This window comes from Carex rostrata, chromosome 5 (genome assembly GCF_964058835.1).
Source record: "Carex rostrata chromosome 5, lpCarRost1.2, whole genome shotgun sequence".
In the NCBI taxonomy this organism is placed as follows: Eukaryota; Viridiplantae; Streptophyta; class Magnoliopsida; order Poales; family Cyperaceae; genus Carex; species Carex rostrata.
Genome location: NC_135922.1, coordinates 15,161,497 through 15,233,585, shown reverse-complemented (window position 1 = coordinate 15,233,585; position 72,089 = coordinate 15,161,497). Strand labels below are relative to the sequence as shown.

General features: G+C 34.3%; 1 protein-coding gene and 2 long non-coding RNA genes across 6 annotated transcripts; 1 reads left to right on the top strand and 2 right to left on the bottom strand.

The window, feature by feature from the left end:
• Positions 1-1,134: 1,134 nt before the first annotated feature.
• LOC144554825 (uncharacterized) lies at positions 1,135-2,320 on the bottom strand. Its single transcript, XR_013511763.1, has 3 exons — positions 2,185-2,320; positions 1,867-1,964; positions 1,135-1,711 (listed from the first exon to the last, which is right to left on the bottom strand). It is a non-coding gene; the product is annotated as an uncharacterized LOC144554825 (long non-coding RNA).
• A 43,430-nt stretch (positions 2,321-45,750) lies between these two features.
• Positions 45,751-48,363, top strand: LOC144554275 (uncharacterized). The gene is made up of 5 exons (XR_013511591.1): positions 45,751-46,227; positions 46,807-46,888; positions 46,992-47,229; positions 47,459-47,564; positions 47,749-48,363. It is a non-coding gene; the product is annotated as an uncharacterized LOC144554275 (long non-coding RNA).
• Positions 48,364-49,105: 742 nt separating this feature from the next.
• On the bottom strand, positions 49,106-54,236 carry LOC144554749 (cuscuta receptor 1-like). Of its 4 annotated transcripts, XM_078303072.1 has the most exons (6): positions 53,807-54,236; positions 53,184-53,345; positions 52,910-53,068; positions 52,215-52,373; positions 51,972-52,112; positions 51,214-51,443 (listed from the first exon to the last, which is right to left on the bottom strand). In XM_078303072.1, the coding sequence occupies exons 1-6, from the start codon at positions 54,210-54,212 to the stop codon at positions 51,343-51,345; spliced, it is 1,128 nt and encodes a 375-aa protein (XP_078159198.1). In that variant the 5' UTR covers positions 54,213-54,236; the 3' UTR covers positions 51,214-51,342. The 4 variants fall into 4 exon arrangements, with proteins under 4 accessions (XP_078159196.1, XP_078159197.1, XP_078159198.1 ...); XM_078303073.1 differs by lacking the exon at positions 53,184-53,345 and having other exon boundaries at positions 51,215-51,443; XM_078303071.1 differs by lacking the exons at positions 52,910-53,068; positions 53,184-53,345; positions 53,807-54,236 and adding an exon at positions 49,418-49,593 and having other exon boundaries at positions 49,893-51,443; positions 51,972-52,354.
• Between the last annotated feature and the right edge of the window lie 17,853 nt (positions 54,237-72,089).

Sequence of the window (72,089 nt, the reverse complement as noted above, 5' to 3'; positions counted from 1 at the left end):
ATATGTTAAAATGTGCTTGCAGATTAAATTTTATATTTTTCTGAATTTTTTTACTATTTTTTAAGATAGATACAAAAATTCAACGGTCTGAATATAGCGATTTTGTTAAATACTTAATAAATAGTAAAACAAATTCCAAAAAATATAAAATTTGATATGCAAACACATTTTAACATATCCAACAAGTTGAACGGTTTGGATCGACTGTCTGGACTTTGAAAACTTTGAAAATGGAGAGTGTAATTCGGTGTCACCAAAAAAGATGTAATCAGATCCCTCCTCTATATAAAATTGGATAGAGAAAAACAAGTATATAATAATGACATTGAGTTATTTAAATTAATAATTTAATAAGAGATCAGCGAAAATCAATGAAAACAATCTATAATCATATTTTGTTCTAAATTATCAGTTTATAAGATCTTGATAAAAATGAGATCAAGCCAGTGTTGGTTGGCGTTAGTAAGATGCCACAGTTTTAGAAAAGAGACGAACATCTCCTCTCCTATATTAAGATGTTAGGTGTTATTATTCTACAACAGCTGTGATTAATTGATTTAAATTCGGATTGAATTTGAGTCCTCTAATTAAATAATATGTCTCATTTTGATTGAATGTTTTTATTTTAGATATAAAAGTCTAAATTTAATTAAAACCTTCACTAGTACAAAAAACCCCTTCACTGACTGTTAAAATACCCCTACACCGACTGTTATAGCGGCGTCAGTAAAACCAGCGTCAGTGAAGAATACCTTTTACTGACTCTCTAAAAACAGTCAGTGTTGGGGTCAACACTGACTGTTTTAAAGCGTCAGTGTTGAGCACCAACACCGACTGTTTTTAAAACAGTCAGTGTTGAGCATCAACACTGACTCTTTTGAAAAACAGTCAGTGTTGACACCAACACCGACTCTTTTCAAAAAGAGTCAGTGTTGAGCACCAACACCGACTCTTTTCAAAAAGAGTCAGTGATGAGCACCAACACCGACTCTTTTCAAAACAGTCAGTGTTGTGCATCAACACCGACTGTTTTTCTGTGTTGGCATGATTCTGTTTTGCTAGCCATATATTACCATTCAACATTTATTGACATTAAAAAATTAATATGCCACAATCACAAACAAAAGACACCAAACAAGTTAATTGCCATTAAAAATTATCAAATTACATGTTATCCAAATTACATGCCATATATCCACAAAACACACAAAAGACACCAAATTATCCAAGTTAATTGCCATCAAAAATCTATTTACTTGACTTAAATAAAAAAATGCTTCCCTTTCTTGCAACCTATAACTAATATAAAGGAGAGTACCACCCGAGAAGAGATGACATTCAATTGACGAGGCCTATTCAACGTAATCAATCTCACATTGCCACTTCACCTAGTACAACCTACGGATAGCAATTAGTGAAAATTAGAATTTGTGCCATTAAATTCAATTGACGAGGCCTATTCAACGTAATCAACCCTTGCGTGCAGCCGTGGAGGCAGTGTGGGTCCCGTGTCCATTGTAGTCTCTAGGTGACAGGTATTCCCCTTCAAGATCATTGGAAGAAACATCACTGGCATACCAACGCGCACCAATGATTTTATTGCTGCAGTTACTGGCACCAAATAAGTCACCAGTTTGACATATGCCTCTCCACCGTTTCAGTGCGGGTCCAAAACCGGTAGCGTCAAAGCTTTTTGATTCAGGCCATATACCTCGTGAAAGTTCAAAAGAAGCCATATCAGAGAGTATATAATTTAGGAGAAGCATTGCGGATGTTGCAATTAACTTGTTAATTTGTGATGCACACATGTTGCAATTAACTTGTTAATTTGTGATGCAAAAAAAAAAAATGATGCATTCAATGAACCTGAAAGAATTTGTGCTTGAGACTCGTTAAGCATTGCGGCAAAACCCGAGAAACCATGCTTATAGCTGTACACAATTGAACTCACTGCTTCCTCCTTACTGTTTCATATATGTAAACATAATACATTTAATCAGAACACTTTATTGTACTACATCTTAGTTGTATACACATGTAAATAACTTCAAGATGTATAAGCCACTTGATGTAATTTAGAAAGGGAAGAGTTGCTTTTTAAGTTCTAAAATTAAGTGGATTTTATCAATAGTCACCTAATTTAAAAGAAAGAATAAAGCTTGTAATGAAAAAAAAAAAAAACACCTTTGAAAGAGAGGGGTTAGTTTCTCATGGTGCGAAGCTGTTACAAGTTCCGGATCATTGTGCCTTTTCTCTCCCAGATACACAATATAAAGCTGAAATTAACAACAAGTTTTAGCAGGAAGAAATTCAATATATATGTGTGTGTCATTTTAATTGACGTACGCATTACTTACTTGCTTGATGCATCTACTCCATGCACTGTTAATTGGAAAATTTGAATGCAGAAAATCAAATTACATGTACAATAGAAGAGGAAGGTTTGATGCAGAAAATTTGCTGTGTTAATTTGAAGAGTGCGCTCCATCTTGTGCACTATGGTTTACTGGTTTATGGGTTGCGCATACATGTACCAGTCAACATACATGTACCAGTCAAATACATTGCACGCTTAGAGTAAGAGAATCATATTCTGGAATCCAACTAATAGTTACACTGATGGTAACTACTTGAATTTTAGGAGTATGCAACTCAAATCTTCAAATTGACCAGTACGCATCATGCACCATTATAGATATTGTATAACCCACTGAAAAGCCAGTGCATGGCAAAAACAGTAACAGTAAAAGCAGTATATCAGCAAGGGTAAAGTATGCCTGTAACAGTGACGGCAAATAGTACCAGAGACTTAACAAGTTAATTGCAACTGAAAAGTATGCCTGTAGCAGTATATCAGCGTTAGTACTGATATATACATAAACTCAAAAGTTGAGACCTTTCAACTGAAACAAAGAAGAAAAAAAAAACCCGTAAGAAATAAATATAAATTAGGAAAGAGACCATGGGCTTGAATCGGGTGGGTGGACCACGAGCTCCATCTTTGATTGGTCAAATCAACTCAACAAACCAAATTCAATCAACGACGAGCACGAGCTCCATCTCCTTCTCCCAAACGAAATTGATGAATAACTAAAGCTTTGGAGTTGTTTTTGCAAGACCTGTGTGACAGAACTTACGAAATAACTCTTCAAAGGGGCGCTGAGGCGGGGTAGAGAGCAAGGGTTTGTGCAAGGCGGAGGCGGAGAGAGCAAGGCGGAGGCGGAGAGCAAGGGAGACAGCAAGGCGGCGGCGGAGAGAGCAAGGCGGAGGCGGAGAGAGCAAGGCGGAGGCGGAGAGCAAGGCGGAGGAGGACAGCAAAAGAGAGGCTGAGGCGGGATAGAGACAGCACAATTAGAAGAGGAAATTTAGAAGGTATGCTTCGTGGTTCTCAGAACTTCGCAGTTTTTTAGAAGAGGAAATGTTCGCGGCTGATCGAAATTTTGAGTTACAAACCCGGGAAATCAAACTCAGAGCAGCGAAAATCACCGACGGCTACTGTTTTTTTTTTAAAACAGTCAGTATTTGAGTGCAACACTGACGGTTTTTGCCAAAACAGTCAGTGTTAGCAGCAACACTGACGGTTTTTGCCAAAAAAAGTCAGTGTTGGCAGCTAATACTGACTGTTTTAACAAAAACAGTCAGTATATTTTTTTTTTTTGTAAAAACAATAAGTTTTTTTTTTTCAACTAAAATGAGATAAAAAATATTAAACATAACTAAAATAAAATTTTCGAAGTTCGATCATGTCTAAGCTTCAATTCAACGTGAAGTGTTTACAGTGCTTCAATGTTTCAATATTTCATCCTCTTGATTGATAGGTAAAATGAAAGTAAAATATCATTTCATTGCAAATCGACCGTTGATTGATTACGTAAAAATGAACGGTATGAAATTATTGGCTCAATTTCAAGAGACAAATAATGATAAAATTATATAAAATTGACATTTATAAGTATTATTTGACATATAAGATGTAAAAAGAGTAGAAAATATTTATTATACATTAACATATAATTTTCTTAGATACAATTAAATTTAAATAAATTAATTTTGAATGTCTAAATTAATTCTATATAATGGAAAAAAAAATTAATAAAAAATAAGAAAAAAAACCAATTTTTAGTTTTTGAGATTTTTTTATATATCTTATCGGATTAGAATTTTGTTCATTCTGAAATATAAAACAATTTTTGAATATAATTTCAATAGAAAAATAGTAAGGAAATGTTCAATGAAATGTTCAAGCCAAAATAGTATATTTTTAATTATTATATTTGAAAAAAAATAATTAAGGAAAAAATATAAATTAGAATGGAAAATGAAACAAACAAAAATATGAAAAATATACATAATTGTTAAATATCTTCCAAATTTAGACAAATTTATAAATACAAATTTATTATGTAAAATAAAAACCATATTGTATACGATAAAAAGCTTAATAATTAAAGTCAAAATTTCATGTTAATATAATTCTTTTAGTATGTTATACGAAAGATCATACTACTTAATCAATTTAAACAATTTAAACAATTAAATAATTAAACAATTGTACTAGTAATTTAAACGGTTCCAATCGACCCACGGACGACATTTGGGGTGAATCCAATTTGAATGGTAATTCTTTTAGCATGCTCTCTGTTTTGCTTGTGTTTGACATAATTTCAACTGTTGGCTTCCCTTTGAGGTGAATCCAATTTTTTCTGCAATAAATATATACACAACATTAGAATAATTTTATGCAAAATTTGAAGTTAGAATTAAATTGAATTTAGAACAACCCACCTTAATTTATGCAAAATTCATATATGCAACATGCATGTAATGCTATCTAATTTGATGTTCATTTACACATCCATCCAAGCGACAGAATATAACGAGATCGTAAGGCTATAAACATTACACATTGGATCGAAGCTTACAATTGTTGGAACTCCAATTATTTTTTTTGTTTTTAAGATTCCTGGTACTAACATGATCATTTTAAAATAAATTAGGAATTATTTGATTGCAGATCACCCATTGATTATTCATAAGAAAATGAACGGTCCACAGTTATTAGCTCAATTTGTTTGAACAAATATTGATGAAATTATATGAAATTGATAATTACAAATATTATTTGGTCACAAGTTATGTATAAAAGTAGGAAATATTTTTTTTGGAATTTATTCATATTATTTGCTGTACAAAAATCATAAATTTCATTATCTGCTGATATTGCTACCCAACACTGACGCTTTACAAAGAGTCAGTGTTGAGTACCAACACTGACTCTTTTTCAAAAGAGTCAGTGTTGGTACTCAACACTGACTGTTTTTCAAAAGAGTCAGTGTTGAGTACCAACACTGACTGTTTTTAAAGAGTCAGTGTTGCTACTCAACACTGACGCTTTACAAAGAGTCAGTGTTGGTACTCAACACTGACTGTTTTTCAAAAGAGTCAGTGTTGAGTACCAACACTGACTGTTTTTAAAGAGTCAGTGTTGCTACTCAACACTGACGCTTTACAAAGAGTCAGTGTTGAGTACAAACACTGACTCTTTTGAAAAAGAGTCAGTGTTAGTACTCAACACTGACTGTTTTTCAAAAGAGTCAGTGTTGAGTACCAATACTGACTGTTTTTAGAGCGTCAGAGTTGGTAATCAACACTGACGCTTGAAAAACAGTCAGTGTTGGTGTTCAACACTGACTCTTTTTTGAAAAACAGTCAGTGTTGATAACCAACACTGACTGTTTATAAAGTGTCAGTGTTGAATAACAACGCTGACTGTTATTTAATAAAAGGGTCAGTATAGTGTGAGCAACACTGATGCTTTGCTTAAAAGAGTCGGTGATTAAGGGTCGGTGAAGGGGTTTTTTGTACTAGTGCTTATTCACTATACTACACAGGCCACACGATATCAATTAGAATTTCATAGACTGATCGGATCGGAAGTTTTTCTTAAAAAAGTCGGATCGGAAGTTAATTTTAAAAGAGACGCAGACGGCATAACCCTTCCTCTTTCTTCTCTTCCCGTACACCTTCCTTGTGCTTCCTATCGACGGCCGCTTCTCTCCATTTCAGCCAAACCTCGCTTCTCTCCACTCTCCTTGCAAGTCGCTCTTTCAGCCTCCCTCCCCCTCACCACCATTCCTCTCCTCTATCACATCTATCAAGCTACTGTCGGCCAAGGTTCAAGATTTTATTTTCACAAACAGTTGCCACAATCTTACGATGAAAGGTACACCAGGCTATATATAATATTCTCTTTTGCTATGTTCAGCACAATTTATTCTGGTTTCAATGAAAATTGCAAATATTTGTCAACATAAATGGATGAAACTTAATTAATATTCACTACAGCAGAAATACCCATCTGCGACCCATCAAATGGGTCGCAGATGGGTGAAGCGCCGGTCGCAGAAGGTGTGCTTTATTTGAAATGTGTGCTTTATTTTTTCTATTATATTTACTACTGCGACTTGTCTTAGTGATGGTGGGTACGACATAGAATCAGAACTAGAAGAAGAGGATGAGGAAAATGAGAGTGAAATTAGCCGAAATTTTTAAAAATACCATTTTCGGAAAATAATAAACCAAATCATCCTTTTCAGAATTTTTTATTAAAAACAGCATGGCCACTTCTGTATAAAGCGGCCACATACAATCAGGCCACTTTGGAGGGCAGCGGCCAATGGAAAACAGAAATTTTGCTTTTTTTGCTTTTTTTTTTTTTTTTTGGAAAACAGAATTTTTTTATTATTTTTATTTTTTGTATTAAAATATTAGAAATGTTGAATATATTTCTTTGAATATAGATGGAATGCAATATAATTTGATTTATTAGAAAGATTGCAACAAATAACTCGGATCAATATTTTTCAGGCCGGATTTTTCGCAGCTGTAAGAAAAATTAATATATTTCTTTATGTGTTATTGGAAAAAAATAAAAATGTTTAGATTCTGAGTTATTGATCCCGGTTCAAAAGTCACTTCTAGATAATTCAGAAAATATTGTGATCTTTCTAATACATTTAATTTATAAAAAATTATATCTATTTTGAGAATTATTTTTTAAAAACAATCATTAAATAAATAAAAGTTTTGATTTTTTTTTCAAAAATAGATACAACTTTTTATAAATTAAATGTACTAGAAGGATCATAATATTTTCTGGATTACCTAGAAGTGACTTTTGAACCGGAATCAATAACTCAGAATCTAAACATTTTTATTTTTTTCCAATAACACATAAAGAAATATATTAATTTTTCTTACAGCTGCGAAAAATCCGGCCTAAAAAATATTGATTCGGGTTATTTGTTGCAGTCTTTCTAATAAATCAAATTATATTGCATTCCATCTATATTCAAAGAAATATATTCAACATTTCTAATATTTTAATACAAAAAATAAAAAAAATAAAAAAAATTCTGTTTTCCAAAAAAAAAAAAAAAAAAGCAAAAAAAAGCAAAATTTCTGTTTTCCATTTGCCGCTGCCCTCCAAAGCGGCCCGATTGTATGTGGCCGCTTTCTACAGAAGCGGCCATGCTGTTTTTAATAAAAAATTCTGAAAATGGTGTTTTGGTTTATTAATTTTCCGAAAATGGTATTTTTAAAAATGTCGGTGAAATTAGTTTTAGGCCAAACTTAGATGAGCACGGTTCCAATGCTCCAATATTTTATGCTCCAAAAATAATCCAAATTCCGCACCGCACGTCTCATTTCAGATTAAAGATTCAAATGACATCTGGCAGTGATGTTTCATTTCTAAAATGACACGCCTTAGTTTCTTTCAGTCATCTCCAGTGTCTTTGATATTAACCTTCTCTCCAATAATCTAGAAAATTGTTGCCATGGCCGATCGTGCGTCCATTTCTCCTTCCTGTTTGGCCTTCTATTCTGAAAATTGATGTCCTTTCTTCTCCCCGCGACGTCCTTTGATTTCCTTACTGCGTGTCCTTTTCTCCTTCCTGCGCCAAAGAAAGAGAATAGGGGGTGGCCCCTCCTCCTGCCTGGCCCTTCAGCGAATTAGCCGAAGCTTCCTTGCCAACCATGCCTCCAAGCTCTGTCGAACCGTCTTCTCAGCCATCGCCTTTCTTCATAATTGATTTTCTTAAGTTCATATTATTTAAAAAAAAAAATTGTTCATCAACCATTTGCACGAAAGAAGCATTTTATTTTTTGCGCAAATAATGTTTTTGGAGGTAGATCGGTTTTTATTTTGCAAATGAAGCATTTTTAGTTTAGTTTTCTCTCTAGTAACTCCGTCAATATACAATTTTTAAATTCAATCTCTCCACCTCTACATTTTGAGTAGGAAGACAAACTCTGTATGATTGTTGATACTTGGTTTTGATTTCACCACAATCTGTACTATATAGACTATAGAATAATAAGTTTATTCTTAATTATTAAAAATTAGAATGACTCGATGAAAAAATGACACAGACATATAAATTTAGAAACTTGGCAAAAAAAATGATTATTCTTATTTTGGTTGTTTTTGTGACCTAGTTAGGGAGAGCGAGATGGTTCTAAGAGATGACGTCTCGGAAGAATGAGATGAGCAAGAGTAAGAGAGTGAGAGAGAACAATAGTGTTTGGGAGACGATAGAAGGGGTCGTAGGTTAGGTTGGGGTGGAGGGAATACGCAAACGGAGACAAATTATTTGCAACTGGAGGTGATAGAGGAAACTGGATTGTATTTTCTTTTACTAATAAGAGTTTTTGATCGGCAGATATCTTAATTACAAGCCGTGTGGCTCAGATTTTGGATTATTTTTGGAGCACAAAATATTGGAGCATTGGAACCCTGCTCAACTTAGATATATAAACTGGAGATGTTATTGTCAAAATGCCCAGAAGAGCCCTTGTAGTACTTAAACTACAAAGAAGATAATTACTGAAGAGTCCTAAATTTAGGTCCTAATTTTGTTGCAGATATCAGTAGTAAATACATCTCTAATGTTATGCATCAGTCAATAACCGCTGGAATAATTTATAATACAACATACCGGCTAGATAATTTTAAATTGTGAGGTAACAACATCAGCATTTGCAATAGTAAAAATTTATGTTAGTATTAGTGTTTTGCTTAGTAAATTAAGTGTTGTTCATGAATTCTGAGCACTGGTACAGACCATTCCCCGTCTTTTTTATGCATTGGTATGCTGTTTTGGTTTTTTCAAGGGCATTTCTGTAATTTTCCAGCATTCTGCACAAATCTGCAACATTCCAAGGCGTTTTCTATAAATTTCCAGGCTATAATTTATCGGCTTAGATTTTAAATAATTTTCCTATGCTTTCGGTAACCGAACCTCAACCTCTGGCGACCGAAACTTAACCTTTGGCGATCAGATCTCAACCTCCGCTTCCGATGACCGTACCTCAACCTCCGCTTTCGGTGACCGAACCTCAACCTATGACGACCGGACCTCAGCCTCCGCTTCTAGTGACCGAATCTCAACCTCGAGCGACCGTACCTCAACTTCTGGTGACCGTACTGTAAGTAGAATTACTACATGAACATAAGCACTTTGATCATCTTTAATTATGCATTAGAAAATGCATCATAAGAGCAAAAGACCATTAAAGATCCCAAGAACTTGAAACAACATGATATTACATTAAATACTATAATTAAATTAAAACATAATACATAAGCGTACCTCTAGCATTCATGGTGGTCAACAAGCAAGTACTTCAACGATGATCGCAAACCCTAGATCCTTCGAGGTTGCGCCGGGTCGATTTCTCTCTCTCGCTCTGTTTCACTTTTGCTAATGGAGAGCAAAATCCTTTTAATGGTTGTATGTGAGAATATGTAGAGAGAGGATCAGCCAGGACTCTAATTTATACCCTACACTCATTTTATCCATCAACGATATGAGTGGGGATGAGTGGGCGGTTAATCCATAAATAGATATCCAATTATAATTCATGTAACCATTCTCCAAAAATATATATACATATATAAATGGATATGTTTAATAAATAGGTTACTCAAAATAGGATTCCATAAATAGATTCTAGAAATAGAATAACTGAATATTCTAACTTTAATAGAATAACTGAATATTCTAACATTCTCCCACTTATTCAGTAATTCGTAATGAATATAACTTTAATAACATATATGAACTTTAAGACTAGTGATAATATATATGCAATATATTCCATAATTTCGGTATGACATAATGTTTATCCTTAATCAAAATCAAAATGAGTCATGGCGGTTGTGAGTCAGTATATCGACTCATTCCCTTCCATGTACCACAATATTAATCTCAATTAATATAAACCATAAGGGCTTTAACATAATGATCCCTTTGATTTTTCTTGCAAAGAACTGATTATTATTTAAATATAACAATAAGGTATACCAACATAAGTAAATAACAATCAAATAGAAACAAACAAACAATGAACTCTTTAATAATATTAATTCAAAGTTTTACAAATAACAAAATCATGCACACTCAACTAAACCCATATTTACGACATGCTCCATAAATGTCTTGGGCGCTAATCCTTTGGTTAAGGGATCAACTATCATTTTGTCGGTGCTTATATGTTGAATCGTAATTGTTCGCTTCTGCACTTCTTCTTTCACAGCCAGGTACTTTATTTCCATGTGCTTTGCATCTTTAGAGTACCGGTCGTTCTTACTGAAGAAGACTGCTGCGGCGTTGTCACAATAAATTTTCAGCGGCTTGGCGATACTGTCAACATACCCAAGCCCTGAAATAAAATTCCGCAGCCATAATCCTTGTATCGTGGCCTCAAAGCAAGCCACGAATTCGGCTTCCATAGTGGATGCAGCGATAATAGTCTGCTTCGCACTTTTCCATGAGACTGCTCCTCCTGCTAATAGATACACAAAGCCACCTGTGGACTTGCGTGTGTCAATGCATCCGGCATAATCTGAATCTGAGTATCCGATTGTTTCTAAGCAATCGGTCTTCCTGTAGGTTAACATAAGATTCTTCGTTCCTTGAAGATAGCGGAGTATCTTTTTCGCCGCTTTCCAATGTTTCATCCCTGGGTTGCTTTGAAATCTGCCAAGTATGCCTACGGCAAAACTTATGTCTGGTCTTGTACATGTCTGGGCATACATTAGGCTACCAACCACAGACGCGTAAGGGATGTTTTTCATTTCTGATTTCTCCAATTCGTTCTTAGGACATTGAAACAATCCAAACTTGTCCCCTTTCTGAATTGGCACTGGCCCACTTGAGCATTTATCCATATTGTATCTCTCAAGAATTTTATTTATATATGCTTTCTGAGACAAACCTAACAATCCTTGTGATCTATCGCGGAATATTTCAATTCCGATCACATAGTTTGCCTCGCCCATATCTTTCATTTCAAAATTCTTTGAGAGAAATTTCTTGGTTTGATGTAACATACCAAGATCATTAGTGGCCAACAAAATATCGTCAACATATAAGACTAGAAACATTATCTTACTTCCACTGACTTTGGTATATATACAACGGTCAACGATGTTTTCTTTAAAACCAAAAGACGTAATAACATCGTTGAACTTAAGATACCATTGTCGTGAGGCTTGTTTTAGCCCATATAGTGACCTTTTCAATTTGCAAACCTTGTGTTCCTTCCCCCCAATTGAAAAGCCCTCAGGCTGATCCATGTACACTTCTTCCTCTAACTCGCCATTTAGAAAAGCTGTCTTGACATCCATTTGATGTAGCTCTAAGTCATAATGAGCTACCAAAGCTAAGACTATTCTGAGAGAATCATTTTTCGAGACGGGCGAAAAAGTTTCATTGTAGTCAATGCCATCTTTCTGAGTAAAACCTTTGGCAACAAGTCTTGCTTTATATCGTTCGATTTTGCCTTTAGAATCACGTTTGATCTTGAAGATCCATTTACATCCAACTTTCTTGGAACCGTGAGGCAAATCAACGAGATCCCAAACTTGATTTTTATCCATTGATTTTATCTCTTCTTTCATAGCATTTACCCAATGTTCTGAGTCTTCACTTTGTATGGCTTTAGTGTAGGAAACAAGGTCGTCAATACTTGAATCAATTTCTAATTCATTAAAGTACACATAATCATCTATTTGATTTTGTTTACGCTCACGTGCGGAGCGTCTCAATTCAATAGGTTGGGGTTGTACTATCTCTTCGTTAACGACATCATTTATGAGAATTTCCTCATTCTCAGTTTGTTGTTCCAAATTGACATTAAGTTGCGGAGCAACATTTGGAACAGCTCTTTTCGAAATCATGGGCATTTGTACAATAATAGGTACAATGTCTTGCCGCGTGACTTCCTGAATGTCAACACTTGGTTGACTTGAACTCCCACTGTTTTCATCATTTTCGATGAATTTAGCATTTCCGGATTCTACAATTCTCGTACTATGGTTAGGACAATAAAAACAGTACCCTTTTGATTTTTCTGGATAACCAATAAAATAACCACTGATGGTTCGGAAATCCAATTTCTTTTCATGTGGATTGTAAATTCTTACTTCTGCTGGACAGCCCCAAACGTGTAAATGCCTTAAACTCGGTTTCCTTCCCGTCCATAACTCAAAAGGAGTAGTTTCAACGGACTTACTAGGAACTCTATTCAACAAATACATGGCTGTCTTTAAAGCGTACATCCACAAATACTTAGGTACATTAGCATGACTTAACATGCTTCTAACCATTTCAATTAAAGTACGATTCCTATGTTCGGCGACACCATTTTGTTGTGGTGTGTCTGGCATTGTGTATTGCGCAACAATGCCTCGCTTTTCTAAAAATTTAGCGAATGGACCAGGATTTTGACCCGATTCGTCATACTTTCCATAATACTCACCACCCCGGTCAGATCTAATAATCTTCACTTTTCGTTCCAGTTGCCTTTCAACCTCAGTGACGAAAATTTCGAGAGCGTCAACTGATTGAGATTTTTCATGCAAAAGGTAAATGAATCCGTAACGTGAGTAATCATCGATAAAGGTGATGAAGTATTTTTCTTTACTAAAGGAGGGGACGTCAAACGGACCACAGATATCAGTATGGATAATTTCTAATAATTGTGAACTTCTTGTGGCGCCTTTCTTTGATTGTTTGGTTTGTTTCCCTTTAATACAATCAATGCATGTTCCAAAATTTGTAAAGTCTAAGTTCGGAAGAACCTCATTCTTTACAAGACGTTGGATTCGGTCTTTGGATATATGACCAAGTCTTTTATGCCACAAGTAAGCCGAATTATCATTTATGTTAGCTCGTTTAATTCCTACGTTAAAATGCACAGTACATAGAGATTGGACAAAAACATTATCAAGAAAAAGCTTGTAAAATCCATCAACTAAAATTTCATTACCAATCACACAATTGTTTTTACATACATAACAACAATTTGAACCAAAGTTAACTTCATAACCTAAATTATCAAGTTTAGATACAGAGATTAAATTCCTACTAAAAGTAGGTACATAAAGTGTATGAAGTAAATCTAAAGTACAGCCGGTGTCAGTAATGAGTCGATACGTTCCAACTCCCGCAACTGGTACTCTTTCTTTACTTCCGGTCATCACTGATCTCTCATTTAGACTTGTGGTCTGGATTGAAAGGAATCCCTGCATGTTATTAGAAATGTGAGTGCTAGAACCAGAATCAAACCACCAGGTGTTATTAGGAACATCAATAAAATGAGATTCAAAACATACTAAGGCACTATTCATACCTTTCTTTTCGAACCATTTGCGACGCTTCATGCAATCTTTCTGGAAATGCCCAACTTTCTTGCAAAAGTTGCACCTTTCCTTGCTTGTCTTTTTGAATGTTCCTTTAGAATCTTTCTGGGTTGGAGAACCCTTTTTCTTTCCTTTTCCACCACCTGATTTCTTGACGTTGCTTGTGCTAGTGCCATTATGGTTCACAAGGTGGACCGCGGGAGGCTTGTTATCTTTGATTCTTTGCTCCTCTTGGATCAACATTCCAGACAATTCATGAACTGTCCACTTATCTTTAAGTGTGTTGTAGTTCATTTGGAATGGTCCATACTGATCAAAAGGCAAAGAATTGATTATAAACTGAACCAAAAATGGTTCCTCCACGGTCATCTCGACACCCTTGAGTTTTGAGGCTAAGGATGTCATCTCAAGTATGTGCTGGTGCATAGTAAGACTGCCATCATATTTCATGGTGGTCAGTTTTGACATTAGCGTACTTGCAACACTCTTATCAGCAATTTGAGATTGTGCTTTAACACTTTCTACAAAGTCCTTGGCACTTTCAGTAGTCGGAAGCGAAATTTTGACATTAGTTGCCACAGTCATCTTAAGAAACATCAATGCCATTCTGTTTTGTTTCTCCCAACCAGCCATTAGAGCCTTTTCTTCAGCGCTGCTAGAGTTAGTAAGAGCAGCGGGCTTTTTTGGTTAGGATGGCATCCTCAAGATCCATTGAGCCAAGTGCAAACTGCACTTGTTCATCCCATTCTGTAAAGTTGAGTCCATTAAAGGTCACAACTGACTGAACCATTGATGCGAATCCGGCACCGGCAGGAGTGAAACCTTTATTTAGAAAAATTATGAAGAATAATTAGATTTCAAGTGGTAATTATAAAATAGATATTTTCATCTTATTTTGTAAAATAATTACTCTAATTCTTTAGGATCAAGCTTCTTTGCATCTACCTTTAAGATCAAACTCGACAATATGACAAGAAACTAAAGAAAATCCTTACGTGAAACTTTTAATATCCTTTTATTTATCTTCATAACCCGTTCGGCCAGTTGTCTAAGTCTTGAAATCACAATCAGGAAAGTCAGGGAGCACTTGGCTCTGCTACGAGTTCCGACTTTCCTAGACATTGCTTCATTCTTAAGTTAGTACAACAGCTCTTACTAAGGTTTTTTTTTTTTTTTTTTGAGTTAAGAAAATTCTTTTGTTTATTATTAGTTAAACTTTAAGTAATTATACTTATTTTAACTTTTATTAGGGAGATAGTAAAGAAAGAACACTTTAAGAGGTAAGAAGGCTTTAATGTAAGTATAATTAGGAAGAGATATTAGAAGATGTACGTTAATGCTTTGAATCTTCTAATTTAACCTTAATTCAGATATTAATTCAGATTTAGGAGCAGTGACGTAAGATAAACCGTAATCACCCTTTGGGGCTAATTAAGATCTACAACCTAATAATATAATATATCTAATATATATTATATAACACTAGATCCTAACAAATTAAGATCTACAACCTAATAATATAATATATCTAATATATATTATATAACACTAGATCCTAATAAATTAAGATCTACAATCTAATAATATAATATATCTAATATATATTATATAACACTTTAATTAGTAATTTTATTGGTGTCTCATCGTGCCACCTTTGGATATACACAATTGACAATAACGTAAATTACTTGCAACTTTAATGTATAAATCATAAGAACGACGTATCTACCTTTGGGAGTATACTTAATGTCTCATGATTTAATACGATAGCAATAAAAGAAAAGAAAAAATAAATAAAACTACATTATTGAAGCACTTTAATTAGCAATTTCGTTGGTGTTCTATTGTGCTACCTTTGGGCATACACAATTTTACATAATAACGAAAGTTGCTTGCACTTTTAATGTGTTTAATCATAAGAGCGGCAGACCTACCTTTGGGAGTATCCTTAATGCCTTATGAATTAACACGCAATTCAATTCAATATCTATATGATGATTAAATATCATATCACATAAAATAATCATTCAAATTATTCTTTCAAGTCTAACCCTAACTTCCCCATAAACTTGCAATTCAATTGGGGATTATCAATTTTACAAGTTCTAATTTTATAGATTAATCTATAATAGTTTAATTATAGAAATTTAATGAATATTATGAAGTTTCCAAGCAAGCCTCTGATACCACATGTAAGTAGAATTACTACATAAACATAAGCACTTTGATCATCTTTAATTATGCATTAGAAAATGCATCATAAGAGCAAAAGACCATTAAAGATCCCAAGAACTTGAAACAACATGATATTACATTAAATACTATAATTAAATTAAAACATAATACATAAGCGTACCTCTAGCATTCATGGTGGTCAACAAGCAAGTACTTCAACGATGATCGCAAACCCTAGATCCTTCGAGGTTGCGCCGGGTCGATTTCTCTCTCTCGCTCTGTTTCACTTTTGCTAATGGAGAGCAAAATCTTTTTAATGGTTGTATGTGAGAATATGTAGAGAGAGGATAAGCCAGGACTCTAATTTATACCCTACACTCATTCTATCCATCAACGATATGAGTGGGGATGAGTGGGCGGTTAATCCATAAATAGATATCCAATTATAATTCATGTAACCATTCTCCAAAAATATATATACATATATAAATGGATATGTTTAATAAATAGGTTACTCAAAATAGGATTCCATAAATAGATTCTAGAAATAGAATAACTGAATATTCTAACTTTAATAGAATAACTGAATATTCTAACACGTACCTCAACCTTCGCTTCCAGTGACTGTACTTGAACATCCGCTTCTGGTGACCGAACCTCAACCTCAACCTCCGTCTCCGACGAGCGATCCAACCCTACCTAAGCTAGTCGATCATTTGAAGATATGCAACAAAAAGCTCATTGAACAGCTTCATGTTAGTATTATTTCTTTTTTTCTTGATTAATTTTGGTAAGTTTAAGAGTTGATATGAGGTTGTTAATTCGTCAATGGAATAAGATGCCGTGTTTAGCGTTTTAAACTCAAAACCATTGTTTGTTCACATCTATTGAGATCTTCATGTACCGTGCATCAACTTACTCTCATTTAGTGTGTGGGTGTGGTGGTGGTGGGGGGAGGGCTAGTGAGGGTGAGGTGTGTTCGGTCAGCCTTGAGGAGGGAGAGCGGCCTAGGGTGTGTTTAATCTCTGGTACAGGTTGTCATATTGTCATATGATGAATAGGAGGAAAGGATGTTGTAGATGAAGAGTAAGAGGTGCAGGTTGTGTGTTCTGGAGAGTTCAAAAAGGTAAGGAAGATGGTAGAGGCAATGGAGAGGGTGGTGATGGTAATAAAATAGTGAACATATTAGGGTGTGCACTGCAGAATGCTCAAGTTTGTTCTTTGCATAGTGTAACTATGGATTAGAAATTAAAGCACCCTAATACTTCAAAAAAAGAGTAGTCTGGCTTTTGTTTAAAAAGAAGTTCATAGGGCCTTTGAGTTAAAATTAATTAACAACTGTCAAAGGTAAGTGATTAATGATAAAAGCTATACTTTCAAAGAGATGAACCCAATAATCATGCGGAATAGCAGTGTATGTCTAAGGTAAGTGATTATGTTACACTAAACTTTAAAAGAGATAATTAAAATGAAATACTAGCTAGAATTGTATCTGATGCTTAAAATTATATATGATCACTTTGAAACTAAAAGACCTGATTAAATATGTGAGCTAGCTAGGTTTTTGTGTTGACAGTACTCCTTAATTTTCTTTGTAGGAAGAAGAAGTCCAAAAACAAAGGTTGACACTTGAAATTAAGACACTTACAGAGGACAAGGAGAAGATGGTATTGGAGATTGGAGAAAGCAATGCATTAATGTACCAAAAAATGGAGTTTATTGAAAACAATTGAAACAACTTCAGTCGTTTAATTTGTAAGGGATATGATTAAGGTTTTTTGAAGCAGGATTAGAGAAGCAATATTGAGATTTAGGTAATCGGGTTAAATTTTTTGTTTGGGTGATCTTGTTCAAGTACCCATTTGCTGCAATTTATGTCGATTTGCATCGATCTGTTTTTTAAGTATAATGTTAGTACTTAGTATTGAATAGTGATTGAGCTGATTTGACCTTTGAAGGGGTGGACCTTTTTCATTTTTGATATTGCACTTTAATAAATTAGTCCCCATTTTTTGCATTTAATAAATTTTGGATACAAATAAAGATCGTCTAATGTGAGCTTATCTCGCCAAAATAGTAAATTTGTTAGATTAGTTTCAATTGACGAAATTTTTTAATGTGATAATTTAACAGAATTTTAAAAGAAAAATATGTTTATTTAAAATAAAGTTAAAATGTCAAAAAGTGATGAAAAATGAGTATATTAAAATAAACTTTTTAAATTTAATATATAAAATAAGCGTTTTAATCTTTAATTATTTTATGATTTAACTTTATACTTAAAAATATACAAAATTGATATCAGAAATCATTCGGATTATAATTTAAATTTATCAATTTTATTTTTTTAAAATTTATAAGTAGACAAATTACTGTGGTAAGCTTTTACTTTCCTCTTAAATTATTAAATTAAAAATATCCAACAAATATTCAATGGTGTGTCATTTAGTGTGCACAGGTAGGGTTTTTTTTAATCATATTTTCCGGCTATTACTTTACAATATTTCAATTTTAACTCAAATCAAATCTATTTTTTGACATCTTTTGTTCCAATTTGATCGATATGATTTTATGATGTAAAAATTTTAAGGTTCTAAATAGCGCGCTATAGGGGCGTTATAGTACAACAAGAATGAGACACTTTTCGCGAGGATAAAAAAGTGACTTTTTGCGACGGACTACTCTCATTGTTCAGCTTTTTCTTTTTGCGACGGTACTTTTAGCGACGAACGACCGTCGTAAAAGCGCTTTTTCTCTCGCAAAAAGTGTCTACTTTGTTGTAGTGAGTGTTTTCAGACCATAAAAGCTATGGCGCTATCAGCGCTATTAGAAGCTATGGCGCTATCAGCGCTATTCCAAGCTATAGCGGCGCTATTTGTGCATAGTGCTATTTTTTTAATCAGTCCACTATGACGCGATAAACGCTATTTAAACCTTTGAAAAATTTAATAGCAATTAATATTCAAAATTTGCTAATTATATATGCAACTGGGACGTAAAAAATAAGACTTATGTGAACTTAATTATTATATATTAAAAAATATTTGTTGGGACACGTACTTTCTTTATGTATAAATAATCAATAAAGTGGAGGGGATTAAATAATTGAATTCAACAAGTAATTCTAACCCAATTAATATGAAAAGACAAATTGGGGATTTAGGGTTTAGGGTTTAGGGTTTGCCCCCTCTAACTCTATATATATAGAGAGCTGCGGTTTTGACTTTTGAAAGTACCTTTTAATACAGCTTCCATACTTATATTATAGAGACATGCATAACTATATTTTAATATATTTTGTCCGGACATGAACGAAATTGTGCCTTCTTCGAAAATCAAAATGATTTGCTAGCTATAACAAAAAAAAGGATTTGAATTTTAAAATCACGAAGGCATCAATCAGAAATTCAGAATACCTTTTTCTAAATTAAAGATGCGAGAATTTATCTCATTCTAAATGTTCAATTGATCAGATCCAACCATTAATTATGAGTGCTCCCCAATTCCAACTTGATCGAATTTATTTGCATCAATTATAGCGTTGTCAACCAAACAAAATGTGACTGATCTAAGCCCATAATTGAGCCCAACACCAATTATATATAAAATGGCATGCATACTTGGTTTCAGTGAGGCACATAAAGGTGGCCCATAATTGTTTTCTCTAGTGATTAATTTGCGCAACCGCTAAATGCACAACAATACAAACGTGGCTAAACAAGGACACTGTTTTTCTGCGGCGGAAATAATAATGTTATCAACGCGAAGCAGCTGACAGAAAATCAATGCCAATCTAGAAAGTTTCATCCGCTACATTGTTTAAACATATGCTTTTTCTTGGAAAAGTTTAAAATATTCCGTATAAATTCACCAGGAATTCCATGGATATACATACAAAATCGTTCCTTAAATAGATTGTGCATGGAAAGAAAATTTTGAATCATGTTGTTTGTGTGTCGTAGATTGTTTTTATGCATGTGTACGTATAAACAAATATTAAATAGATGAAGGGTCCTTAAATAGATAAATTGATGAAAATAATCACATTTTTCAAAAAAAATTGAAATTGATTATTGTCAAAATGATTTTTACTTTTAATAATTACAAGTCGTTGATTTCTTTCAATTTCGCAATCGAGCACAGTAGTTAAAATTTGAATTCAAAAGAATTTTTACAAGTCTGCTTGTTAAAAGTAAATGTGCATGTTTAGTTAAAAAAGGTAAAAATAAATTTAGTATGATCTATCATGCAAATGTTACTTTATATTTTATTTAAATATTTCATCATTTTCGTGGATGAAACTAAATATATATGTGGAAAGGGTTAAAAAGTTATTAGAAAATATTTGTATTTTTTAATAGAAAATTTGATAGGAAAAAGCATCTAATAATAATATTGAGTTATTTTAATTAATAATTTAATAAGATATTAGAGAAAACTAATTAAAATTTATATTATAATATATTCTTCTCTAAAATCAGCTAATAATGGGGCCATAGCATAATCTTTACATGGTTGTTAATCCCACTGAAAGCATGGTGGCCAACGTGCAGGTTGCCTCCTAAGCAAAAATTTGACATGTACCAGGTCATAGGTGAAAAGCCAAGGATGGAGGTGGAACGAGTTGTTGACACAAGTGACACTGCTCTTTTCTATGTGAATGATAACTTCCACTACCTGGCTGTCTGTATTGAAAATTGGGACTCACTTGATGGCCATATTGAGTATGTTTGTTCATCATATGTGAATAATAAAGTTGAACCATGTTATGACATATGTTTTGCCATGATGGATGAGAGAAACCCTGAGCCAGTGGTGATAGTAAGATTCCGCAGTTTTGGCCGCACTCACCTTCCTTGTATTTTCAGCTAAACTTTCATTAACCGTTAGGACATGACACTAATCGAGCTTGCACAAGTGGAAAATATGGAATTAGGATCGGTTATATACGCATATTAATATCGGAATACAACCGATCCTGATGAAGGCGATACTAATACTACAATAATCTGGATCGGTTAAATAACCGATCCAAATAGAAACTATCAGGATCGGTTTTTTATAAAAAACCGATCCTAATACTATTTTTTTTTTTTTTTTTGCAGAACCATCTTTGAAAAAAAATAGTATTAGGATCGGTTGTTTCAAAAAACATAGATCATAATTTATCTAAGCACAGAGATATATATATCAATTTACCCAAAAACATATATCATATCCATTTATTCACACAATCGGGCTTGCTTCCATTTGTCATTTCATTGAAGAAAAATTGCAATATTATTCTTTTAGGATTTATGGTACCCAAAGAATTGAAACCGGATTGATTTGATAAAACAGAATACCATCCCATGTAATTTCAATCCAAAACTAAACTAGCCGAATTGATTTAAATGAAACCGAATTGATTTGAAACCGAATTGAATTGATTTGATAATTTGATATTACTTAAACTAGCAAATTTACCTAAACTGAGAGGCGAGCGGACTGAGAGGAGAGGGCCGAGCACCAAGCACCGAGCACCGAGCGAGTGAGTGTATTTATTGCGCCAAGCACACTTGCGTTGAGCACCGAGTACTCTTTTTATTGAGCCGATCGGACTGAGAGGAGACGGCAAGACGGAGGGAGAGGAGGAGACTTGCGGCTAGAGGAGACAAGGGGTTGATACCTTTTTTTTTTTTTTTCAAAGTTGGTTCTGCAAAAAAAAAAAGTATCAGGAACGGTTGTTTATAAACAACCGATCCTGATACTATTATTATTATTTTTCTTTTGCAGAACCATCTTTGAAAAAAAAAAGTATCAGGATCGGTTCTTATATAGGAACCGATCTAGATAGTATCTGGATCGGTTCTAAGCTAAGAACCCATCCTAATTATCAAGTATTAGGATCGGTTCTTAGCTTAGAACCGATCCAGATACTATCTGGATCGGTTCTTAACTAGGAACCGATCCAATTAGTTCATGTGCTGTGTTTTCATTAGCTTTTAGTATCGGTTTTATTGATAAAACCGATCCAGATAGGTATTAGTATCGGTTAGTTCATACAGCCGATCCAAATAGGCCGATCCTGATTTCACTTTTTCCACTAGTGTAGATCAGAATTATTATGGTTGAGATTCTACTAGCTGATCATCTGGTTCAACCTAGCTAATAGTTAAATTGACCAGAGGGGTGATTAATGAGCGAGTTAGGGTATGCTCATGCTCGGCTCATTAAGTAAATGAGCGAGTTTAAGTGAGTTACTAAATGAGTGAGTTGAAAATGAACGAGTTTTTAATGAGCGAGTTATGAGCGGCTCACGAGTTATGCGTATCAAAATTTAACAAATTATCATAATTCATTTAAATAAAATAGAATAAAAATCCAACAAAAATTAACAAAATTAGAATGTTGCATACATTTCGGTTTAGGTTTTGGATCAGCTGCTATCGACTTTGTTTTGCCGACTTTACAAAAATATGAATATATGAATATGACATAGGGGTTTAATGAGGCAAGGCCGCAAAAATGATTTAATGTTGTATAAATTTAGTTCATTGATTTAATGTTACAGAAATTTAGTGCTGCAGAAATTCATTTGGAATTGAATGTGGCAGGGATTAGATGTGGCAAATTCTTAATGAGCGAGTTGGGACATGCTCATCTTCGCTCATTAAGTAAATGAGCTAGTTGTTAATGAGCAAATTTAACCGAGTTGATAAATGAGCGAGTTTAAGCGAGTTATGAGCGACTCAAGAGTTAGCAATTGACTCACCCATACTACCACCACATCCCCAAAAGTACAAGTTTTCAAAAATCACCATGGTAACTAACCCCCTGGTATACAAATTCTGCATTAGGCCCCTCTGCATCCCAAAATTACATCCACACCAACCATATAGCAGAAAATTGCAAAACAAACCTAGAGAAGCCCCCAGTAAGGTTCAAATTATGTCATAACACCCACAACAGATTACCTATTATATGATATTAATACAATTGAATCATGTATGAAAGCTCCCACAAGTTACCATCGACAACTATCTTCTGATTCAATAACAATATCACCAATGATCGTAACATGGACAAGCAACTTGTTGATTATCTGATCAACAAATTCATTATTATTTTCATATTTTATAATTCTAACGGTCTTAATAAACTCCTGCTGTACATTGATTCTTTTGATTTAACATTCTGGAATTCATATATAAAAGGGAATCTTTTGAGTTAATGTATCTAGACCGTCTGATTAGCTTTAAAATTCGTGTGAATTAAATTGGCACTAATATTAAAGATCTCCCTATGTTTTAGGCAGAATTCAAATGAAATCCATTTATAATCGGACGGCTGATATGTAATAACTCAAAAGATACTCACTTGAGTCCATGCAGACGATGCGGACGCATCATTGTGACTTGTGAGTGCTTCGAAATCACAACTTAATAGAATTTATTTGCATCGATTAAAATATGTCACTGATCTTAGCCCATAATTGAGCCCAACACCAATTTAGTGGCCCAAAATTGTTCTCTCTAGTGATTAAATTGTGCAACCTTTGGTATGTCCTTCTATAAACAGTCTAAAATGTAGACACAACAATTCACACGTGGCTAAACAATTAAAAGGACAACTAGGGAGTAGAAATTGTTTTAAGTAACTTAATTATTATTACAAAATATTTGCTGGGACACATAATTATTAATTTATTATTAATCAATTAAGTGAAAATGTTGAAATAATTGAATTCAACAAGTAATTAATTCTACCCCCAATTAAAGAAGTTTGCCTTTTCATATACATTGGGACGCATAATTAAAAAAATATATATATATATAAAAACGAAATCTTTGAAAAATAAAGCTCTAATTAAAGGATACGAACAGTGGCACGTACTGTCCAATTTTCCTGAGTCGTTTTTTTTCTTCATACTGATGCATCACCTTCAATTAATTATATTAATGCGCTCACACTGGCTGTCTCAATTTCTTAGGTGACCTTTTAGTGGGTAATATTAATTATTTTGTTAATAAAAAACCCTATATAAGATAATGATTCTGGTGTTACTGGACAGAATTACAATCTCTAATCGATCTCTAAACCACAATATATATTCTCTGTGGGGAAGATACATCCAAATGGCTTCCTCCGCTCAAGTATCAGTCATCAGAACCTCCAGACAGCATCTGCAATTCGAACAGAGACCATAACAGGATCACATCTGTTTAAGATTTTTTGATATTCTCTTACTAAAGGGATAGGCATAGGATATTCTCTTACTAAAGAGACCATAACAGGACCATAACAGGATCACTCTGATGTTTTTACGGTCGGCGGATATAACTGGATAATTCAATTCTATCCGGATGGAATTAGCAAGGATGCCCAAAATTTTATATCTATTTTCCTTCAACTTAAAAGTGAAGCTACAGATGTGAAGGCACAAGTAAGTATCAACATGCTTCAACAGAATGATGAACCCTCTAACTTTAGCTTTCAATACTCACCTTATGCTTGGCCTTCAAAACATTACAGCAGGGGTTGTCCTCAATTTGCAAATAGAGCTGAATTTGAGGCATCAGGACATCTGAAAAATGATGCTTTAACAGTGAAGTGTATTGTTACTGTTATCAAAGGAACTAAGTTCGAAGTGACTAACTCCCATGGCATCATTGTTCCACCATCGAATTTGAGTCAAAATTGGGCTAGCCTACTAGAGAGCGGAAAGGGGACGGACATTACATTTGTAGTGAATGGAGAGAGAAACCATGGCTCATCGGTGTGTTCTTGCAGCAAGGTTGGCTGTCTTCGAAGCCGAGCTTTTTGGTTGTATGAAAGAGACATGGACAGAAACCATAGCAGTTGAAGATATTGATGCACCAGTTTTTAAATCCATGCTTTGCTTCATATATTCTGATTCGCTACCCGATTTTGAGAGGACTAGTGATAATGAAGGTGAAAAGAAAGATCTGAGGTTGATGACTTAACATTTGCTAGTAGCTGCAGATAGGTATGTATAAGTTATATTTTTTTGTTCTCTCTCTTCTAACCTTTCTTTTACCAATTTTAATATGACGAACAAATATCTAAATGATAGGTATCAGTTGGATAGGTTGAGGTTGATGTGTGAAGATATATTGTGCAAGAATCTCGATGTGAGCAATGCTGCGACTACATTAATTTTGTCTGAGCAACACAATTGCAGTCAACTTAAAACAGAGTGTCTCAAATTTATAAGTTATTCTGAGGTTTTTAAAGCTGTGGTACAGACTGATGAATTTCACAATTTGATGAAGATTTGTCCATCAATTTTGAAGGATATCTAATTTTTTGTTTTCTAAAAATTGAATATTCTTGACAAAAATTTGTCCCTCAGTCTTTTCTTTTTCAAATTGAATATTTTTTGTAATCAACAGTAACTGGTTTTGCACTTGCTTTCTCACTGTGTAGCAATCAAGCTTTTCCACTATTTTTATTATCTTCCATGTGCTTCTTCTTTTCTGACGAGAAGGGTTATGGAAACAGAGTACTATTTGCTCTGTTTTTAGTTTATTTTTAGATTAAATGGGATCAAGTTAGTAAAATATAAATATCCACTAAATATTCAATACTGTAATTTAATGTGCAGGTAGGTTTTTTTAATCATATATCCGGCTATTACTTTACAATTTTAACTCAAAAGTATATATATCCCACCACATAAGTTCTGATAGATAATTAAAAAAATACAGTATTAATTAAAAAAAATCAAATCTATTTTTTTAAATCTTTTGTTCCAGTTTGATCCATATGAGTTTGTGATGTAAACATTTAATAGCAATATTAACAAAGTAAAATAAGGCTTATGTGAAACAAAGTAAATTATTATTACAAAATATTTGCTGGGACACGTACTTTCTTTATATATAATAATCTATAAAGTGGAGTGGATTAAAATTGAATTCAACCAAGTAATTCTAACCCAATTAAAGCAATTTGCCTTTTCGTATACTTGGATGGATAATTAGAAATAAAAATATAAAGAAAACAAAAGTTTTTGAAAATAAAGCTTTCAATGAGATAAACAGAAACAGTGTCACGGTCCAATTTCCCTGATTCATTTGCTCTTCTTCATACGGGACTCGGTAGGTCGATTAGTCGTTGGCAGTGATTAAATTATTATGATTTTTTTCAACTAATCGATCGATTATTTATGATTAATCACTTGACAGTACCTTATCCGTTTGACAACCACATACCATTATTTACAACAATGAATTACAAATATATCCCCTTCAATTATATTAATGAGTTCACACTGACTGTCTCAATTTCCAAGGTGACCTTTGAGTGAGCAATATTAAATATTCTATAAATCAAAATCCTAATCTCTAATATAATATATGACACTCTCAGAATAATAATTTATGTATGCACAATTCGAACAGAGATTATAACTGGATCACATCTGTTTAAGATTGACGGATATTCTCTTATTAAAGGGATAATTCAATTCCCTAAGTGAAGGCGCAAACAACTTTCATCATACTTGAACAAAACGATGCCCCTCTAACTTGAACCTAAGTTTTGATTTTTAAAAGTACCTTTTAATACAGCTTCTATACTTATATTATGGAGACATGCATAACTATATAAGTTAGGCAAATGGTATTTTTAATATATTTTGTCCGGGCAGGAACGAAATTGTGCATTCGTCGGAAACCAAAAAGATTTGCTGTAACACAAAAAAAAAAAAAAAATTAATCATGAAGGCATCAGTCAGAATACCTTTTTCTAAAGATGAGCGAATTTATCTCATTGTAACAGTTTAATTGATCAGATCCAACCATTATGAGTGCTCCCCAATACCAACTTGATCGAATTTAATTATTTACATCAATTGTAGCGTTGTCACCCAAAAAAAATGTCACTTATCTAAGCCCATAATTGAGCCCAACTCTAATTTTGTGGCCCATAATTGTTCTTTCTAGTGATTAAATTGTTCAAACTTTGGTATGTCCTGTAAAATGTTAAATGCACAACAATACAAACGTTTTCTGCGGCGGAAATAATGTTATCAACGCGAAGCAGCTGACAGAAATCAATGCCAAGTTGCCAACCTTGAAAGTTTTATCGGCCGCTACACTATTTAAACATATACGTACTCTTTCTTGGAAAAGTTTAAAATTCTGTATAAATTCACCAGGAATTCTTTGGATATGCATACAAAATCGTTTCTTAAATAGATTGTGCAAAGAAAAATAAATATCACATTTTTTTTGTGGCGCCGTAGTTGTTTCCATGTATGTGTATAAACAAATATTAAATAGATGAAGGGTCCTTAATTTAAATAGATAAATTGATGAAACTAATCACATTTTCCAAAAAAAATGACTCCTCACAAACTGATTATTGTTAAAATGATTTTTTCTTTTAATAATTACAAGTTATTGTTTTCTTTTAGTTTCGCAATCGAGCACAGTAGTTCAAATTTGAATTCAAAATAATTTTTACATGTCTTGTTAAAAGGAAATTTGCATATGGAGTTAGAAAAGTTAGAAATATATTTAGAATGATCTATCATGCAAATGTTATTTTATATTCTATTTAAATATCTCATCGTTTTCGTAAATGAAACTAAATATATGTGGAAAGAGTTAAATGGTTGTTGGAAAATATTTGTATTTTTTAATATAAAATTTGATAGAAAAAAAAGTATCTAATAATAATGTTGAGTTATTTTAATTAATTATTTAATAAGATATGAGAGAAAATTAATAAAAATATTATATGATAATATATTTTTGAAAAATTTGTATATATACAACTGACTGTACTAATAATAAAATGAGTGACTTTGTTTCAACTTCTGATTTTTCTTGATCTTACTAGTTTCTCTAAGATTTGCTAATAATGGGACCAGACCATAATCTGCCGGCTTCGATTTTAGAATAATATTTAATATCAGGCGATAGAACTAGTTCTATCGAGTAAGAAATGACATCACTCTCCAACAAACAATAATGAATCTGACACTTTGTCGTCACTGACTCTGTCTCTTTTCTTTCAAATTTTATTATTTCATAATATAGATTTCATCTTTACAAATATATATATTTTTATTTTGAATTTGAAATTTAAGTTTACATTTTCAAAAATTGATGAAAATATTTACCTATATATAAAGAAATTGTATTGTTTTGTAAAATTTTCAAATTTCTGCCCAAAACTGCACGTATGAACCTGATATTTCAGCTCCATTCCAAAAAATATTATTAAATAAAGATGAAAACCCAAAATATTTATTTTAACAATAGAAATTATATTGTTTTGTAAAATTTTCAAATTTCTGCCCAAAACTGCATGTATGAACCTGATATTTCAGCTCCATTCCAAAAAATATTATTAAATAAAGATAAAAACCCAAAATATTTATTTTTACCGATAGAAAAAAAAATATCATTAAATTTGAAAATTTTAATTTTTAATACGAACACGTAAAATTGCAGTTAGAAATTGAGTTGCCACAACTTCACAATATGAGAAATCAATAAACTAATAGTAGAGCACCAGAGCTTCTGCGTAAAAGTGCATGCACTTCTTTAATTTTCTTTCAAATATTTCAATTATCTCGATTCTTGTTGAGACTAGTTCAATTTAATAGTTAATGTAATCAGACCCAATCACTAATTATGAAATTCAGATCTCCTAAACTAACCTAAATTATAAATATCCACTAAATATTCAAGGGGAAATTGGTTCCATGCCATTCCAAAATGATGAATTTAGAAAAATGCTACAAAATTTCTCTTTTGCTAAATACCACTCCAAATCACATTTATTAGAAAAATTGTCACAAATAACAAATTATTATATTTTGAGTAGTATTTTTGTATATTCCAAAAATACCCTCACCCTTTCATTTCTACATCCTTAATGGGTCCGATCCGATCCAAAAGAAATCACCCGTCGTCTTTCTTCTCCAAGAATATATTGTAGAACTTTCAATAATCATAGTTAAACTTTATGTCAATAAAACTGTGGTCAAATACTAACCACAGGTAAGTGTATTTGATAATAATCTTGTCAATAACGGCTAATTCTAAGGATTAGAAGGACAAAATCAACCAAGCGTCAATCCATAATAAGTAGAAGAAAAAGACAGATTCTCACAATTAATACCCATGCCAGTAAATTCTGATTTAACACATCAATTGTACCAGTAAAACAAAATCATCAGAGAATCACAAGAGAGCAGTTTATAAAAATTATGATTTAACACAGATTGGAAAATCACAAGCAATTTTCAAAATTCTGATTGTACCAGTAGAACAAATTATGACATGTTCACAATTTAACACTATCCGTCTAATACTTTTAAATTCTGATTTAACACAATCACAAGAGAGAAGTTTATAAAACCCACCCAAGCCAAAATCATCAGTTGTACCGGTAAAACAAAATGTACCAAACAAAACAACCCTAAATTCAACGAAAACAAATAAAATTATCCACAAGAGAGCAGTTTTAGGGTCAGCTCTCTGGTGATGTAGTCCAGTAGTCCCCATACATGAAAGGGGAGCATAATTGTCAAAAATAATAATAATAGAACTGTCAAAAAATAATAAAACAACTCAAGAACACAAGACTCCCATGAATCTCCCTTCCCTCCTTTATTTTTTTATTTCTTTTCTTTCTTGATTGAATTACACAGCTCTTACATGCCTATTTATCAATTCAAAGATATTTTGTGTATCATGCTAAACATGGAAACCAATCCTTAGAATTAATGACAAATAATCAAATACTATTTATTGCCTATTTCACTAGATATGATTGATATCCTTCAATTTCTTTTTTCCTTCTTTTGAGTAGATATAGATCTTCTAAAGGATTTGGCTTGATCTCCAAGTTATGCTGGAACCGAGTGTAATCTTAACACTCCCCCTCACGAGGGTACGTAAATGTCTACCATTCCGATCTTCTCCAGCATTTCTTCAAATGGTTTAGTTGCTACCGCCTTGGTTAAAACATCAACCACCTGTTCTGTTGATCTAACAAAGGGAAGAGAAATAATGTGAGAATCGAGTTTTTCTTTAATAAAGTGTCTGTCTACCTCTATATGTTTTGTCCTGTCATGTTGCACTGGATTATGTGAAATGTCAATTGCAGCCTTATTGTCACAATACAACTTCATCTCATTTTTTGTTCCCAGTTCTAATTCATTGATCAATTTTCGTAGCCATAATAGTTCACAGATTCCTTTCACCATGCCTCTAAATTCGGCTTCAGCACTAGATAAGGCAACCACATTCTGTTTTTTACTTCTCCATGTTACCAAGTTTCCCCCAACGAAAGTAAAGTAACCCGATGTTGATTTTCTATCCATGATATTTCCTGCCCAATCTGCATCTGTATAACCTTCAATCTTTGTATGTCCATTCTTCTCAAATTTGATTCCTTTACCGGGTGTTCCCTTCAGATATCGTAAGATACGTGTGACAACTCCCATGTGATCTTCACTTGGATTATGTATGAATTGACTTACTACTCCCACTGCATAAGCTATGTCAGGTCTAGTATGTGATAGATATATTAATTTTCCAACTAACCTTTGGTATTTTTCTTTGTTCGTAGGACATTGGTCAGGACAAATCTCAAACTTCACATTTTGTTCCATTGGGGTACTAACCGGTTTACAATCTAACATTCCAGTTTCGGCCAAGAGATCAAGAACATATTTTCTTTGAGAGAGAAATATACATTTTTTTGATCGTGATACTTCAATCCCTAGAAAGTATTTTAGACCTCCCAAATTTTTCATTTCAAATTCTTTTGACAGCTTCATTTGAAGCTTCTCAATTTCAACTTTGTCATCGCCTGTTATAATCATATCATCTACATAGATAATAAGAATTGCAATTTTACCTTCAGTCCTTTTAAAGAACATGGTGTGATCAGAATCTCCTTGATTGTACCCATAGTTTTTCATAGCTTTGCAGAACCTCCCGAACCATGCTCTTGGTGACTGTTTCAAACCATACAATGCCTTTTCTAATTTACACACTTTGTTTTCTGATCCAATATGGTTGTAACCAGGAGGCAGCTCCATGTAAATTTCTTCTTCCAAGTCTCCATGAAGAAATGCATTTTTGACATCAAATTGATGTAATGGCCAGTCAAAGTTAGCTGCAAAGGACAATAAAACTCGAACCGAATTTAATTTTGCAACCGGAGAAAAATTTTCCTGGAAATCAACCCCATAGGTTTGTGTATACCCTTTTGCCACTAGCCTAGCTTTATATCTTTCAATTTTTCCCTCTACATTGTACTTGATTGTATACACCCATTTACAACCAACTGTTCTTTTTCCTAGTGATAAATCAACTATTTTCCATGTACAATTTTTTTCTAGGGCTTCCATTTCTATAGTCATTGCTCTAGTCCATTCTTTACTTTTAAGGGCATCCTCAACTTTTTCGGGTATGGCGATAGAAGATAGTTGGTCTGCAAAATTCTTTAATGGTTGTGGCAATTTTTCGGTTGAGGTGTAGTTTGCAATTGGATATGTTATCTCTTTACTCGTCCCATCTTCCGGGATGTATCTTTTTGGTGGTTTGCCACGATTAACACGTGCAGGATATCTAGGCTGGGTTTCAGAAGAACATACCTCGTTGTTATCCTCTTGTCGTATTGCCTCAGTAAGATCTATCCATTGCTTAATTTCATTTGGTGAATGCCCCACTGACCTGTTTCTGCTGAATTTTGTTGCTCAGAACCTTCATCATTTTTCGAACCCGAGTCAACTGCTACTGGACCCGAGTTATTTGCTTGATTTGTACCTGAATCAGCTGCTGCTGGACCCGAATCAACTGTTGGGCCTGTACCTGAATCCACTGCTACTGAACCCGAATCATTTGCTGGGCCTGGACCCGAATCAGCTGCTAGGCCTGGACCTAAATCAGCTACTAGTGGATCAGATAAAAAAGTTAGATCAAAGTCCGGTTCATCATGACTGCTGCCCTCCTGAATCGGATCTTGGATTTTGTTAAAAAATGACTCATTTTCTAAAAAAGTAACATCCATGGTAGTATAGAATTTTCTAGTACTTGGATTATAGCATTTATAACCTTTCTGATTTGCTCCAATTCCCAGAAAAACACATTTTTCAGCCCTAGGTTCTAACTTTGTGCGAAATGGTTTTTGTATATGGATATAAGCAACACACCCAAATATTTTTGGAGGCAAATTTAAGACAGATGGTATGGTCACATGAGATGATAGGACTTTGATGGGGGTTTTATAATCATTTGCACTTGTGGGTGTACGATTTGAGAGGTATACAGCAAATGAAAGGGCATTATCCCAAAACATAGGAGGTACTTTATTTTCAAGTAGTAGTGATCGGGTCATTTCAAGGAGATGTCTGTTTTTTCGTTCGGCAATGCCATTTTGCTGAGGTGTTCCTACACATGTTGTCTCATGAATAATCCCATTTTCTCTAAAAAACATTTGTACCCTCTGGTTCAAGTATTCTGTCCCATTATCGCTCCTTATGGTTTTTATTTCTTTCCCAAATTGAGTCTTTACCAATTTATGAAAATCTTGAATAACTTTGGAAACCTCATCTTTTGTTTAAAGTAAATAGAGCCAAGTCATTCTGGAGCAATCATCAATAAAGGAAACATACCATCTACAACCAGATTTGGAAATTACAAAGGATGGTCCCCATACATCTGTATGTATCAAATCAAAAGGATTTTTACATTTATTTTGACTGCTATAATAAGTTGTTGTATGACTCTTAGATTGGATACAAGTTTCACAAACAAAATCTTTAGGATCTAAATGCAAAAATAAATCGGGTAAAAGCTTTTTCATGTATCCAAAAGACGGGTGACCTAGTCTTTTATGCCATACCCAAATTTTATTCCTAGTAGATATATGATCTCCCCTTACTATATAATTGCTACCAGTTTTGACTTCATCCAAGTAATACAACCCATCCCGTCTAGTACCATGGCCAATGATCTTTTTCGTAAGAATATCCTGGATTACACAGTGGTCAGGGAACATAAGCACAACACAATTTTGATCCTTTGTAAGTTGGCTAACAGATATCAGTTTTGTTACAAGGGAAGGAACCACAAGTGTATTTTTTAACCTTATTTGATTTGGTAATACAATTTCTCCTGCACCTTCTACAGGATAAACTTCCCCATTTGCATTAATGATTCCAGTTTTATGTGAAGTGCACATGATTTCTAATTCAGTTTTTTCATGTGTCATGTGGTCGGTTGCACCTGAGTCAATGACCCAACCTTCATTTTTTCTGTTTTTGCTCAAATTTGAGATATTGCACTTACCCATGCTAGTTTTGAAAATACCATTTTTACCTTCACAATGATCTTCTCCTTTTGTTTGTGACTCAGTTCTTACTGCTATCTGCTGACCAGATTGGTTCGGTCCTGGCTGCTGCCTTGGCTCTGATTCAGATCTAGCTGCTGCTCCTTTTACAAATGTCGGTTGCTGCTTGCTGGTCACCAGACTGGTTGTAGCCGCAGTTGTTGCTGCTACACCTTTTCCTTTCTCCTCATACTTCTTCTTCTTGTCACCTTTCCACCAATCCGGGTAGCCTACCACTTCGAAGCATTGATCCTTTGTGTGCCGGTTTTTGCCACAGTTCGTGCACCTTAGTTTTGTGCTATCAAATTTTACATCAATAGCACTTGAATGAATTATACCCTCGGTCATGGCAACAGGTTGAGGTATGATTTGTGTCGCCGGTTGAGGATTGTTTATGACAGCAGTTTGCATAGCTATCATTTGAGTCATCATTCTCGTCATCTGCTTAATCAGTTCAGTAATGGTGGTCGATTCTTGGGATTTGACTTCTGACATTGTTCTACCAAGTATGGATCGCTCCTTAGAGCAGTATAGCACAAGAAATTGAAGTTAAAGACAAGAAGGGCAACAATTTCTCTAGCTATACCACCAGGCAACCACGCTCTGATACCATGTCAAAAATAATAATAATAGAACTGTCAAAAAATAATAAAACAACTCAAGAACACAAGACTCCCATGAATCTCCCTTCCCTCCCTTATTTTTTATTTCTTTTCTTTCTTGATTGAATTACACAGCTCTTACATGCCTATTTATCAATTCAAAGATATTTTGTGTATCATGCTAAACATGGAAATCAATCCTTAGAATTAATGACAAATAATCAAATACTATTTATTGCCTATTTCACTAGATATGATTGATATCCTTCAATTTCTTTTTTCCTTCTTTTGAGTAGATATAGATCTTCTAAAGGATTCGGCTTGATCTCTAAGTGTCACACCCCGAATACCGGAGGTGCGACGATGCATTGCCAATAGCATCCATTATTTTGGTCACATCCCAATTTATTAAAACGAATTATCTGACCATTTATAGTGGATGATGCTAGAGAAATACTCTCTGCACCATGTCAGATAAAATAACCCCAAATCCCATACCTTTAGGTGACCCTGCTGTCAATTATAACCTGGAAGCGCTCTTTATCTTCGTATAATAAACCTGTAACCCACAAGGGAAAACGAGTGAGAAATAATAAATTATTTCTCAGTGCTGATTGCCACTCAGATTATTGGATTCGAAGGAAATCCATATTCAGAATGAAATCACCGCACGAGAAACAAACAATTCATTTCATATGACGAATGCAATTGCTTAATAATAATATCCAATTGAACAACAAACATCACATAAATAAATAAGAACTCTAAGGATCTTATCAGAATAAATGGTTTGGATCAAAATCTTTTAAACTATAAAGTCAGGTAATATTTGGGACCTAATCTTTAGGACCGCTAAGTCTGGTAATGTTTGGTTTCTTAACTTTACAATTTCTAGTCTGGTAACACTGAAAGATATCATGCATGTATCTATCGTGTTAGGGCTTATACCATTCTAAATATCCTGACACCTGATTAACGGAAACAATACAAAACCAATATCACAATACTGTCATTATCGGAAAGAATATCCATGATAAGACAGTTACCACAGTTCATTAGTCTTACAGTCACAATTCACATTTATTCAATATCCCCTATCCAACCGGTACTGGATTCAGTTGGGGCCATTCACCATATGCGCATAAGGGTCCTGGAGTAAAGTCTAGTAGCTAGCTAGACTTTACGTATAATAATCCTTTTTCTCCACTATATGGAGGTTCAAGGATTTCAGTATTCAATATTCATTCAATTCAATCACTGTGGTCTCAATCAATCATTTACAATAAGAATCAAGCAATCGACAAACAATATCAACATGACAGTCAACAGATTTACCTGTAATTCAGTTTCAATTGTATTGGGCTATGCATATGATGCAACAGTTCAATCAATGCAGTCAATCAAATATTCAAAATGCACAGCGAGTTACGATTTAATTCCTAGTTATGAATCTCAAACTAATCCAATAACCTCGCACCTGATATCGTAGAGCAGTTAAAGCGATCAATCATTACACATCGATTGTTTCGGACAATCCTGTCAAGTTTCACTCCACAGTATCAATACCTATAGCATAATAACATTTTCTTTATTATGACTTACATCATTATTATTATTAAACAATTTACATACATACACACACACACTAGTAATCAATCTATGTGTATATGTTATTTACTTTTAGTTAACATCATTATTTACTAATAAGTTCTTCATTATTTAAATCCCTCTTTAATTAAATCTAATTTTTGGTTTCAATAAATTGTCCACCAGTCAAAGAGTTTACAACCTTACATAATCAGGGTTCAAAATTCCAAAATCTATGTTCAATTCAACATTTAATTGAGTCCAAATTCCAAAGCAACAACCTTCCCCTTGTATTTTGCCTTTTTGTTTACGGACGAGTCTAACTGACTCAAGCTTAAATTGAAGAGTTTCCCATATTATACAAATCAATTTATATCCTAATCGTTAAATCCTTTCCTAACGGATTTCAAGGATCAAGGTTCAATCATTTTGCAACTCAATCCCACTGACATGGAAACCTATTCATTTCATGAGAATTTAACAAATATACTTTCAAATATTAAACAAGTTTTATTTCTATTTCAATCACTACATAGATTATAGCTATTCATTTGAGTTGTTTAACAATTTCAAATCTTTAAATGAGATTAAGAAAAAGAACGAGATAAAAGATGAATACCAATATTGGTTCTCTTGTTGCAATTGATTACTTGCTTTCTTGCTTAGTTCAATAGCGGCATATATCATGCTCAATCAAGCTCAAGAAATTTATCACCAAAAATCTTAATTCATATGAGAATAAGAGAAGTGGACTGTGGACCCTCAGTTTGTTTTTTTTCTTTTTCTTTATCTTTTTCTTTTGCTCTCTACGGGAGAGAGAAGGAATACTCTTAATTAAAGAGTAATTAAGTAGGTGGGTGTTTCACCCTGCATAGGCCGCGTGGCCTTGTGCCGTTTGGTCACCCTTTTATTTTTTTGTTGTTTGAACTTTTACACAAGTAACCTTTAAAGTTTTAAAGTTTTTCAAATCAGTCCCTAGTAATTAAAAGAAGTTTATTATCAATTATAAATCTGTCCAATATATGAATATTCACTTCTAAATATTTTAGAAAGTTCAAATTAATCTCACGAAATAGAATTTGAAATAATCGTTTTAACAGTTTCAATGTAACTTGATTATCTTGACTAATTAATCAGTAAAATGATATTTGTTCTTTATATAATACTCACTGAAGAACACCTTCAATCAAATCGTATTTTATTTTCAATTATGAGTTCCATATACATATTTTACGTAATGTTACACCAAGTTATGCTGGAACCGAGTGTAATCTTAACAATAATAGTGACATTTCTAAGCTTAGTCTCCTGCCGGCGGCGTGGAGAGGACAGTGGAGAGGAGGCGGGCCGAAGGTGGAGGTGAACGGAGAGGAGGCGAGCAGAGTGTTTAGGTTGGCATTAATTTTGAATTATGTTCATAGCTTCATCTGGCGTTCTGTTCATCTAACCTTCATCTGGAAAGGAAAAAATAAATTTGGATCAAGGTTATTTTGATAACTTCAATTATTATGTAAATTGTTAATTTAAAATTATACATTAATATGGTATTTGTGACAATTTTCTTAATAAATGTGATTTGAAGTGGCATTTAGCAAAAGAGAAATTTTGGAATGACATTTTTCTAAATTCACCATTTTAAAATGGCATGGAACCAATTTCCCCAATATTCAATGGTGTAATTTAATATGTAGGTAGGTTTTTTTTTAATCATATTTCTGGCTATTACTTTACAATCTTTCAATTTTATCTCAAGATTATATGACACCACAGAAGTTCTGATAAATAAAAAAAAATACAGTATTAATTAATCAAATCAAATCGGTTTTGTTTACATCTTTTGTCCAGTTTGATCCACATGAGGTTGTGATGTAAAAATTTAATAGCAATATTAACAACGTAAAATAAGGCTTATGTGGAACAAAGTAACTTAATTATTATTACAAAATATTTGCTGGGACACGTACTTTCTTTATATTAAAGCATTTTGCCTTTTCGTATACTTGTGATACATAATTAGAAATAAAAAATAAGGAAAATAAAAGTTTTTTAAAATAAATCTTTCAATGAGATAAACAGAAACAGTGTCACGGTCTAATTTTCCTTTTTCATTTGCTCTTCTCCATACAGGACTCAGTATTGTGAAAAAACGGCTATTTAAATCGATTAATCATCGGTAGCGATTAAACTATCACGGATTTTTTCGACTAATCGGTTAATTATTTCCGTTTATAACTGATTATTCTCAATTAATCACTTGATGGTATCTTATTTTGCCGACAACAACATACCGTTATTTACAGCACTGAATTATGGATACATTCCCTTCAATTAAATTAATGAGTGTAAATTATGGATACATCCCCTTCAATTAAATTAATGAGCTTACACTGACTGTCTCAATTTCTAAGGCGACCTTTGAATGGGCAATATTAAGTATTATATAAATCAAAATTATTATTCTCAATTAATCACTTGATAATATTATGTTTGTCTGACAACAACATATACCGTTATTTACAACACTGAACTACGGATACATCACCTTCAATTAAATTAATGAGCTCACACTGACTGTCTCAATTTCCAAGGCGGCCTTTGAGTGGGCAATATTAATTATTCTATAAATCAAAATCCCAATCTCTAATCTAATATAAGAGAAGGCGCAAACAACTTTCACCAACTTGAACAAATGGATGCTCCCTCTAACTTGACCCTTGCATCTCCAGTTTTAACTTTTGAAAGTACCTTTTAATACAGCTTCCATACTTATATTATGGAGACATGCATGGGGACGAAATTGTGCCTTCTTTAGAAATCAAAGCCGATGTAATTGAATTTTTAGAGACAATTTTTTTTTTTCTTTCAGCTAGTTGGTCAAGTAATGCAAGAAATGTAATTTTTAATATATCTTCGCTTAATACTAATTGAAAAATTTCTTGCTTTTTTGAATTTGTGAATTGTTATCTTATTTTTAATTTATCAATAAAATATAAGATTAAGATTAGCCCTTGACCACTATGATCCCCAATCCGGCCCAACTTGATCAAATTTATTTGCATCAATTATAGCTAGAGGTGCTATCGGGTCGGGTCAGGTCGGGTCCGGATACTATTATATTTGGACCTGTACCCTAAAAGTGTTCGGGTCCAAATTTCGATCCATACACTTATCTGTTTCAATTAGGGTCAGGTCCGGATCCAGGTACCTATCTACCCGTAGATATTTCGGGTCCAGTCTTTCGGTTCCGGATAGATATATACTCATAACTTGTTTGTAGATTATCGGGTCCGGTTCGGATACGGAGCGGTTCCGGATCCGGAGCGGGTATATGTCACAAAAAAATCAAGAGGAAGGAGAAAAAAATAACTTTTGAAAAAAAATATTGAAAAAGAGATATAATTTTTAAAAAGTAAAATATTAGAGATGACGATTTCATTTTCTATGGTTCAAAAAATCTATGAATGGAATACTAATAATTTGTAGAAATGACATATCAATGAGAGCAATAAATTTTCATTATTATGCAGAAGATATCAAGGCAAATATTGAATGATGTATCCATAGTAATAAATTTTATTTAAAAAATTAATGCAGATGTTATAGAAGGAATAATTTTGGCATCCATCTATGTGTATAAACATAGTGAATATGTCACTGCATTCTATTTTCTCATATTCAAAAAAGTACTGGGCTCACCACGACTTACGCAAAAATTAATATGCAAAGTTGTATTTTTATATATTAATAGTTATTCATATATGTTTTATCGGGTATTTATACGGGTATCGGGTCGGGTTCGGTTATGGGTCGGATAATTAAATGAAACCCATATCCTACTCATTACAGTATCGGTTCCGGTTCGGATCCGGATCGGATATTAAATTATTAATTTTATAACCATACTCATAATTTAACTGGTTATATTTTTTAAACCATACCCTATCCAAATTAATCGGATCCGGGTCGGATCCGGTTCAGTTCCGGATCGGATCCGGGTCGGATCCGGTTCAGTTCCGGATCGGATCCGGGTAATCGGGTAAAAGTAGCACCTCTAATTATAGCATTGTCAACAAAAAAAAAAATGTCACTGATCTAAGCCCATAATTGATCCCAACACCAATTTAGTGGCCCATAATTGTTCTCTCTAGTAATTAATTTGCGCAACATTTGGTATGTCTTTCTATAAACATGCTAAATGCACAACAATACAAACTTGGATAAAAAAGGACAAAGTTTTTCTGTGGCGACAATAATATTATCAACGCGAAGCAGCTGACAGAAATCAATACCAACCTTGAAACTTTTATCCGCTACACTGTTTAAACATATGCTCTTTCTTGGAAAAGTTTAAAATTATGGATAAATTCACCAGGAATTCCTTGGATATGCATACAAAATTGTTCCTTAAATAAATTGTGGAAAGAAAATTTTGGATCATGTTGTTTGTGTGGCGTAGATTGTTTTTATGCACGTGTATAAACAAATATTAAATAGATGAAGGTTCCTTAACTTGAATAGATAAATTGATGAATATAATCACATTTTTTTTTTAAATTGGCTCTTCACAAAATGACTATTGTTAAAGTGGTTTCTGTTTTTAATAATTACAAGTTATTGATTTCTTTTAGTTAGACAATCGAGCACGCCATAGTTAAAATTTGAATTCAAGATAATCTTTACATGTTTTTATTTGAAATTGACGTTACATGAGATTTGCATGTGAAGTTAGAAAGAGAGAAATATATTTAGTACGATCTATCATGCGAATGCGAATGCGAATGTTACTTGAATTTTTATTTAATATCTCATCTTTTCGGTAAATGAAACTAATTATTTATGTGAAAAGAGTTAAAATGTTATTGGCAAATATTTGTATTTTTAATAGAAAATTTGATAGAAAAAAGAATATATGATAATAACATTGAATTATTTTAGTGAATAATTTAATAAGAGATCAGAAAAAATCAATGAAAACATTTTATATTTATAACGAGCTAAATAAATTCTCGTTAAATTGAATGGTTAAAAAAGAATCAATTTTCCGAGTCAGGACTTAACCTATAGGTTAAGTGTGCTTCCAGTTATTTTTGAATTAGTTTTTCGAACTAAATAAATTTATTTTAAATCTTTAATTTCAAGTAGTTCGGATCAGATTTCTAATAATATTTTCAAGTATGTTATAATAGAGATACAATAAGGATAAATAATATAAATAAATAATTATACCTTTTTCTGTGCCTAACACCTAATTCATTGAAATTAAAACAGAACACTTGCACTCAAACCAAGTATGCATGCCATTTTATATCATTATTCGTTTTCCAGCATTTGATGAATTTCTTTAAGAATATTTATTATTCAGCTAGTTTCTTTTGTTCAATAAATTAAATTAGTATAACTGATCTTTATTACTAATGAGCTTATTTTGATAATTACTGGTTCTTTAATCATATGTCTCTCGTGCGAGATTGAATAATTCACAATGTTTCAAATGCTTACAGAGCATGTTAGCACAACAAATAAATGGAGACTGCTTTTTTTCAAAAAGTCTTCTTTGCTTAGTTTCTTTCTTAATTTTCACTGGTTTTTAGTTTCTTTCTTTCTATTGGTGCGACAAGATTTTGTAATGTTGATGTTTTTAACTATATAATAGAACTAATTTGATAATGTTGATGTTTTTAACTATATAATAGAACTAATTTGAGCTCTGAAATTAGCATCACGCTTCTGAGAGTAGTATGCACGGTTTGGAAATGACAATAATAGATCTTGTGTTTTAAAGAAGTAAATAATCCTGTCTCTTTTGGTTCCTAATTGTTACAAAATATGCAGTAGTAGATCAGTTTTTTTAGTCTCTTGAGCTTCTTTGATGTTGTTTTAATTATCAGGACTTTTAGGCTTTCTCTAATATGTTGGTGTTTATGTTTTTATTTATTTTATTTGAGATGTTTAATAGATATTATTATGACCTATCAGAATTTGTGTTATTTTCTAATATTGGTGTTTATTTTTGTGTTGTGCTATCTGGGAAGTTTAAAGTCACAAATTAATTAGGATCGTTGAGCATGTTTTCAGTTCTGATGTCTTGATTGATAATAAGCAACCTACATAATTTAGAATTAACTAGGTATTGAACAAGCATTAAAATAAATATTATAGATACAATAATTTATTTGTATTTTTCCTGACCTCACCTTCCTTCTTGTCAAACCTTCATACCAAACTTTGCCCCTTATTAGATAAAGTGCATTCATCACTTAGTATCTCTTATTTGTTATTAAGATTTCAACATGAATATTATTGAATGTCTCATATTTTCTAAAATGACTATAAAGATCCTTTAGGGTTTTTATTCGCCTTGTTGCCCTGTGCACAACAATAGAAGCATTTATTATCCGATTCTCTTAAGAACATAGATCAAGTGTATAAGAAAGTGTTGGAGTTTCTCAGAAAGAACATGCTTATTATTTTTTGAATGTCCATATATAGTTGTTTTGTTGACATTTGTAAATACAAGATATTTTAGGGACTAGTCTGAATATTTGTTGTTGCTTTGTCAGATCTTCTTTTCCTTCTTCCATTTGATCTCAATTAAGTTGGTTCATATAAAATCTGTTTATCTCAATTTATAAAGCTTATTAAGAAAGTTTACTTCATTTTGCTTATTGATAAAGCTTTCATGTTAAAGGGTTCTTTTAAGCATTAGTCTACATTATTCCTGCACAGGTTTTGATTTCAGTGTAGCATGAACTTGTTTTTTATCTCATTCCATGGTAATACTTCAAACGACCAATTCACTAAATTATGTCTGGTTTATGATAAAATTTTAGTACTCGTATGAAACCAAAGTAACTCGGCCCATTGAAGATTCAGAAAATAATACACCAGATAGAAGGTTAAAGAAAACAAGCAGTCAAGTATCAACCTGAAAATATAAGTGATAATTCATAATTTGCATATATATGCTTCTTTTATTATGTTGGAAGGAAACAGAGAAATGTTAAGACGTCACAGTTTTGGTCACGTTTCAGCCTACCATTGACTAGTCAATGAAGCCTCAAAGACAGTTAATTAAAAACTACTAATTATTATTTTTAATCAAACTTTTAATTATTTGTTACACAACTGGCAGATATCTAAACTATCAAAATATACTGCTCCATGCAATCATGGAATGAGGAAATCAGAGAGACTCGAGGCTGGAGCAGACAGAAGAGAAGAGAATTTTCACACAAGTAGGTCACCTAATCGAATATTTTTTAGAAACCATAAATGAAAAAATGAATTTTATTAAACCAACTTGATTTTTTTTTTTTTACAAAAATCATAAGAACCAAGATGCCATTTCGGTCTTTTTTTTTTTGGGTACCGAAATGGCATTTCGGTCCCAGCAGTTTTCACATATTTTGAGAAAAAAATACGTTGAAAAATTATAAAAACACCTAGGATCAAATTGCCATTTTGGTCCAAAAAAAAATAATAAAAATTTTTATTTCAGTCTTTATGATTTTTGAAAAAAAAAATAATCATGTTGGTTTCATAAGAAACTTTTTTCTAATTATGGTTTATAAAAAAAAAAAAATTTCCACCTAATTATTATCTAACCCACTAGTGAAGAACATACAATTAGTGTCGCCTTAAAAAACCGATACTAATACTTTAGTATCGGCTATTTATAAAAAGGCGACACTAATACATTAGTGTCGGCTATTTAGATGTAGGCGACACTAATTGTTAAGTATTAGTGTCGGTTGTGTATAAATAGCCGACACTAATTTTCATTTTTAGAATTTTCTATGATTTATAGTGAATTTTTGAAATTTAAAAAAAAAAAAAAAAAAAAACATTAGTGTCGGCTATTTATTAAAAAGCCGACACTAATAATTATTAGTGTCGGCTATTTATTAAATGGCCGACACTAATAAGTATTAGTATCGGCTTTTTAATAAATTTCCGACACTAAAAGTTAGTATTAGTGTCGGCCATTTAATAAATAGCCGACACTAATGTCTTACTTTTAGTGTCGGCTATTTACAAAGTATTAGTATCAGCCCGATTAGTGTCGCCTAATGTCCGACACTAATACCCATAAACAGCCGACACTAATTCCAAGTTCTCTACTAGTGACCCCGGCTCCGAGAAAGGTACTGTACAGGTTGATTCCCCACGCCAAAGGACCTGCATGCATTAATGGAGACAGGACAAGTCTTCAGAGCTGAGCCGACATTAGTATACTAGCTTTCTTAATTATAAGGGACTTCACATTAGTATTTTTATTTTAGTAATTGAATATTTAACATTACTTCATTAAAGAGAGCAGACGAAGAGAGCAGCTTGAATGACAAAGAGGAGGTGAACCGGTGGCATCAACTAACTGCTATTTGTAACGTGTCTTATAGAGAGCTGGTGGCATAATTTAAGATAAGTTTCGTGTAACTTGCCTAAGGGCTTTTTCTCAAAAAAAAAAAAAAAAAAAAAAAGTTTCGTGTAACTCTTTTTAGTTTGTGTAACGTACCATTAATTACAAGTTTATTACAATACTTTTAAGAGTGAAACATTAAACGAAAATGACTAGTGTTAATTCAAGTAGTGACTATTATGAACTCATCATTGGAAAAAATAGAATCAGGATCGGTTATATACGGATATCAGTATCGGTTCACAACCGATCCTGATCAGGGCGATACAGATACCAAACAAATCTGTATCGGTTGTACTGTACAACCAATACAGATGTATATTGTAAATTAGATTTTTTTTAAATTCAGAAAACAATTATCAGGATCGGTTGTACTGTAGAACCGATCCAGATGTATATTTTAAATTAGATTTTTTTTTAAATTCAGAAAATAACTATCAGGATCGGTTCTTACGTAAGAACCGATCCTGATACTTTATTGAATTTTTAAAAAATATTTTTTATTAAATGGCCAGCTTCCATATTTATTTAGCTGGCCAAAATTTCAATTTATCACAAATCCTAAATTATCAATAAAACACATCCTAAATTAATTATATATCATACACATCCTAACTTATTACAAAAAATTCATGTTCATATATGCATGCAAATTCGGATAAGACACCCTAAATTGTTGTACTTCTTCTCGGCTTAATTTCTTTCAGCAAAAATTGGGCCCACATTTGGCGAAAGTCGGCCAAGCGTTGTACCGTATATTTAGCGGGAATATCCTGCATTTTTAGAATTTGTGAAGAGCATATATATACAATTAAATTGTGTATTTTATTATATTTGAAGCAACAATGCTTATTTTTGAAAAATTTATAAATGCATATATACCTTTAATTGCGGAAAAACATCGAGACAGTGCTTTATTATGTCTTGCATGAGCAACATGGTATAATATGCACATTCCCAGCCGGCTGGTTGTTGTGGGCACTATATAACAAGTTTCAAAAAAATAAAATGTTTGTATTACGAGCATACAAATGGCTTATATGTATATTAACAAATGTGTGCATCTAGGTCATTATAATCATATCGCAATAGAAACTATTACCTTGCAATCGTTACGAACCGTTAAAGAAGCACCCATTTCCCTCATGAAGACGCTGTTGTAATATGAAAACATTGAACAATCAGTACTTACGAGACATTTTTGAAATGATAATATAATAATAAAATCATTAGTATTCTAAACAAACGTAAAATTTAGGAAATGCACTTACTCCTCGATAGCAGCACTGATCATCAGCATTCTTTTACACTTCTTATCGGAATCGTACACGTACAATGCATGTTCTCTTGGCATAAGCACGGCCAATATCCAATGATTTCTGCATGTTAGGTTTGTAGCATGTCATATTATTCAATTTATATGAATTGAAAGAAATATAATAAAATTAGAATATATATATATATATAACACTAACATCTGATGATATGGTATGAAGATTAATCTCTTGTCCCAATTTTCTCGGAGTGCTTTCCCTATGTATTGAAGAATACGTCCTCGGTCATCATCGGGATATTCCTCCTTGAGGTATTTGTGCCAATACCTACAAAATAAAGACACAAAGGTAATCTCAATTTTGTGAAATTTGAATTACAAGTACTAAAATTCTGCAATTATTACAAATATTAACTCACAGCATCCAGATCTGAACAACTGGTACAGTGAGCCTCCAATTTTGCCGAACAAATTTTAGTACTGATGCAAACACTCCCTAAAAAATATGAAAGATTATATAAAATTCCCTGAAAAACAGTTTTGAAATTTGTAACAAACTAACGAATTAATTAAATTACACTACTACAAAAAGTTCAATTACTAACAGGTTATTAGCCACGGTTCCGATATTTTTTTAATGAGCTGTGGGTAAATAAGAAAGTGAGATGGTCAGATGACATGTATACACGGTTGAACCGTGGTTGTTATGGTTCAAACAATTTGACCGTGGGTAAAGGATTGATATTATCAACGGCTGGGTTAGGGTGCTATTTACCCACGGCTGGGATTGGAGGAGCCGTGCCTAAAGAGGTGTGGGTAAAAAGACTAAAGGGTGTAAAGAATCGTAAATCTCCTCAGTTACTGTTTTATTTTCGCTCCCTCTCTCACTTGGGCGATAGTTTCATTTTCCTCCTGCTCTCCGAGGGTTTCCAATATCGATCTCTCCGTCACTCAACCCAAATCTACCCCTCTCTATCTGCCGCTCAGCCCAAATCCGGCTTCCCTCTGCCTGCCGCTCAGCAACTTCGCCCCCCCTCCCCTCTACTCCCTCCTCCGCTCCCTCCGTCGCTCAGCACAATGTCGCCCCCCCTCTCTCTAGGTCAGTACCGTTTCTCTTCGTTGGGTTTCTTTTAGTTCATCTTCATCTTTAAAACAGTTTCAATCACCACGATTGTTTTTCCCATTGTAGCTTATTCTTGATTTCTTGTTATCAGGACAGGTAATAGTCTTGAATCCAACTACTTATCAGTGCCTTTTGTAAGCATATGCATATGAAGTAGCAAATTTTGTGTATTGCAATCATTACTTGGCTTTTTAATTTCATACCTGAACAAGATCAGTACTTAACATTCTAGATAAAATTTATATTAGTCTAGATCAGTACTTTGGTACCAGTCAGATCTACACATTTTTTAATGCATGAACATTAGTATCGTTGGGGTATGAACAATTATGTGTGCTTGCTACTATGAACAACTAGTATCATGTATGAAACTTGACTAGAGTTTATATGCATTTTTTTTACTATGCTTGCTGCCATATCTTGCTGACATATAATATTGTTTATCATGTGTTAATTAATCTTGTTTTAAGCTATTAAATTTGTCTTGTTAAATTTCAGATTTGTTAAACCCCATATCAAATCAATCAGATGAATTAATGTCAAATGGGTTTTCAGGTGTTGAAGTTCATAGTGTACAACCAACAAATTGGAAAAAGAAAGGCCTTCCCTGTGCAAAAATCATGAAGTAGTACAATTAGTAAGCAATCAATTAAAGTATCTTTTATTTCTATTCTTGTAAATAGTTATTCTTCTAATCTATAATTAATACTAATTACTATATATCCTTTATTTTTCTTAAGGGCTTTTCTGAAATACATTAGTAAAGGAGGGTCACATACTAGCTAGAGAGCACAAATTGAAAATGATTTGGTCCTGGATCATGGTAAACACACTAACTTAAAATTAAGTTAGTTATGAATACAAAAAACAGTTTATGATGAGGGGATGAGAGTTGTAAAGTAGCATGCAAAGAGAAAGCTCGGGCAAGAGTCTGCTAAGAATTTAAGAGAGAATTGATGATGAGTACTGGATCAATATGTAAGTTTAAATATTATTTTAATTTTTTATTGTCAATTTTATTGCTATGATCTATTTTTGCATTAATTTTAGAGAGTGTGGCTTAACCATATTATTACCAATATCAAGCAATGTTGTGCTCAACAACCTCTTTTTGGTTACATCAGTGGCCATTATTTTGGTGTTTGTCAATTAGGGTTACTTGAGATTTGAGTTAAATTTATTTTTACTGAATCTTTTTTTGTACTAGTCAATAGTCACGGTGAAATAGAACATTTGCCAGTTTCTGTTCCTCAACAAAGAAGGGATGGGAGCCAAACTCCCAGCTATGAACACGCTACAGAGTCAGTTACAAGGTAACTTGCATGTTATGATTTATTTCTTTTTTGGGCCCTTCAGAATTCTTTTAAAAATTTGGGTATAAGTATAACCTGCAAATTAAGAAACATCTTCTGTGCCCTCAAAAGTATGAACTTGTCTAAAGTACTTCGGCAGTACTAATGTCTGAGATTTATAAATACGTTTCTTGTATGTTTCCAGGGTGAGGATGATCAGTATTTCATAAACAATCTTGAGCTTCAGAGTGATGTACCATAAATAAGTGTTCTCTTCTATTGCAAAAACTTGACTGATAAAAAATTAGATATTGAGTTTGTTGAGATTTGAAGGCCTGTGGGATGTAATGGAGGTGTATTTGCATCGTGAGTAAGACTGGAGGCTACACACCCTTCTAAGGAAGGTGACACAACTAAAACTACACTACCTTCTATGGTCATTAGGTTGTAGAGAAAGCAAAGGATATATTGTGTGGTGAACAAGGGTCAGGGTCCCTTAACACTCTTCTAAGGCATACTCTGTTGAGACAAAGTTGCAAAGATGGATGTGAGGAACAATAGGAGGAAGAAATAATTGAAGTACTAGTCTAGGAGAAAGTTGCTCTAACTTGACCCGTATTCAATTTTCTTTTCTTTATGACAGATTCAAATTTGATGGTGGTTTGTACACACCTAATTTATAATTCATTTTTACAGATTTTTATTTACTTGATACAAGCAAACCCTTGTTTGATATGTGGTTTGTGTTTATTATTTAATGTTCTCTGTAAATTAATTTAATTCAATTAATGAAAAACCTAAGTTATTTCAATATTTCTAATTCACATTATGTATGTATCTGCTATTTAACTAATATAGCTAGATCATCTTTATCCACGGCTTCACCTGTGATGAATTTAAAAAATAAAAAATAAAAAAAATGAATCACCATTATCCACGTTTGCTCTGGAGTCAGCCGTGTGTAAATAAAAATTTAGTCACGGTTAAGGGACCGTGGGTGTACTCTGGAGTCAACCGTGGGTAAATGAAAATCTAGTCACGGTTAAGGAACCGTGGGTGTACTCTTCCACTTTTACAAACGCCAGCATTACTCACGGTAGCGAATCCGTGAGTAAATTCAATTTTTGACCGTGGCTAATTTGTTATTCTGTACTAGTGTTATCTTTTATTCAAGTAATTAAAGTCAAAAGTATTACTTTGAATAATACTTCAACTAGTCAAAGTATCTTGTAACATAACTTCATTCTGACTAGTACAACTGTACAAGTATCTTTCAAGTAACGTACATACGTAGCATGTTTCACAATCAATTCAGCTTTGCATTTTTATTTCCTCATTTTCTAATTTTGGGCCTTATCTGGATGACCCATTGGAACTGCAGTTCATATCAGGTTTTATTTCCTTTGTTTTTAGTTTGGACCTTAGTTGGAATTATTGTGAAACCGAGGATTGTTTATAAAATCATATAATATTTCTAAGTTTACATAATCACATAATAGTCCCAATTGTTTACCAACGCTTGAGAAGTTCGTAAAGAAATGCAAAGGCACAAAATACATATATGAAAGTTGACGAAGATATTATTTTAAGCCTAAAGTTCTCTGAGATTTATAACACATCGTACACAAAGAGTACGTAGGCACATGCTTATTCAGTATATATATATACTAAAATTTATCCTTCCAAACTAAGACTGACAATTAATTACCCCTTCAAGTTCAAGCAGTTCTAATCTTTCTCGTCCAGAGCACAACCTTCACATACATTATATCACCATACCAATCCACCAGATTAAATAACACAAAACGCCAATTTCTCTTGAAATATAGAACTGCTATGAAGCTCCAAAAACTGACCACAAAGAAGAGAGAGAAAGAACCAAACAATATGAGAAAATCGGTGCCTTCGTACCTTCGGACGTCACTAATTTCATTCGGGGAAGGTTGTGTTGTGCCAGTAGGGACACAGCTTCTTGGTAGGGGAGGCCCACATAAATTCGGGTTGCCTTCATAGCTGCTCTTATCAAATGAAATAAACTGTGCTTCTATACCTAATGTAGGACCGGATAAGTCATTATATGCCAGAGAGAAGGATTCAAGTGAGGTTAGTTTAGTTAGTTCTCTCGGTATTTCCCCTGTCAAAGAGTTGCGAGAGAGGTCCAAACTTTCTAATTGGCGCAAATTAGACATGGAATTCGGTATTACACCACTTAAATGGTTGTTCGACAAATTCAATGTTATCAACCAATTCATTTTACCGATATCTTCGGGAATATTGCCCACTAATTTGTTGGAAGATAAATCTATGATGCTCTGGATTAGTAAAATTTCTTCCAAATAGGTATCTAACCTTCCTTTTGACATAAGCTTCAATTCAAAATTCGCTGGTTCTCCATCATATGTTTCGATAAAATATGTAATGTGTAAGAGAAAATTGGCATCACCAAGATTGGCATTCAAACCCGTTTTTTGTAAACCATCCAAGAAAAGGGAATTGTCGGATGTTGATCCCATATCTATAATGCATGATGGTATTTCTCCAGAAAGATTGTTGTGGGACAGATCTAGTATGCGTAAATATCTTAATTGACATATTTGTTTTGATATAGGTCCTCGAAACAAGTTTTGCCTTGCTTGGAGCATACTTAGATAGGACCCCTTACCAATCCAAATTGGAAGCTCTCCTGATAAATAGTTTTCACCAATGTAAATGACTCTTATATAAGAAATATTCAGCCATGTTATTGGGAAGTTTCCGGTTAGATTGTTTTGGCTCAGATCTACAATTTTTAAGTCTGACTGATTAGAGCAAGGAGGAATTGATCCAGAAAACTTGTTATCTGAAAGGTCAAGTAACCAACAGTCTTGCCCAACACACATATCCAATGGTAAGGATCCCTCTAAATGATTTCTACTTAACTTCAGTGCCCAAAGACCATCTCTTCCGATTGCAATGCAATCAGGTAAAACACCATTTAGTTCATTGTTACTGATGTCCAACACTTGAAAACTGGTATTGCAAATGCGCAAAGGAATCTCTCCACTTATGTTATTATCATTTAACATTAATAATGAAGATAGAGTAAAGTTCATGTTGTAAGTAAAGGATCCATAAAACTTATTATTTGATAGATCCATAACATAGGGGATTGAAGGCTGAATTCTCGAAAAACTATTATGTATATCATCAGTGAGAATGTTACTAGATAAATCTAGAGATCCGAGATTGCTTGTTGATATGAGCGGAAGAGGGCCATGAAAATAGTTTTTTGATAAGTTAAGGGACTCTAAATTTGGAAGCTTAGTAGTAATGTTAGCCGGTAATCCCCCGCCCAGATGGTTGTCAGATATGTCCAAATATAAGAGTTTTTCATGAATTAAAAATGGAAGTTGAAGAGGCCCTGTGAAGAAGTTTTTGTGCAAATCTAATTTGATCAAGTTCGTATTGTTTTCTAACAATAGCCACACAGCTGAAAGAGGACCCCTCGAATGAGTATTAGAGAGGTCCAACACTTGTAATTTATGTTGAGAATACAAGAAAGTCAGCTCCATATCAAGAATGCAATTAGCTAGTTCAAGAACTTGAAGCTGAAAAGGCAGATTAACAACTCCAACTTGAAAGTTTGATGATGCCCGTGTTGAGAGCCCCAGAACTTCAAAATTTGAATGGTTAAAAAATGACCCTATGGATAGATTTCCCTCAATCTTGTTATTTGATAGGCGAAGGTACCTTAGAGATGAGAGTCTTTCAAAAATGGAGGAGGGAAAATTTATTTCAAGATCATTATCTGACAAGTCAACTAGCTTAAGAGAAGAAAGATTTCCCATACAAGAAGGAAGATTTCCAATAAATTGTTAGATGAAAGATCTAACTCTTCGATGTTCTTCAATCGGCATAGTCCTATAATGTTAACAAGAAATGTTGTCAAATAAGATTTACAAATGTGAAATCCATAAGGTCAATTACTAGATACCATTTCTTTCTTTATTTGTTTTCATTTTTTTTTTATATTTTGATTTAAAAGTCAGTGTGATACCGGAAATACATATGTAGAACTAGCTACAAACTCAACTTTCTTAATCTCGTGATAATAAGCTAGCTAAAAGAGACCGAAAATTTGCTGAAAAGTGGCAACTAAATGTACATTAGTCGTTTATATATGGGGTGAATGCGAAATAAAAATATAACCGGACCCTGATTTCACTATTCTTGCAGCGCTGCATGAGTAAATGATTAAGACCTCTAATACCACCTGACAGCATTATTTTACTGTTCAGTATTATACCAAATTGAACAAATTAATTAATTATATGATGTCAAACATCTATATCTGATCTACCGGTGTTGAGAGACTGCAGAAAATATAACTTTGTTCTTTTGCATTAATTAATAACAATTAGTTTAATTTGTTAATAAATTGTAAATTACCTTCTGATGTTAAAGTCTCATTTAGAAGATTGTCCGCCAACGAAAGAGCTTTAAGAGAGGACCAATGTCCCAAATCAGGAAAACTCCCGGAATATAGACATCCGGTTAGACTAACCACCTCCAAATTTAGTGCACTAAGCTCTGTCAGATTTTTTCCCATTGAAATATCGATCAAATTGAAGAAAAATAAAAGAAATGTTACTGTTGTCATAAATATAAAATGGTTCATTTATAAAAGATTACCTTTGACTGGAACACTGCCTCCCATCATATAATTATAATCCAGATAAAGTGCCCGAAGTGATGATACTTGGGCCAAGGAGGAAATCATGGTTATATTCAGTTGGTTGAATGAAAGGTCTAGCATCTCTAGCTTAGTCAAATTTGACCAATATTCAAACCCTGAGAAAAGGATTCTCGGATCAGCAAACCAGAAACAGCTCTTTTAAATCTTAATATGAGTTGGTAGATGCAGAAATTAGGTCATATATTTTATTTTATTCCTTTCCACTCTCCATATGGCGTGGTTTGAATCTTAACTGATTGTGTATCAAATATCATGGAAAGATGTGGTATATATAAACAAAGTGGTATTACATACTTTTGACAAAGCATATAGGTAACTTCATATATAGATGCTAATTAAAAAGCTGACAGTTTTCAATTTTGTGATGACATGCATGGCTCCACAATTGGCCCTGTATTTTTATTAATTATGAAAAGTCATTAATTTCTAAGGAGTCATGGTAAAAAGGTTCCTTCATTAGTATTTTGGAAATTTTATCATTCAATACAAAAGATCATGAATAAACATATATATATATATATATATATATATATATATATATATATATATATATATATATGGACGAACCTTTCTTGATCAATTAAAGAAGGAAGCACATTAAATAAATCATTAATTAATTGAATTTTGTTACCGTTGAAATTGGGCAGACTGTTGTTTATATGATTACCACTCAGGTAGAGTTTACGAAGTGATGGAACACTCGCCAAATTATATATGATGCTTCCGTTCAGGGAGTTGTCAGAAAGGTCTAAAATCTCCAACTTTGTTAAATTGGACCATTTTTCAAGTCCTGAAAAAGAACAAAAGAAAAATTGCATTAGGATTTGGACGACCCTAGCTTTCTTGATCAATACAAAAAGAAGGAAGAACATTAAATAAATCATTAATTAATTGAATTTTGTTACCGTTAATATTGGGCAGATCACTGTTATAATTACTATTACCCTTCAGGTTGAGTTTACGAAGTGATGTAATACTCGCTAAATCATATATGATGCTTTCGTCCAGGTTGTTGAAAGAAAAGTCTAAACTCTCCAACTTTGTTAAATTGGCCCATGTTTCAAGTCCTGAAGAAGAATAAACGAAAAATTGCATTAGGATTTGTTTATTTCTTTCTTCTTATATTTTGATAAAATATAGGGTCATGTCCCTATTTATATATATTGATAACTTCTTTATTCCTTTCTTAAAACGAATAAACCTGAAATTGACCGGTGGTTATTCTAATAAACTAAGGTAAATATACATTTTGGAGGTTGTTTTATTTTTTTTATTTTTTTGTATTGTACTTGTTTTAAGTAAGTTGTCCTAAAATTGGAGCAATCATACTAGTTTAATTAATAGTCTTCATATATCAAGCAGATATGTTAAGTACGCATACCCACGCGCGACAAATGCTAAAGCAAAATGAGAAGTATGTTAGTACTTGTAATGTCACTGTTAATCAGCACCAGCCATATATAGTATATATACAGTCAGGCGGGGTATACATAATTCTTAAAAAAGAAAGAAATGTGAAGATACATACCAGAACCGTCCGTACAATTATGTATGCCATGTGCAGATAATGACAGAGATCTTAGTTGACGGAGAGGCAAGAACAAAGTGGCATTTAGCAAACTACCGTCCTGATAATAATCAAGCCAGTCATCATCATCAAAGGATATACCGAGGTCAAGTTGAGTGACATGGCCGGTGATTGAATCGCAGGTGACTCTTTCCCATTGGCAGCACTCCTTGCCCTCCCACTTGCCTTCTAAAGAGTGAATAGGAAAGGATATTGAAGCATTGATGTGTAGAAGAGCCAACCTCTCCTCTTCCCTGCACTGTACTGAGTCTGACCCGCTCACACATACATTCTCCCACTGTACTAGAACCAGAACCAGAACCAGAACCAGAAACGCTACTGTCAATAATAACTTCATTACTTGCATTTTGTGTGATTGATGGCTTGAACAGGCTACATATGTGGCCTGATTTATAGGAGGACGAGGATGATCTTAATTTGTTAGAAAAAAATAAACTGACCAGCAATAATTGGGTAATGGACCTGTCACAGTTGACGAACTATTTGAAATTTGAAAAGTCTTCATACTTAATTAGGGAAAAAAAAATTCCATTAGTCGACCTGTCACAGTTGACGAGCGACTTGCAATTGGGCAAATAACATTAATGGACCTGTCACATCCTCCACTTGAAATTAGTGTTATTTGGGCAAATAAAATAACAGTAAGCAGTTGAATTTTCATGTCCATTCTGACTTGTAAAATTCCGACAATATTATGTTTTCTTTCTGATTTTTATAAACTATATGATTATTTTTTAGACTTCGCATTGGAGAAAAATATATAATGAAAAAAAAAAGCATTCAATTTCAATTAGTTCTTCCAAATCTCAGCTTGTTTGATTAAATGGTAAATTTCATATTTTCAGCTTGCACATGAATGAAAGGTAGCAAGGTTTCATATGACAGATATTTAATTTGCTCATCTTATCAAACCTTGCATCATATAATTACTTGAAGGGGTTAAAAGTATACAAAATAAATAAAGAAATAAAGTCTTCATTTCAATTAGATCTTCCAAATCTCGCAAAAATGGAATTCTCCTTGTCAAGACCTTGTGAGATTAATCAGAAGAACGATCTCAATTCCTATATAAGAATTAGGACTATTTTAGAGGTTTTTCTTCGAAAACAAATTATTGAAAGAAGCGCTAATTTTAAAATAAAATATGTTTTGTAAATAATTATTTTACATTCATAATATTAGAGATACAAATCAATATATTTTTTTTAAAAAAACAAAGGAGAACAATATTAATACAAAACTATATAATAATTTGACTGAGAAATACAAATATAATATAATATTTTAAGAGATATTACATTTTAGATATCAAATACATTTTAAATGGTGAGGATTAAAAATGATAGAAAAGTCATCCGATCAAAAAATGAGGTGAAAAGTACATGCCTAAAAAAAACATATAATTTAGAGTGAGTCTATATATGGTACTATGCATATTACGATTTAGCCTGTAATACGGCTCCATATTTGACTTTTCAAAATCTAACGGTCGATCCGAACCATTTATCTTGTTTTCCATATTAATATGTGTTTGGAGACCAAATTTTACATTTTTTTGAAATTTTTTTACTATTTTTTTAGATTTATTGAAAATCACTGTTTTTGGATGGTCCAGAATTTTCAGATCAAGTGATTTTCTAAATATCTAAAAAAATAGTAAAAAATTTCAAAAAAGGTAAAATTTGGTCTCCAAACACATATTAATATGAAGAACAAGATGAACGGTTCAGATTGACCATTAGAATTTTGAACACTCAAATATTGAGCCGTAGCACAGACCAACCCGTGATATGCATAGTACCATAGACTCACTCTATAATTTAACGCTCTTTCTAACATAACTATTAAGTAAAATATACATATATATATATATATATATATATATATATATATAAAGAGAGAGAGAGGAGGGATCCAATTACACTCTTTTTTGGTGATACCGGATTACATCTTATGTTTACAAAGTCCAAATAGTCGATCCAAACGGTTCAACTTGATGGATATGTTAAAATGTGCTTGCAGATCAAATTTTATATTTTTTTTTGAATTTTTTTACTATTTATTAAGATGAGTACAAAAATTCAATAGTCTGAATATAACGATTTTGTTAAATACTTAATAAATAGTAAAAAAATTCCAAAAAATATAAAATTTGATCTGCAAGTACATTTTAACATATCCATTATGTTGAACGGTTTGGATCGACTGTTTGGAATTTAAAAATTTTGAAAATAAAAAGTATAATTCGTGGTCACCAAAAAAGAGTGTAATTGGATCCCTCCTCATATATATATATAGAGAGAGAGAGAGGAGGGTTCAAATGCACCCAAATTTTTGTGCACCCAAATGCACCCTATTTTTTTTCTCCGTTTTCAAAGTTCGAATAGTCAATCCGAACCGTTAGATGCGATCTACATATTAAGATGTACTTGGAGACCAAATTTTACATTTTTTTTAAATTTTTTTACTATTTATTAAGCCACTTTGAAAATCGCTGATCCAATGGTCCAGAAAATGTAAAATCAGCGATTTTCAAAGTGGCTTAATAAATAATAAAAAAATTCCAAAATATGTAAAATTTGGTCTCCAAGCACATCTTAATATGTAGATCGCATCTAATGGTTCGGATTGACTCTTCGGACTTTGAAAACGTAGAAAAAAAATTTGTAAGATAGGATGCATTTGGGTGCACAAAAATTTGGATGCATTTGAACCCTCCTCATATATATATATATAGAGGAGGGTTCAAATGCCTCCATGTTTTTGTGCCTCCATCTCTCTTCATCATTTTCAAAGTTCAAACAGTCGATCCGAACCGCTCAACCTAACCTTCATACTAAAATATGTTTGGAGACCAAATTTTATATTTTTAGGAATTTTTTTGGATAGGTAAAAAAAATACTATTTTTAGATGGTTCAGATTTACTAATTTTGTACCTATCTAAGAAAATAGTAAAAAAATTCCTAAAAATATAAAATTTGGTCTCCAAACATATTTTAGTATGGAGGTTAGGTTGAGCGGTTCGGATCGACTGTTTGAACTTTGAAAATGATGGAGAGAGATGGAGACATGATGGAGACACAAAAACATGGAGGCATTTGAACCGTCCTCATATATATATCAGAGATTCTGTAATGGAGAACGATTGCCATAATAGAGGTGGAAATAGAAAAGTGATCAAATAATGTATAAAACGTACGGTCATTTGCATTTATGTCCCAGCTGTATGGCGAGACTAATTTGCAAACAAAAAGTGGTTCGAAGTTTTCAACTGATAAATTGGCAACCTTAAAAAGTGATACAATCGACTGTTCTTAAACGGTCAATTCCAACCCTTTTTTTTTTTTTTCTTATTAGGTTAATTTTGTTTGTAAATTTACTCTTCACACAGGTGGATTTGGAATTTTGATCAGAATTAAACATAAAATATTAACAAGAGTATAATTTTTTTTTCTTCTAACGAATTAGAGCAGAATAAGAGTCAGGAATCTAAAAAAGTCAGATCACGACACAATTGTATACGTCACGGTATGATATTGTTAGAAAAAAGAAATAAACTGACCAGCAATTAATTGCGTAATGGACCTGTCACAGTTCACGAGCGACTTAAAATTTGAAAGGTCTTCATCCTTAATTGGGGAAAAAAAAGTTCCATTAGTAGACCTGTCACGGACTCACAGTTGACGAAGCACTTGCAATTAGGCAAATAACACTAATGGACCTGTCACATCCTAGACTTGAAATTAGTGTTATTTGGGCAAATAAAACTAATGGACCTGTCACACCCATTTCATCCTCGACTTGAAATTTGAAAGGTCCATTAGTGTTATCCTTAATTATGCAAACTAAAATTACTGTTATTACACTAAAGTAACATTTTGTATAAATAGAAAAAGCACTTTTTTTTGCTCTTTTGAAATGCTCTTTTGAAATGTGAAATGCCTCTTCTTCTCTCCCAATCTACTTTAACTCCCTCTAATTCCCCATTCCTCAACTGATTTCCCTCAATTTCATCTCCCTATGGCTCGCCTCTTCCCTTCCCCAAATCAGCAACAGACAATTTATTGCTTCCTCTCCCCATTGGAAGAACATGAACGACTTATGGTGGATTTAAACTGCACTATACTATTCACAGCCACCAATGGAGCTCAGCCGCCACCTAGAGATGCTCTTTGTCATTCCCTCTGTTTCAGATATGGAGGTCATGAAGCGAATTGGTCCATAGCAGAGGTCTCAAGAGGTTATCTGGTTAAAATCCCTGACTGGATTACACAAGACGATATTGAGGGAGATGCTGATTTCTGGGAGCATACCCATCAGATTATCCTTCTCCCTTGGCAAACCCTCAACAGAGCTGACTTTTTACCCCATGCTACACTAGCCGATATCACTATCCATAACTTCCCCGTTGATTTTTGGCACCCTTTCTACTTCAGGCAAGCTGTGGCCGCAATGGGTACCCTAACAGGGATCTCTGAACTCTGTCTCAAGGGGTTGCAAAAATCAAAACTCCGATTGAGAATCCGGTGCTGTGATCTAAATCTCATTCCTTTTACCCTGTTTGTTGGCCAAGGCAATCAATGGTCTAAATGCAAGGTGGATCTTCAAGGAAGACCTGACCAAGCTGATGACCACCACCCCCCGCCCCAACCTCCTCCACCTGATGTGGAAAGCTCGGCAGAGGATGGTCGGTCAGGGAATGGGCCCCATCTGCCACAATCACCCTATATTCCACCAAGTAGAAGAGTACAACAGGAAGTGACATCTCCGGTTGGGTCTCCCTGGAGAAGAGGTATTCCGGTGGTGCAAACAGGGTTGGAAGCTCGGTGGTCCACCGGCATGCTCCCTACACCGAGAGTAACAGCAAAACATACTACACAGGGCCCAATAGACGGTTACTCTCTCTCCCAGAGACAGGATGGACAGAAGTCAGAGCTGACGCGTCAGATCTCAGAGCAGAGGGGGTACAATCAGTCGTTTCATCACCAACATGGGGATTCGTCTAAAATAAGCTACTCGTCAATCATGCAGTCCCAGAGGGGCACCTGTCCCATGCCCATTGATCAGCAGCCTAGAAGGTTCTATCTTGGAAACCCGTATCACGAGGAAAATTATCATAATGGTGACACGTGCCCCACCACTGATTATCACACACTACGTGAGAATAAGAGCTTTCATACCTCCCAACAAGCGTCTGACGCGTGCCCCTTATCTTATCCCTCATGCAGTGCACAACAAAGGTTAAAGGGTGGTAACCATAGCTCTTCTCATAACCTCACCGCTCCATGCAATATTTCTCTTATAAATTCCCAGTCACCTTTACAGTCACAGCTTTCTCTCATTCCTCATAATCCTCTTTCTCACAACTTCCTCCAGCTTTACAGAGAACAAAAAAGGGTTATGGCAAACATCTCTCAAGAAGATGAAGCTCTTATACAGCGCTTTGTGGGTCTTAGCACTGGTGACTCTCCCTCTTCCCCGATCAAACTCCCTCAATCAGCTGTCACAAGCACAGACTGGGAATGCTCTCTACTAGTTAAAATAGTTACAGATAGAACAGTCTTAGATAACCCCTTTGCCTCTAACATGCTTTTAGCTTGGAAGGTGGACCCGACAACAATTTTCCGCCCGGTAATGAGGAATCTATACCTGGTGGAGTTCAAAAGCCAACAGGATATGTATGCGGTCACGTTGGGGGGACCTTGGTCCTATAGGGGGGATCTGGTGGCTTTCCGAAGGGTAAGTTCCCAAGCTGACCTTCACCCTGACCATATAGCCTTCGCTAACCTGTGGGTTCAATTTTTCAACCTCCCTGTTAATTCCCTTACTGAGGAAGGTTTAGATATTTTGGCAAATGAATTGGGTACTAGAGTCTCTCCCCCAGTAGATGGTTTTGTAAATGGGACCAGATTTATGAAGCTCAAAATCATGGTTGCGATTGAAAAGCCGCTAAAAGACATAGTGACTCTTGACCACCCTACACTTGGTCCTCTTAAAGCCCATTGTTACTATGAGAAAGTTTCCCGAATCTGCCTTTTTTGTGGGATGCTTGGTCATGAGATGGAGGGATGTAGAGATCGAATGAGAGTAGCAGACCTCCTCACTATGCCGATGTACATTGGCAAGTATAATGTCTCACAAGTCCTGGCTCCAAAGTTAGGCAAATGGATATCTAACCAGGGTTTCATTCCTTATGAGTCGGGTTCCCCCAATGGCCAAAGGAACAAGAGGCACATGAGTCAGGATTTTCACTATGGCATGTCCAACCTGGGGCAGTTGAGACAAGACCACCAGATGCAAAGTGGTCTACATATGCCGACAGCCCTCCCATCTTCTTCATCCTTACCTTCTATCCCAATCCCACAACCAAAGAGGCCGAGGCCGGCGGGCCCAAATTCGCCGGCAAGAGATTTATGAGTCTGTTCTCGTGGAACTGTCGGGGCAGCGGAGGCTCGACAGTTACCACGTTAAACCGTTATCTTCGCTGTACGCGAGCACCAATTGCATTTATATCAGAAACAAGGTGTGGTAGAGCTATGGCAGTAAGAAGAATTGAGCAACTTTCACTCAATAATCATTTTATTGTTCCATCAGAGGGGTTGTCAGGAGGGTTGTGGCTCTTGTGGAATGATGAAGTCAAGCTGCAAGTCCTTAGTCATAGCAAGCACTTTATTATGGCTGAGGTCTGTTTTAACGATGGCAAAGAGTCATGGGGATTGGTTGGGATTTATGGTGACCCTTCAAGAAGTCTAAACAGATCCATCTGGGAGGAGATTGAGGCTTTTGTGGCGCAATTTGATGGGCATGCTTGCATTATAGGAGATTTTAATGCAATCAAGGCCCAAGAGGAAAAGTGGGGTGGTTCTAGTAATCTGAGCTCAAACAATAGAGGCTTTAGAAGCTGGATTCACAGGATGGGTCTGGTTGATTTGGGCCATAATGGGCCGTGTTACACATGGTCAAATGGGCAAAGCGGTACTGCCTGCATTGCTCAACGTCTTGACAGGGGCCTTGCATCGGTTTCTTGGATGCTGCAATATCCCAACTCAGCCATCTTCCATCTCCCCAAATTTTGCAGTGATCATCTTCCAATCCTCTTGCGCACTGAACCAAAACCGATTAGGGGCAAGCCAAAATTTCGGTATGAAAACTGGTGGGGTCTGGCTGAAGGTTTTAACTCTGTTTGTGAAACAGCTGCATTGCAAGGTAACTCAAATTGGGTTAAAACAAGATCTGCTCTAAAGAAAGAAGTGCGGAGGTGGGTGGGAAAACACAAAACACCTGACAGGATGCTTAAAGAAGTGGAGGAGAAGATGAAAGTTCTAAACTCGGCTCCCCCTGATCAGCAAGATATGGGGCTTCAATTAGCATTACAGAAAGAGCACACTCTCATTCTCAAGCAGCAGGAGGTGTATTGGCATCAACGCTCAAGGCTAAATTGGGCAATTCTCGGGGATAGAAACACTAAATTCTATCATGCGACGGCAATAACAAGGAAAAGGAGGGGTCAAATTAGAACAATCCAGGCACCTGATGGGTCGTGGGAGGTTCATGAGAAGAGAATCAGGGGACTGTTTGTGAACCACTTCAAAATGATCTATGAGAAGGCAGCTACAATCCCAATTGTGCAGGCCTACGAGAGAGAGATATTGCAAGAAATTAAGGGGGTACCTGATTTGGCTCACATCTCTCTTTCGGCTTTACCATCTGAACAGGAAGTGTTTCGGGCCTTAATGTCTCTGGGCCCGAATAAATCTGCTGGGCCAGATGGGATAAATGCTGGTTTAATACAACAACACTGGGAGCATTTCAAAGGTGCGGTGTTAGCTCAAGTAAATGATTTCTTTCTTACAGGTAGCATGCCATCAGATATTTCCCGATCAAACCTTATCCTCATCCCCAAAATAGAAGACCCTGTTCAAGTAACGGACTTCAGACCGATCTCAGTCTGTAATGTCATCTACAAGATAATCTCAAAAATCCTGACTCTACGCCTCAAACCGTACATAGGATCCTGTATCTCTCTCTCCCAGAGTGCCTTTTTACCCGGCAGAGAAATCTCAGAAAGCATTATTCTCTTCAGAGAAGTGCTTCACTCCTTCAACCAGTCGAGTTATCGTCACAAAGAATTCTGTTTAAAAGTGGATTTGGCAAAAGCATTTGATAAGATGGATTGGGAGTATATCACTCAGCTATTGCCTATCTACAATTTTCCTGAAAAATTCTCAAATTGGGTTCTCAGCTGTATAAAATCAGCAGAGTTCTCAATCATTCTGAATGGCAGAGGGGACGGTTTCATCAAGCCTAAGAGTGGTTTGCGTCAGGGTTGTTCCCTTTCGCCATACATCTTTATTTTGGGAATGGATCTTCTTTCCAGGAAATTACAATTTTTGGTGAATCAGGGGATGTTACAAGGGGTTAAAATCGCCCCCACAGCAGCCCCAATCACAAACTGTTTATACGCAGACGACCTGCTTTTGTTCGGGGCTGCAAAGGAGGAGGAAGCTTCATTGATTATGCAAACTCTGGAGGATTTCTCAAGAGTGTCTGGCCAGAGAGTGGGCCCCCATAAAAGCTCTATTTGGTACAGCAAAATCACATCACAGCAGGAGAAGGATAGCATTTCAAATATCCTTATGGTGCCGGCAAACAACACATGCTCCTCCTATCTTGGTGCCCCTATCCAAACCAACTATGATGCCTACTCTTTTTTAATTGATAAAGTGGCTTCCAAGCTACAGCAATGGAAGGGTAATATGTTATCACAAGCGGGACGTGTGGTTCTTATAAAATCAGTTTTACTGGCTTTGCCGGTTTATTATATGGCAACCTCCAACATCCCAAAGCAAGTTTTGAAGGAAATTACATCACTGATTAAGCGGTTCTTTTGGGGGAAAACTGATCAGCCGAGGTATATGGCTTACTTGTCTTGGGATAAGATAGCAAGGCCTATTGGGCAAGGTGGTTTGGGTATCAGAGATTTAGGCTCTATGAATCAGGTTTTTCTGTTAAAATTCCTGTGGAAATTAGCCTCAGGATCACAGGCGCTATGGGCGGAAGTGCTAAGGGCTAAATACCTACCTAGAAGTGATCTCTGGTTCTCGGCGAGGTTTTATAATTGCACTGCTTTTTGGAGAGCTTTATTAGCAAGTAGAGAGACTCTGAGGCCGTGGTTGACATGGCACCTGGGAAATGGGGATACTTGTGGGGCTATGACAGAACCTTGGTTTGAAGGGGCCTTGAGGTGCAGGCCACAGGGAGAGGAACAGAGAAGACTCAAAGTTAGGGATCTGACTGAGGAGTCGGGTTTGTGGAATATTGAGAAGTTAGTGGGCCTGTTTGGATATTCACAAACTATGCAGATTGTGCAGAATGTTAGACAGCCGAGCATTGAGGAGGGGCATGACAAATTGATTTTTAAACCTGCCTCAAATGGACAGTTTTATGTCAAAATAGCCTATCGTTTGCTGACGCAGTGGGATCAGGTACAAGATCCGCAACTGAAGGAGGTACTGGGTCTGATCTGGAAGAAGGGCAATATCGCACCACGAGTTAGACTACATCTTTGGAAACTGCTAAACTCAGCAGTTCCCTTGGGGGCGATAATTCAGCGCAGAATCTCTGGTGCCAACCCGACTTGTCAGATATGTGGTCAGGAGGAGGAGACGGTCCTTCATCACGTTTTCCACTGTCCCTTCGCGAAATTGTGCCATCTCATGGGTCCTATTGCTCTCCGAGCAGATACACTAACTGGTTCTTTTATGCAGGTCATTCAGCAATTGGGATCCCAGACTGATGATGAGCAATGGTCCCAATTGGTCAACTCAATTTGGGCAATCTGGCGATGTCGAAACGAAGGCACTTATGGAGGGAAGCAAACAGGCTATGTCAGTTTCACTAAAAACTTCCGATCTATCCAATGGGAGACAATTATGGGTACTGGTAGCTGCATCAGACGGGGTGGCCGTGCTACTGCTCCCCAACAAGTCACCTACCAGCCTAGAGAGTTCACCTGCTACCTTGATGGTTCTTGGGCTCCAAACTGGAATGGGGGCTTGGGCTATGCAATTTTCAAAAATGAAGAACTCATTCAGTACAGATCAGCTATGGTTGCAGGTGGCAGTCCCCTAGCTGTAGAAGCTCTAGCCATGCAAAATGCTTTAAGTAAGGTCAAAGATTTGGGAATAGAGAGCTGTACATTCTTTTCAGACTGCAAAACATTGGTGGATGCGGTTACAAATCAAAGCCCTCCTTCAGATGTGGACTGGAGAGCTTTCACAGTCATACTAAAACTCTGGGAGGACTTCAGAGCAAAGGAGACTTTTGATTGCTTTCACATTGCAAGGGATTCTAATATCCTAACTGATAGGTTAGCTAACTTAGGCAGGACCTATGGTTGGGACTGTACCGGTTTTACTTTTCCTTGCTTTGGCGTTTAAAAGGGTGGGTTTTAGGTACCTGATGATCTTTTCTAAAATATCTCATATGGGCATTTGTAAGCTTTTCAGATGATTTCTGTATCGACCTACGGGTCTTTTGGTAAACAAAAAAAAAAAAAAAACATTTTGTATAAATAACAAAAGTTGCACTCTTCCAATTATATATTCATATTCCGAATCATGTAACTAAAATAACATTTATACAATTTCGAATAGTATATATAATATAGGAGTCAGACTTTTGAACTATAGAGATCAAATACATATTGATTAATCATATATAATTTTTTTGCGGAGAATAAAAGTTTAAAAAAAGTCACGTCACGAGAAACAGAAGTGTGTACCAGTGGTATTAATGGTTTAGAGTTTTCTGTTGGATTAAAATAGTACTAATGCTGCATAGTGTATCTGAGACAAAATTAGTGTAAATCTGACTATTCTAGAGCAATATGAGCATCTTGCTTTCTTTCTTTTTCCAACAAGAAACAGAAGTCTACTATGTAAACAAAACAAGAAGTACGTCTACTAGATAAACAGAGATCATATGAAATACTTACCTTATCTAATTTTTTTTTTTAAAAAAAAAAAAATCACAGTGCAACAAGAAGTCTACTAAATAAACAGATATCATATGAACTGGAGAGTTTACTATGTAACAGCAGAGTCAGACTTTCAAACTATAAGAGTCAATTATATAAAAATTTTTTTATGAAAAATGAGGTAAATATTACCGTACCATGCATGACAATTCACTCTAAATCATATATAAAATCATACATAAATATAAAAAAAAAAAATGGAGATCAATTGACTCCCATGAGCTCTTCTTCAATCCTCCTCTACTATGCACCCTTCTTTATCAGATTTTTTAATTTATAAAAATTAATTAAAAATAATATAGGAATATTAATGCATGGCGGTGGTATTTTGATGCAACAGGCTAATTGCATTATTTATTTTTTTCTGTTTTTTTGGACTTTTATAAGAGTAATATACCCTTTTTTTCTCCTTTTTTTTTTTTGTTTTCGAGTCACGTGACTTGTATCTTAATAATTTTAAGTTTTTAACACAAAATGATCTTCTAAAAAAAATCACACAAGTTGCACAGATGTTTTGAATGAAATAGAGAGGATGCAAACATTTTCAAATTAAGCTTTTGTACCTGTGTACCTTCCGTATAGAGTTTTTATCCTGACATATTCCCATTTTGCTCATCACCTGCAGAATATTTTCTTTGATTTTAATTTTATGGTGAATTGTGTTTTCTCATAGCTGCTTTTGCAACAGATCAGATGTCAGTACTTGCTTGATTCTGTGGTCAGTTTTTTGTCATTATCCTCTGTTTCCATCATTTCATGTGATTTTCATTGAATTCAGTTCCAGTATAGTAGGATGGAGCTGCGATTCCACATCTACTCCTTTATTTGCTCTGAGATTCGTGCTGAGAAAATAACTGCTCTTGAGATTCGTACATTTCAAAAAAATAAATGGTGAGATCTAGAATAGAAGGACCCTGTTATTCTTTGGGATCACAGCAGATTTATTTCCTGTCAATTTCATTCTGACATAAATCACAAAACAAATCCTCTTTATTCAAAACAATATTTGTAGAGGTCATAGAGTACAGTTCCAACTTCACAAAACAAGTCCTCCTTATTAATCGGTTTTGAAAAACTAACCGAACCAATCCATTAAACCGAAAAAAAAGAACCATTTAATCCGAAATAGTTCAGTTCGGTTCAAAACCGATCCGGATCCAATGAACACCCCTACTCATCAACAAAGAAAATTATTTCATCGGATGTGAAGGGGTACTAATGAAGCATTAACCACAAGAGGCCCCGTTATCTTTCCATAAAATGAAGCCCAAGGCCCACTTGAGATTTACTTTTCGTAATATCACCCAATAACACACCTAGTATTTAAAAGCCATTTTACTATATAGGCCGATGTAGGCCCAATAAAGGCTCCAGGCCCAGTTCGCTAATGATTAAATTCATTTTAACAATGTTTAGAAAATATCATAATTATTACTGATGCGCAGTGGCCGGTGAGTAAGTTTATTCCCAAAAATATATCAAACTATTTATAAGCTTTACAAGGAAATTTGTTGCTTTTTTATAGTCTTATCTTGATATATATTTTGTCATACAAAAAAAAAAAATATAGAAGCTCTGTGACAGAACAAAAAAAAAATTAGTATTTAACGTTCTCTCTAAAACTACAATTAAGTAAATTTTATTTTCATATATTATGTAGTCAAGCATTTGATCGAAGTTAATAGAGGTGAAAATAAAATGTGTTATTGATCGAATAATATTATTAAAAGTACATATAAACAAAAATATACGAATAATTACAAATGTAGACAAAAATAATTAACATTTGAAAAAAAAATAATAAACTACAAGCATAATAATTAAGATTTTTTAATCAGAAATGAAAAATACGAAGATATACATGATCATAAAAATGACAATTTTCCGACCAGCAAGTGTTGCAAGTATAATTCGTCATTTTTAAAAATAATTAAATTATACTGGAAAGATATTTAATTTAATAATTGCATTTATGGTCTTATAACTTAAGTTGGATGATGTTATATATATATATATATATATATATATATTTCTTCGTGTTTTATTTTGTTATCTGGTGGAGAGTATATATATCTATAGGAAAATAAAATTTCAAATCTGGACGACAAAGAATGAAAGATTGATTAGTTGAAAGATCAATAGTATAATTCCATCTATTTTTCATATTGCCACACCGATAATATAATTTCATGGATTTCTGCGGATTAAATTTGTGGAATGCAAAAAAAAATAAAAAAATCACAAATTTCAAAAGTAAGAAATAATTTAAAATATTTGAAACATCTCATAAATTAAAATTAGAATGCAATTGCTAAATGGACACGGTTTGAAAGTGAAATGCTAAATGACAATAATATGACAGAGATCATAATAGAAATATCAAGTAATATGTTACATCACTGATATCCACTTTTTTTGAGCTAAAAAATGTCTTTTCAGTCTTAAAATTTGAGTTAAAATTTCTAATTTTGGACTGTTTGCTTTTATTGCTTATTACTTATTTGTACTTATTAAATATTTATTGTGATAATTACTATCTTTACAATGTTCAGTTGTATGTTATATACTTGTATATAAGCATAAGGGTTGAAAACAATGAATTATGGCATATAATTAAAGGAAATGTGAAAAACAATTGAATAATAATATAAAATTCTGGAGACGGCGTGGGTTGTGTTCCGTTGTGGAAATGAAACGATTTGTTTTTTCTATATTATTTCTCAAAAAAATCATGCCTTGTAAATGAAAAGATTTGGGTTTTTCAAGATCGCTCTGTACGATTTTTTTTTTAAATAGAATTAACGTCAAATAATTAAACAAAACTAGCCTTGTAAAACCAAATTTTCGTAAAACAGCCTCCACCGATCCTAGGGATCGGTGTAGCCAAAAATATTCATTCCACACGGGTCCTAGGGACCGGTGGAGCACCTTTTTACCCTGTTTTGCACCCGGTAGAGATGTTGCCACAGAAGATCCGGATTTAAGCTGCACAGATCCTAGGAACCGGTGGAGGTCTTTTTTTGCAAAAACGGGCCCGACGGATTTCCTTCTTCTTCTTCCTTCCTCCTCTTCATTCCAAGTTTCCAACAGCCATTGGAACTATTTTTTTTTTTTTTTATCCTCTCAATATATTCTACTATTTCTCAATCCAATTGTTTCAAAATTTTGGAATTGTTTAAGAGATTGGAAAACTCTTCAGATCTACAATTTTCATAAGGTAAATATTCCTCTTTTTTAATTTTTTTAATTTTAGCCGAATTTAGATGAATAACTAAATTAATTTAGTTTGTTTACTATATTTAGATTGTTTTTGTGAAATGTAGTGTTAAATTGTAGTGTTTAGTATATTTCAATTATTTTAGCCGAATTTAATGAACCGGAGGTGTGTAGGTGGGTACAGGTACACTGCTCGAGTTAGGATCAAAGCCGGTCTGAACCGACGGTGTGTTACTACCTCCAGGCAAACTATCTGGACACGGATCATAACTGGTTTGGTTTCTAGCCTGGTGCGCCTCAGCTACCAATTCTATAACCTTAAATCCAGCCACTTGAGCTGCAGTTTGTTTAATGACATCCCAAGTTTTCTCATTTTCTATCCGAAATAGTGAGAAATGGTACGATCCGGGCGGTTCCGGGCGGTGCTGTGTTCATACGTACCCTGATTGTCAATTTGACTCGACTCGGAAGCAATTCAAGTCCAACGTATATTTGCCGTCTTATAATAGCAAAACTGGTAGAATCAGATACAGTAAAGGTAAATGCAGCCCCTATGTCTTAACCAATACCTGTTGAAGTGTTTTGGAGATTTCCACCATAATACACATTGATCAATAGCAGTGACATTTTGTTGTACAAAAATCAAACACTAAATTAACTTCAAATATTTTTTTCAATTTTACAACACTAAATATAAATATATGAGTAAAAAAAAACTCACAATAATAATCAGAAGATGATACTGAGTACAATGGTGGTGGCGATCTGTTCATATGACCACTTCTCTATTGAATTTGAAAAAAACGAAATAATGAAAAAAAGAAGAACAATGGCGACTGGGAAGTGAAGAAGAGAGAAGAGAGAAGAAGAAAGGTGCGTCTGGCAAGGTAACAAAGGTAAATCCTACACTGATACACAGAATCGGTGCAGAAATGAGCTCCACCGGTCCCTAGGACCGGTGTAGAGTTTGATTTTGTGGCCTTTCGTGTAATAGCTGTGGCATGTGCAAAAGATGCTCCACCGGTCCCTAGGACTGGTGTAGAACTCATTTTTTTTGCTCCACCGATCCCTAGGATCGGTGGAGGCTAGTTTGCTAACTTTAGCCCGCGTCAGGCTTGTTTGAACGAAACAATTATCAGCAATTCTATTTAAAAAAAAAATCGCTCTGTACTCTACGCAGACAGCAGTTTACTCTTCGGCCTTTTGGGTTACGAAAAATCTCAGAAATAAATCTGCTACAATCCTAAAGGGATTGTAGGGTCCTACGATTCTAAATCCAACGTTTTATTAGTTTTGAAATTCGTGCATGAGAAAATAAAATATAGAGATTCGTGGAACTTGAAAAATGAAAGGTTAAATTTAGAATCATAGGACCCTGCAATCCCTCAGAATCATAGCATATTTATTTCCAAAAATCTCTACAATAAAAACCCTTCAACAACCGTCTTCTCTTCTCATCTAAAAAAAAACAACCGTCTTCTCCTCCCTTCCCGTCCTCCTCCTGTCCTCCATCTACTTTTATTAAGAAAAGTATTTACAAAGCTCCAAAATGGAAGATTCGTCATCTCCATTTCCCGACTGGGCCCATCTCCCACTGGCAGCAGTGCAGTTGATTTCAAAAAAGATCAAATACATCACCGACTATGTTCGATTTCATGCCGTTTGCTCCCCATGGCGTGATGCATCACTTCCCAAGCGGTGCCACCTGCCTCCCCAACTCCTATGGCTGATGATTCCGTACAGGGTACATAGAGGCAAAGTTAATGACGGAATCTGCTTATTCTACGACCTCTGGGAATCTAAGATGCGCAAGATTCCCCTCCTGGAGATCATCGGCAAGTGGTGCGCCGCCACGTACCGTGGCTGGCTCCTGCTTATAAATTTTCTTGGTTCAGAGGTTTTCTTTTTGAACCCGTTAACCCGAGATTGTGTCTCGCTCCCTCCGTTTCTGGATGAGGATGATAAGCACAGCTACTTGACGGGTGGTTTACTGCTTGCATCTATGATCAAAATTCATGCAATCAACAAGATAACTTTCTCTACGGATCTGACCGATCCGAACTGCGTCATAATGGTTTTCTTTCAGGGAGCCTGCGGAATGGTTTACAGTAAAGTCAGGGATCGTTACTAGACACAGGTCGACCAGCCTTCGTACCCAAATGCTGAACTGGCAGATGCAGCTTACAATAATGGAAGTTTTTATCTGTACTACGAGGGAGCGATGACCATTTATAACCTAAACCAACATAAGGTGCAAGGTATATACTTTTTTGAGCCAAAGTTGAAATCTGTTAAGATTACACTCGATTCCAGCATAACTTGGGGATCAAGCCGAATCCTCTAGAAGATCTATATCTACAGTAGATAAAAATAGGCAATAGATATTATTTGATTATTTGTTATTAATTCTAAGGATTGGTTTCCATGTTTAGCATGATATACAAAATATTTTTGAATTGATAAATAGATATGTAAGAGCCGTGTAATTCAATCAAAAAAGAAAATAAATAAAAAACAAGAGAGGGAAGGGAGATTTATGGGAGTCTTGTGTTCTTGAGTTGTTTTATTATTTTTTGACAGTTCTATTATTATTTTTGACAGTTCTATTATTATTTTTGACAAAATCTCTTTCCAAATTTTTTTTGGTAGAGAAATCTGGAGTGTACATGACTGTTGTTCATCCCAATGAAGACAGAGGAGGTGAAGGTGAGGAAGCATACAAGGCCACCAGCAAGGTTCCTAGGCAAAAAATTAACTTGTACCAGGTTATAGTTGAAGAACTGCGGGTGGATGTAAAACAAGTTACCGACACTAACGACACCGCTATTTTCTATGGGGGTAACAACCAGTACTTGGCTGTCAATACTGATGATTGGGACCGGCTTGTTGGGGGTAGTATTTACATGGAGTATGTTTGTTCATCAAGAAAATTTCTGGAAAATGAATTTATTCTGAATCGTAATAATACCTCGAATTGGGGGCATCATAAACCATGTTATGGCATTTTTTTAGCCAAGATGGATAATAGCAACCCTGAGCTAGTGATGCTTGGCATTACTGAGATGCCACAAATCTACTCACCCTCACCAGCTATGTGGTTTCAGCCAAGCATTGTTTAGCCGTTTGGAAATGATGCTAACTGAACTTGTGTTTCAATTAGATAAAAAATCCAGTCTCTTTTGGTTCCTAATTGCAGCTAAGTATTTTTAGGAAATAGTGCAGTCGATCAAGCTTTTGAGCCCCTAAAGCTTATTTATTGTTGTTTTAATTATTAAAATTTAGACTCTCTAATATGTTGGTATTTATGTTTTTATTTATGTTATCCGAGATGTTTAATAGATATTATTATGAGTCATCAGAATTTTGTGTTACTTTTGAATGTTGGTGTTTATGTTTTTGTGTTGTGCTATCTGCGATGTTTAAAGTCACCTGCAAAAGAATATTGTTGCTTGCCTTCTGCAACACTTGCACATTTTCCTAAAGATTTCTCTCTTGAGGCATTGAATCCAATTCTCCTGAGAATAGTCACTGCATCTTGATTGTAATCCTTGAGACATCCATTCAAACCAAACACCTTTACTTTGAAAACCATGTTGCCTAATTCGTACCGAAACACCAGCTTGAAGCCCACCTCTAATTAATTTGTGATATTTGGAGAAGTCAGCCCAATTTCCTTTGAAAAAGGTCTCTGTGTGATCCCTGATTAACTTGATATTCCAGGTTTTACCTGTAGGGCTCAAGACAAATGCAACCGATCGAACCATTCTTGTTTTCGTCTTCCACATGCATCATGAATTCTGATGGAACTTTCTGGAAAGGAGAAAATATATTGTTGTTGTTTTTTTTAATTATATTTCCTTAAGGCTAGTAATAATAATAGAATTACTGAAATTATAATAAAAGCTGCATTTGCAACTATGTTGAAATATTGTTTGTTAGTATGTATTCACAACTTGTCTAAATTGTGA

Bases quoted from the DNA above. Each gene is read 5' to 3' on its own strand.
- LOC144554749 (XM_078303070.1), bottom strand. From the start codon at position 51,370: ATGGGAAATCTTTCTTCTCTTAAGCTAGTTGACTTGTCAGATAATGAT.